This window comes from Euprymna scolopes, chromosome 12 (genome assembly GCF_053919585.1).
Source record: "Euprymna scolopes isolate OS-2025 chromosome 12, ASM5391958v1, whole genome shotgun sequence".
Taxonomy (NCBI): Eukaryota; Metazoa; Mollusca; class Cephalopoda; order Sepiida; family Sepiolidae; genus Euprymna; species Euprymna scolopes.
Genome location: NC_136493.1, coordinates 130,072,320 through 130,144,408, shown reverse-complemented (window position 1 = coordinate 130,144,408; position 72,089 = coordinate 130,072,320). Strand labels below are relative to the sequence as shown.

The following is a 72,089-nucleotide window of genomic DNA, read 5'->3' as shown; positions in this document are numbered from 1 at the left end:
CCCCCTCTGGGGAACAAAATCTTCCCCACACTAGGAACCGATCCTGGGTCTGGCCATACCCACATGGGGAGACAAATAAATAGAAACATTAAAAAATCCCCTATTTTAAATACACCCCTCTTTCTAAACAAACATAATATAAGACTAAAACGAAAAATCACAATACTAAAATCCAAGAATCCAAAAAATAAATATCAAAATAGAATGAAAGCACCCCTACCCTTACTTCAGAAGAGCCAGCCCCCCCTCCCCACACATACACATTAGTAACGACCTCGGACCACAGCCGCCTTCCTAAGAAAGCAAATAACCCCAAAATACTATAAAACAATATACACATTCCCAAACCAATAAAAGCAAACACACACACGCACACACACGCGCGCACACACACATAAACACACACGCACACACACACACACACACACAAACACACACAAACACACAGACACATACACACACCCTACCCCACCCTAAAGGAAAAGAAAAACACATTAGCAGAAAGAGATAGCGACTGACTACAGCGAGGTCAAAATCTCCCTGGACAAACCAAATAAAAAAGCAATAAAAAAAGCAATAAAAATTCAGCATACCAATGTATAATAAACACTTACAAGCCTCCATCCCTTGGAAAAACTTCAAACTAACTACGAAAATCGCCATTTTTACACATTTGAAAATAATTTCTGACGAGGACGCATCAAACCGTCTGAAACGTACGTAAACGATTTCAATGACTTAAAAACATTATTACAATGATCCAAACATAATTCTCAATGAAAAACCAAGACACGGAATAATAAAATAATGTTAAAAAATACACATTGTTGGTGACTACTCCCTTATTTAAATATATATATATATATATATATATATATATATATATATATATAACTACTTCATTTACTCACATAAATTTAATATACGAAAGTATAGATTTATGCGTAAACTTTAAGTATTTACTTCAAAAGTGCTCAATACGTAGGTAGAGCTAGTTAGTAATTTATAAAATATATATGGCGATTAAGCTGCACTGAATATTCTGCGTTTCATCCACTATAGGAGCATAAGCCTGACGAATCCTATAGTGGATGAAACGCAGAATATTCAGTGCAGCTAATCGCCATATATATTTTATAAATTACTATATATATATATATATATATATATATATATATATATATATATATATATATATATATACATACAGTAAGTCTGTATTATTTGGATTATTCGTACTTTTTTACATTGAGTGTTATTTTCACGACGTTTAAGTCACTGTATATTGTCGAACACAGAAATCCTTCCGTCGAACTAAGGAATCTTTCTGTCGAACTCGGGAATCTTCACTCAATTTCGAACGAAACTATTTATTCAATCCACGACTGTGGTATGCTCTCGTTCCATCAGTAATGATTCGCTAGAGGTCCAAAGTTATTGGCAATTGTATTTTTGAGTGTTTCCCGCACTGAGGATTGAATTTTCAATCCCCCTAAAAGTGTAACTTACAACTAAAATTACCCAAGTTCTTTATGCACTACACGACGGGTCATTACAAACAATTCTGTGCATATTCCTGTGTTCGACAAAATACAGGTCGGAGTTAACATCGACCTAAACGTAAAAATAAAACTCAAGATAATAACAGTAATTCGAATAATCCAAATAATACGAATAATACGAATAATCGATCCTCATCTAAAAAATTTCAGAAAAAAAAGTAAGATTTAATTCTTTTGATTTCTGATTGCACCATGGATAAAATTCGGACTGTTAAAAAAAAAACAAAAAAACAAATGTGTTTCAATCACAGCATAGAACATTTGCATTGCTAGCGAAGCTTACAAACTGTGAAACATCGAAGGGGTATATACCTGGAATATACAAGGTTACTCCCCCCTCAAAAATGTGCATACTTTATGTGATATCTCCATTATTTATTCACCGATTGCCCTTATTTTACAGGACATGGAAGAATCAACGACCGTGAGTACAGCAAGACCCCAATGGGAGCTGGGACAAAGAATACACTGTGATAAATTTTACTAAAAGACAGGCTCGTTTAAGAAAATCCAGGACAGTTTCATGTCAGTTCGAATTCAGAACTGGGTGGACCATTTCGAGAAGTATGGGACCGTAGAGAACATCAACACTGCCAGAGAGAACCGTCCAAGCCACTCGGGACGTCCCAAGAAGAGAACAGTCGAGCTGGTCGAAATAGTGAGAGAGTCTCTCCAGCAGAGTCCGAAACGCTCTGTGCGTAAGCGAAGTCAGTCCCTCGGTATGCCCCGTGAGACTTGCAGGAGATTGCTGGTGGGCGATATCAGGGCTTACCCATACAGAATACAGACGCTGCAGACCCTTACAGCCTCAGACAAGAAGCAGAGGAGGGCTATGGCAGTCAAGATGCTCGAGAAGATCGAGGAGACACCAAGTTTCCTTAACCTCCTTTGGACCTCAGATGAAGCCGACTTCCATCTTGATGGAAAGGCGAACTCCAAGACAAATATCTTCCGGGGGTCCTCCAGACCCAATGAAGTAGCCACCAAGCTCCTGCACTCTCCTAAGTGCACGGTGTGGGCTGCAATCTCTGCCAGAGGCATCATCGGACCAATCTTCATCGAAGAATCTGGCGCAGCAGTGATAGTCAGTGGATGTCCTCAAAACCTTCAAGAATGAGCTCCAGACCATCTACCCGTCGCTCATGAGCAAGTTCTTGTTCCAGCAGGACGGAGCAAGTTCTCACACCTCAAACCTGTCCCGAGATTGGCTGAAAGAGAACTTCGGAGGTTGAGTGATCAGTCTCAAGACTGATTTTGAGTGGGCATTCCATAGCCCGGACCTAAGCCCCCCAGATTTTTTTCTTTGGAGCCATCTTAAGGACAGAGTCTACGCAGGGAAACCCAGAACCATCACGGAACCCAAGGAAGCCATCAGAGAAGAGATGAGAGCCATTACCAATTCGGTCTGTAAGAACGCCATGGACAACTTCGTGCTGCGCCTCAAGAAATGCACGGAGCTAAATGGAGGCATCTAGAACATATGCTGTAGAACAGAGGAAAAAAGGGCCAAAGACCCTAGTGTTTTGATGTGATGTTTTGAATATAATAAACTAGTTATGAATTAAAGCAATTATGTCTTCTATTTAGAACGTTGGTTGCAAAATAAAAAAAAGCAGGTTCGCACAATTTTCTTATTTCAATTCAAGCTAGGCTGAAAACCTGCTGAAACAGCTGGTGATATCAACAACGCGTTTGGCCCAGGAACCACTACTGAACGCACAGCACAATGGTGGTTTAAGAAATATTGTGGCAGTTATGAGGGTCTTAAAAATGATGAGCATAGTGGTCGGCCATCGGATGCTGATAACGATCAATTAGGAGTCAATCCACGCACAATTGTTCGAGAAATTGCTTCTGAATTAGACGTATTGTATACGACGATTTCCAACCACTTGAAAGAGATTAGAAAGACAAAAATATGATAAATATGTTCTTCACGAATTGGACGACAACCAGAAGAAACGCCGTTATAAAGTGTCGTTTTCCCTTCTTTTGTTTTTGCATTTCCTTTCTTTTACACAACAAGAACGACCCGTTTCTCGACAGGATTGTGTTTTGCGATGGAAAGTGGCTTCTTTATGATAATTGGTGACGCTCAGCTAAGTGGTTGGATGCCGACGAAGCCCCACGACACTTCCCGAAGCCAGAGTAGAACTAAAGGAAAGGTTATGCTAACTGTTTGGTAGTCTGCGACCGGTCTCACCTATTAGAGTTTTTTTTAATGCAGGAATTACGATGGAGAAGTATTGTTAACAAATGGATGAAATGCATCAGAAACTTCGATAACAACACCCAGCATTAGTTTACAGAAAAGGCCCAATTCTCCTCCACCACAATGCCGGATGCACGTTCTTAAACCGACATTGTAGAAGTTGAACGAATTGGAGTACGAAATTCTGCCTTATCCGCCATATTCACCAAATCTCTGACCTAACGACTACCTCTATTTTAAGTATCTCGACAACATACTGCGTAAGAAATGCTTAAAAAATCTAAACGATATGAAAACATCCTTTAACGACTTCATCACCACCAGAATGCAAGCTTTTTACGTTACCTGCTTTACGCTGGAAAAAGTATGTTGACTATTATAGTGTTTACTTTTATCAATAAATTTTTGTTTGAGCCGAATATGGTCATCTGAATGTAAAAGTTAAAAACCACAAGAACTCTCTTGTCAACCTGGTATATATATATATATATTTATATATATATATATATATATATATATATATATATATATATATATATATATATATAGAGAGAGAGAGAGAGAGAGAGAGAGAGCGAGAGAGTATGTTTATTATACAAACATTATTGTTATATATGTGCATACATGTTTCATTGGAATCCCAATTCCACTGAAACATGTATGCACGTATGATGAGGTGATCTCTCTGAATTTAGACTAACTGAAATATGTATGCACATATGTAGTTAATATATAATTATTTTTATAATAAACATACTATATATCAGCTCTGTCCTCCATTGAGCACTCTTAAATAATCACACGAGTTTCATTTAAGCAACCAAACTATACAATCATTATATATATATATATATATATATATATATATATATATATATTTACTCACATAAAATTAATATACGAAAGTATAAATTTATGCGTAAACTTTAAGTATTTACTTCAAAAGTGCTCAATACGTAGGTAGAGCTAGTTAGTTAGTTATAAAATATATATGGCGATTAAGCTACACTGAATAAGCCTGCAGAGTCCTAGAGTGTATAAAACGCGGAATATTCAGTGTAGCTTAATCGCCATATATATTTTATAACTAACTAACTAACTAACTAACTAACTAACTATATATATATATATATACATATATATATATATATGTATATATATATATATATATATATATATATATATATATATATATGTGTGTGTGTGTGTGTGTGTGTGTGTGTGTGAGATAAGTCACAATTTAGACATCAAGTGAATTGTCCTATTAGATATTAGAGTGAGGTAATACTTTCAGTTGTTTCAAACAATAAATTCTTAACTTGAATATATTTTTATATATATATTTTAATCTACAGAATTTAACCTTAATCATTACACACACACACACACACACACACACACACACATACATATATATATATATATATATATATATATATATATACATATATTTAAATAAAATGGGTTAAGGAATTCCAACGAAAGAAAGATGTATATTTAAATAAGGGAGTAGTCACCAACAATGTGTATTTTTTAACATTATTTTATTATTCAGTGTCTTGGTTTTTCATTGAGTATTATGTTTGGATCATTGTAATAATGTTTTTAAGTCATTGAAACCGTTTTTACGCGCGTTTCAGACATTCTGTGAAGCGTCCTCGTCAGAAATTATTTTCAAATGTGTTGGAGATGTAAAAATGGCAATTTTCGTAGTTCATTTGAAGTGTTTCCAAGGGGTGGAGGCTTGTAAGTGTTTATTATTCATTGGCATGTTCAATTTTTATTACTCTTTTATTGGGCTTGTCCAAGCCGCTGACCTGGTTGTAGTCACTCTCTCTTTCTGCTAGTGTTTTTCTTTTCCTTTAGGGTGGGGTAGGGTGTTTGTGTGTGTGTGTGTGTGTGTGTGCGTGTGTGTGTGCGTGTGTGTGCGTGTGTGTGTTTGCTTTTATTGGTTTTAGAATGTGTACACCGCTTCACAGCACTATGAGGCCACTCTCTTCCTTAGGAAGGTGACTGTGATCCGAGGTCGTTACTAATGTTTATGTGTGAGGAGGACCAGCTCTTCTAAAATGAGGGTAGGGGTGCTTTCATTCTATTTTGATATTTATTTTTTGGATTCTTGGATTTTAGTATTGTGATTTTTCGTTTTAGTCTTTTCGGGTATTCCTTATATTATGTTTGTTTAAAAAGAGGGGTGTATTTAAAATATGTATAGGGTTTTTTTTAATGTTTCTATTTATTTGTCCTAAGGATTTTTTAATGTTTCTATTTATTTGTCCTAAGGAAGAAAATAACCTTACAACACCACAAAACAGCACACACACTTTCAAACCAATAAAGATAGGGGTGTTATGTCTGTGTGTGGCTGTATGCGCGCACGTGTGTGTGTTTTAATGTGTCGGTTCTGATTTATGTGTGAGTGTATATATATGTATGTGTATGGATGTGCATGCGAGTGTACCTTGCATTTCATGTTTTTGTGTGATGATATTAGGCTCTGTTCAGTTCAGAAGTGAATCTGGTGATAAAGTCTTTTTCCTGTGTAAGTAAATAAAAATAATTGTCTGTTTTGAAGATTGGCATAATTTTGAAGATGTTTCCACTGCATGTGTGTACGTGTTTTGAAATATAGAGGTGTCTGTTATCTGCAATTTTGATGTTGCTCTTATGTAAAGCCACTCTATTGCTGAAATTTTTGGCGGCGCCTATGTAGGATTTATTGCATGTTGTGCACATTAGTGCATATACTACATTTCTGGAGGTACAATTTAGATCCTTTTTTATTTTGAATGTTTGTGTTGGGTTTTTGAATGTGTATGTGTTACCTTCTATTATTATGTCACATACTCCACATCGCGGTTTGTTGCATTTTGTAACCCCTTTTGTAGTATGTGGGACGAGTTTTGAGGAAGTTAGGATGTGTTTTAAGTTTTTGGGTTGGCGTTTGCTTTTTATTATTTTTGTTGTTTTAAGTATGTTATTTAGTTTGTCGTTCTGATTGAGGAGGATAAGGTTTTTGTTATCTGTGTGAATAGTTCTGAGTTGTTTGTGTTGTGTGTAGAGACGTATGCTAAAATTTGTTCTTTGTTGTGTTCTTTGGGGTTCTTAGTTGGTCTATTGGATTTTTTTCAGCCAGTTCAATATCTTTCTGTATTAGTGGTAGTGGATATCCTCTTTTCCGCAGTGTTATTTGTTGTTCATTCAGTCTAGTTGAACGGAGGTGTCTGTCTGTTACTATTGTGCAGACTCTACGTGCTAGGGAGTAGGGTATTGATTTTAGACAGTTTTTAGGATGGTGGCTTTTGAAGTGGAGGTATTGTTGAGTGTCTGTGGGTTTGTGGTAGATGTCTGTGATTATGTTGTTGTTTGTATTGTTACTAGGATGTCTAGGAAAGGTAGTTCTGTGGGGCTTTGTTCTAGTGTGAAGTTTATTTTTGGGTGTAGATTTTGTAGCAAAGTGTGGAGTTCTTTGATATCCCCCATGAGGTTCTCCAGAGGATAAAGCAGTCGTCTAGGTATCTTTTCCAAGATTTTATGAATAGAGTTTTTATATTGTGCCCGTACTTTTGCTCTATCCTTTCATAAAGGGTCTCTTTTAGGAAGGAGAGTGTAAGGGTGGCATATGTCGGTGCCATTTTGGTACCCATTGCTGTGCCTAGTATTTGGATGTAGTTGTCTTTATTGAATTGGAAGGAGTTGTTATTGAGGATTATGTCGATGCTATCAATCACGAATTGTTTATTGAATCTGGGGTGTAAAGTCTGTGTATGTTTGTCTATCTAATATGCGATAGCTTCTTTTCCTAGATTGTGTGGGATATTGCTATATAGGCTGCTAACATCGAATGTGACTAGTATAGACCCATCGTCTACTGTTTGTGGTAGGGAGCTAAGGAAGTGTGTGTTATCTCTTACAAAACTTCTGACTAGATTGGTGAAGGGCTGTAATAGTATATCTATTAGGTTGCTAAGTCTGCTTGTTGGGCATGATGGTCCTGCTACTATGGGTCTGAATGTGAGGTCGTTGGGGTTTGGGGTGCTTATGTATTCCGACTTTTGTATGTTAATGGCATGTCTTACCTGGTTAGATTTGTGTATTTTGGGTAGCCCATAGAAGATGTTTGTTTTTGTTGTGAAGTTTGTAAGGAAGTCTTCTTCTTTTTTAGTTAATGTACTATTGTATGTTGTGCAGAGTTTTGTTATTTTAGATATGGTTGTGTCGTCTATTTTTTGTTTTTACTTTTGAAGTCTGCCACTCGAGACATATTACCATAATTATAAAACTTATTCAAATCTTGCGATTTGTAAATGAAAACATTCAATATTTTAGGGATTTAATGCATATTTTTGTTTTAACTTTTTAAGAGAGTTCCACTCTGGACATGGTACAATAATTGTGAAACTCTTTAAGATTTTGAGTTTTGCATCTTTGACCGACGAGCATATGCAAGTTCACCATCTGCCGGACGTCTACAGGATTGCAATTATGCATGTGGTATCACAGAGCTTAGGAGCTACTAAAGATTGCGTACTGAACCCTCATTTATCGTCTTCGATGGGAGAATCCCCATATAGACACATTAGTTTTCATGGCGCTACATAGACATAGCCACGTGTTGCTTCTGTTGTGGTTTAATTTTGTCTTTAGAAGAATAAAAAAGACGTAAGTTGCATCTGAAATTTTCCCTTAAACGCAATATTACATTTAAGCCAATGCAATCTGTGTGTTATTTGCTTCAGCTCTGTTTTGTTTTTGTTAATATTTAGTACTGAGCACTCATTACTTAACTCTGACAGTATATTATGCATTATGTCGATTTTCTCTTTATAATCGCGTTTGCATAGATATTAAATTATTAGTTTAGAAGGTAGGAATAATTAGAAAAATCCACAAAGTCAAAACTTAGAATACTACAGAATCCTAATCTGTTCCTCCGAAAGAAGAGGCACCTAATTGTCTTGGACTGCTTGACTAACATACTGCTTGACTAACAAGCTGCTTGACTAACAAGCTGCGTGATTATAAAACTCTGTGCTAGTACAAATAATGACACTTTTGCATTTTAGGGTTTCAATACATTTTTTTGTTTTTACTTTTAAAGTCTGCCACTCGAGACATATTACCATAATTATAAAACTTATTCAAATCTTGCGATTTGTAAATGAAAACATTCAATATTTTAGGGATTTAATGCATATTTTTGTTTTAACTTTTAAAGAGAGTTCCACTCTGGACATGGTACAATAATTGTGAAACTCTTTAAGATTTTGCGTTTTGTAAATCAAACGATTGGGTATGTTTAGGTCTTATAACTATTTTTTGTTTTCTGTTTTTGAATAGTTATATTCAGGACAAAATGCAACATGTGTAACATTTTATCGTACTTTTGCGAACTTTTTCGTGAATCCAAACAAAAACATTAAAGCATCGCAGTAATACGACAGAACTTTTATTGAATTAAATTACATTTTTTTCTTTTTTTGAAAACGAATTTCATAATTACAAATTCGAAATAAATTAAAACAATTTCAAATAACATGAAGTAAATGAAAATAGTCGACACTTCTACAAAAATAAAAACATTCATTTAATTCGATAAAAGTTCCGGTAATTAATGGTTTCTGTTGCGTTTTTCTTTTGATTGTTTTATGGAAATCGCTCCAGAAAAGGCACGAAGTCACTTAATGTAAGGAACTAAACGTAAAAATACAACCTCAAGGTTAAAAACTTGCCGCCGCCGCCGCCACCGCCAACAACAACAACAACAACAACAACAACAACAACAACCACCACCGTAAGAGAGAATAGATTCTGACATAGAAAACAGCAATTCTTTCCTAGTTGTTAGAGACGTGGCTCATGGAATGTGCGGACTAAAGGAAAAATAAGATAAACAAGATTTTATTAAAAGTTGTGCAAACCGCAATTGTCGTCCCATGTCTCGAGTGGAACTCTTCAAAAATAAAAACCAAAATATGTCTGAAAACCAAAAATACACAAGTTTACAAATTACTTATCTATCAAACTGATAATCATATACTACCCTAAATAATTCTATGTTTTGTATATAATTACATAGCTCCGATTAGTTATGTTTAGATAATAAAAACGTAAACAAATATTATATCGTAAAAAAAGACTAATAAAATACTTAACAAAGTTATTGCGTATGGAAGAAACACAAAAATGCAACAAATCGATATTAATTCGTATGCAACAATCTCAGTACAAAGATCTTTGAACCAGGACTAAATTATATCATTCTGCAAGAAAGTACAAATGCGAAAAGCTAGTTCTATTAAAAACATCATGAACTCGGCAAAACAATTCGGAAAAATAGAAATTCATTCTACATAAATAAATCTTGTTTCCAGTTAAATGATTCATCATGTTTCAAGGAGATTTGTTTTCTCGGGCGGAATTTATTCATCTAACATTTATCGTTGGCTAGTTTTTGGACGTAAAGTAAAATTTTTAGCTCCTTACATCAAGTGGCTTTATGTTTTGTCTTGAACGATTTCCATGACAAACAAATTTATTAATTTACATCGCTATTTATATAAATACCTGTTTACATATATGAATAAATCAACTCGGAAACATGTTTTTTTTCTGTGTTATTAATAAAAGTATATATACATATATATATATATATATATATATATATATATGAAGAGAGAGAGACAGAAAGAGAGAGAGAGAGAGAGAGAGGGGGAGAGAGGGAGAGCGAGCGAAATAAAAAGGAACACACCAAGTCATGTATTCATCAACGTTTCGTCTTTATTTCTAGACTTCCTCTGGATATAAAGGAAAAAGACGAAATATTGATGACCATATAACTCGGTTTTTACCTTTTTATTTCTTTATTTCGTCGGAATACTATTTCCATTATTCTCATCATATATATATATATATATATATATATATATATATATATATATATTAAAATCTTATTTATCTAGTGTAAATATAGTCATATCTTGCACAAAGAATATAAAAATAAATAAAGAAAATGTAAAATTATAATTTTTTTTAGCTCTCATTGATTGAGCACTATCAACGATCGTTGTTAAATTTCCATGATTTTAATCTTTTGAATATTTTCAACCTTATATATATATATGTATATATATATATATATATATATATATATATATATATATATATATATATATATATATATATATATAAGAACTTTGTGTGTAAGTTCGTTTCTCAGAGATTCCAAGACGGGTGGCCCGAATTTTTTTATTTTACACGAAGATACTTAATGTTTTTTTTGTTTTTTTTTACATAGGCGTCACCACTTATCAAGGCCCATAGGCCACTCAAGGATACGGGTTAAAGAATGTACAGCAGTCAAAAGGACAATATAGTAATCGATAGTAATGGAAGTTCGGTAAATTTGTTAACTTAAGTGGAACGGCTCATCAGAAACTTTAGACTTGAAGATAACCATATTATAGGCAGCTGGAAAGCAGGAAAACGGAAAACAATTCCACAGGCGTGCAGTTCTAAGAAAGAAGCTTTGTTCATGGAATATATGTTTAGGTTTAGGCACAGATAAAGAGTGGGGGGAATTATTGATAGTGTTTATAGCTAGACGAGTATTTCTTGTGAAAGTTTGGCGAGGGGGACCATAGATTAAAGCTCAGTCAAACACTTTCCATGAAAATAACGATAAAGCAGAGGCAAACTCGTAACACCGTTTTGTGAGATAGAGGTTGCAGCGAAGAGAAAAGGACATCTCACACCAGGCCACGAAGTCTATTTTGAACCCTATCAAGGCAGGATAAGTCTTTTCTAGCAGCTCCTGCCCATATGTGGCAACAGTATTCCATCCTTGGACGTATTTGGCTCTTATATAGATAGAGAATTGCATCAGCAGTGAGATATTTACTGGATCGATAGAAAGATCTGACCATTTTTCCAGCGGCCTTGGCAACAGATCTGATGTACGTATTCCATTTAAGATCAAGAGTAAAGGTCCAGCCCAGAAGCTTGTCAAAACTTGAGGCCTCCCCAAGACCAGAGCCATTCATTTTAATTGATGCCAGATGGGGATCAGAACGTTGATGATGTAAAGATAGAAGCTTGGTTTTAGATGCATTAAAAACAACCAGCCACTCCTTTCTCCATTGTACAACGTGATCAAGATCAGAGGAGAGAGAATCAGAGAGAACTTGGTCGTTTACTGTCTTAGATGTGCTACCATAGATGGTAGTGTCGTCAGCAAAAATGTCTACGAATGATGTAAGGATGTGAATTGGAAGATCATTAATGTAGATCAGGAAAATAGTTGGGCCCAGGATGGACCCCTGAAGGACTCCAGCATTAATACTGTGAGCTTCCGATTTTTGCCCATCAACTACTACTCTTATGAACCTATCAGAGAGAAATGATTTAATAATTGAGAAGACATTTCCAGCTATACCACAGCTGGAGATCTTGTGAAGTAAACCTTTATGCCATACCCTATCAAAGGCTTTTGATATGTCAAGAGCAATTTCCCTAGAAAGGTTGCTTCTGTCGAGAGATTCGCTAATCTTATGATATAACTGAAAGCACATCTGCTGTAAATCTAGCAGAACGGAAACCATATTGTGTGTCACTCAGAAGGTTATTTTTGCTGAGATGGTTGATTACTTCTCTATTTAACACAGATTCCAGCAACTTACTCATGACACACAAGAGACTTATTGGCCTGTACTGAGAGAGGGATGAACGATCACCTGAATTCTTAAATGCTGGGCATACTGACAACGTTTAAACAGTTTTGTAAGTATGGGCGCTAGTTCTGGTTGAAGTTTTTTAAGTACTATAATTGGAATACCGTCAGGGCCGATTGCTTTACTGGAATCAAGGTTTTTGATTAGCTTGGCAACATCACTTACAGATATTTGTATATCACATAGCGTGTTTTCTGATACAGGAGGAAATATTGGGGGTTGGCGGCCTTGGTCGCAAAGGGTAGAATTAGCTGCAAAGTTCTTAGCAAAGAGTTTGGCTTTGTCTGATGCTGACGAGATTAACTCAGGTCCATTGATGATAGTTGGGATGGAGCACACGCTTCTGTTCAGGATTCTGATTGCTATTTGCCAAAACTGGTGGAACCAAGCCGCTGCTCAGCTACTTTGGACTTGATGGACTGAGCATATAACTCTCTTGCATTCTTTATTACTTTCCTACAATGGTTGCTGGCAGTCATGAAAGCTTTAGTTTCCATAATCTATTACGTTGGAAGCAAGGGAAAAAGTGATTTCTGTACGCAATAACAGCAGCACATTCTGGAGAAAACCATGCCTGGCTGTTAGGTTTTTACTGGAACTTTTTCGATGGTATGAAATGGTCTATACCTACAATTAACCATTCCGTCAAGTCTGATACTATAGATGACACATCCTTTTTAAACATGGAACGCAGAGGAAGATCCGATATAAATGTACGGAAACTACCCCAGTCATGCATAGTGTATCGATATACTGTACGATGGAGAGGTACGTCTGAGGATTTATTACATTTCATTTTTATCTTAATTGATATAACTGAGTGGTCGGAAGATCCAAGAGGAGACAGAACAGAAATTGAACATATCTCAGGGCAAGTTGTGAGAAAAAGGTCTAGGAGACTCGCATACTGGCCGTCATTGTCGCACACACGGGTTGGTTCGTGAACAATCTGAGAGAGGTCATAAGTAATGGAGAAATCATGACCGAACCTCCCCTCATCATCGGTCTTGTTTGAGTGTGTCAACCATTCGACGTTGTTAACATTGAAGTCTCCACATACGTGAATGTTAGCTGAAGAATAAGCTGATAGAACTTGGTCAATTTTCTCAGATATGCTTTTAAAGATAGTAACTCCGCTGTTATGGGGGCGACAAATAAAGAGAAGCGAGAGTAACGGGAGCTTCCGACAACGCTTCCACAAATTTAAAACAATCTATTATGTATTGTACTTATACAAGTCCAACTGGCGGGTTTTTTAAAGGGAAAGTATGGTGATAGATTCACCCCTCACGAATTAACAATGAATACAATTTCCTAATCTGTTCATGCAATCAACTTGGTAGATATAATAAAGATTTATGACGATAAAACGCTATCATTAAATAAAACAATCAGGAAATAAAAATATAAATTAGGTATTGAAATAGAATGCAGTTGTTAATATTTAAAATTAAACATAAAAATTAAAATACACTTATCTCGAACACGCATTCGTCTCCAGAGTGCAAACTGATTTGAAAAGAGTTTTAGCTTTAACAATATCAGCGTTCCAAAAGACTTTATTTATTTTTTTTAATTAACCGTTAAAACAAAAACGTGATCGCTTTCTGAATTTTTGCTAGTGACGATTTAAGAAATTGCGATATAAGATAACAGCGAGGGGGGTATTCTTAAATTCAACTAGTGCAGTTATAAGTAAATTCAACATAAAATGAAAAAACAAGAATTGAGGGGGGGTCTGAAAGAAAAATTAAATGGTTGAGTATGCTACCCTTAAGATCAACTTGGTAGGTATAATAAACGTTTATGATGAGAAAATAAAAACGGTTGGTTCTTTGATAAACAAGGGCGCGTTCGAAATGAAACTTGCTGTTTTGAATTGAACGGTGATACTTGATCTTTGCATTTCACACTGAAAGTCAAGCCATTATTTACAGATATTCTTATGAAATCAACGGTAGGTTCTCTACAATGCAATGTAGGCTACAAGGTATTGTGAACTAATTCAGTGCAGTGAGGATTTGAAGCTGCATTCTCGTACACTGCGGAGGGAGGGGGGTCCCTAACTTGAGCAGGTAATTGATTTGATTAAAAAATGAGCGATTTAATCGGTTTTGATGGCAATAAAAGTATGAGAAAGTGGAACATTTGTTGACCTTTATTCAATTCTGGATAACATCAGGTCTTCCTGCTAGTTAAAGCATATAACAAATAGCCTTAAGGAAACCAACGTTGATTGGCTCATATTTAGTGTAATAATAGATAGAAAAGATAGTTAATTATTGTGCAATTGTTTTTGAATTACGACTAAAAAAACGAAGAAATGTAAAAGTTTATAAACTTTTCGTGGATTATGTTTGCAGTTTTCACAAAGTAATGCTGGGGACGTTTTCGTTTCATAATGTTTTAGTATTCATTGTTTGATTTGTTTATTAAGTCAAACCGAAATTAATCCATCGCTATGATCGATATGCTTTTTTTTTTCGTTCGTGCAAGCTGTCGTAGAAATGATGCGCCATATGTCGGACATTCTTTTGTGAATTCGATACATCTGTCGCCATTTGTTTAGTTCATTTTCAACAAACACCTCGACAGCGCCATTAAACGAGAGGTATTATTGAAGAAGAAGAAGAAGAAGAAGAAGAAGACGAATAAGAAAAACGAAACTTGAATAGGACAAAATAGAAGAATAAGAAGAAGAAGAAGAAGAAGGAGGAGAAGAAGAAGAAGAAGAAGGAGAAGAAGAAGAAGAAGAGGAAAAAGGAAAACGAAAATTAAAAATTAAAATAGAAGATGAAGTAGAAAAAGGAGAACAAAATGGAAAAAAGAGGAATGTACAAAAGAAAAGTTGAAAACAAGGAGAAAAAGAAGAAGAGGAAAAAGTAAAAAGATTTAAATAAAAGTCAAAGTAGGCGAAAATAGAAAAACGAGAGAAACATTATAAAAGAGAAATATGAAAAGAAAATGGAAAGTGGAAAAAAACAGTAAAATAAAAAAAGAAAGAAAAAAGTTGAAGGTGAAAATAGAAAACGAAGAGAAAATAAAAGAGAAGAGAAAAATGGAAAAAAGAATAAGAAAATGGAAAAATAGAAGATTAAATGAAAACAAAAATTGAAGGTAAACAGAAAAAATAGAAGAAAGAAAATATAAAAAAAGGAGAAAAAATGGAAAAAGAAGAGGAAAATGGAAAATAGAAAAAAGACAAAAGAAGAGGAAAATAGAAAAAGAAGAAAAATTAAGAATAAGAAAAAGGAAAAGAGGAAAATAGAAGAAGAAGAAGAAGAAGAAAGTAAAAAGAAGACAAAAATGAATATGAAAAAAGATGTAGGAGAAAACAAAAATAGATCTCTGACTGTGGAGAAAGGAGAGGAAAACGAAAAAAAGAAAAAAAATGAAATAAGAAAGGTAAAATTGAAAAATGAAGAAAGAAAAATGAAAAGAAGAGAAAAATGAAAGAATACAAAAGAAAATAAAATAAAAATGGAAAAAGAAGAGGAAAATAAAAAGACAAAAATAAAAAATGAAAATAGAAAAGTATAAAAAGGCGAAAATAGAAAAAAGAGGAAAATGAAAAAAAGAAAGAGTAAAATGCAAAACAGAGAAAAATGGAAAAAGAAAATGTAAATTAATGAAAAAGAGGAAAATGAAAAAAGAAGAGAAAAATAAAATAGAAAAATAGATTATAAAGCAAGTAAGCGAAGTCGAAAATAGAAAAATGTGGAGAAATATTAAAAAGAGAAATTTAAAAAGCAGAAAAAAATAGAAAAATAACAGGAAAATTAAAAAAAAGAAATTGAAGAAAGAGGAGTAAAATGGGGAAAAGAAAAATGGAAAAAGAGGAGGAAAATAATAGATGAAAAGGAAAATAAAAAAGAAGAGAAAAATCGAAAGATAAAAAAAGCGAACAAGAATTGGAAAATGAAAAAAAAAAAAAACAGCGGAAAATAAAAAAGAATACAAAAATGGAAAATGAAAGTAGTGAAAAATAGAAGGAGACGAAACTAGAAAACCCAAAAGGGATTTGAATAAAAAAAAGTAAAATGGAGAAATTAGACGAAAATAGAAAAAAAAGACAAGGAAAATTTTAAAAAGTAGAAGAAAATAAAAAAGGAAAGTAAACTGCAAAAACGAGAGAACAATAAAAAAGAAAAGAACAATAGAAGAAAAGAAAATGGGAAAAGAAAAAAATAAAAGATAAAAATAGAGTAAAAAAGTAAAAAACAGAAACGAAAAAACAAAATGGAAAAAAAAAAAACGAAAAAGAAGAGAAAAATAAAAAGACGAGTAAAATAAGAAAAAAGAGAAAAAAAGACGAAGAAAATAGAAAAAAAGAAGAGGAAAATGGAAGAATAAGAAGAAAATGAAAAAATGAAGAAGAAAATAAAAAAGATAAAAGCATTAGACGCAGAGAACGAAGAAAAATATGAAAAAAAATGAAATGAAAAGATTAAGGGAACAGCACAATGTTTTATTAGCGATTTTTGATGCTTGGATAAATACCTAACAGGACATCCCGCGTTTCCCGGTCGTAAAATACGCTTAAATATAATGCAAATTTCGTATTTATGAATATAGAGCCAATTTTCTATGGCTTATTATATTGTACGCAATATATATATATAAAGAGTTAAAAATATAATATATATGACTTGTGTGCCATCAGCTAGAACCGAAACCAAAACAGTTAACTCTCTAGTGGTATTTACTATCACATGAGCACGTGAATATCAATACTTAACGAAGTTAAACATATAAAAGAATATTGCCGCGTGTGTCGAGGATACAAATTAAGTAAACTTACGCCTGCCAACTTCCAATATTCCAATTTTGAATCCTTATCAGTTATTGTTTGGGATAAAAACTAAATCAATTTTGTTCCACAGGTCCAAAGACACAATCTATCAAGTTTTAAATGTGTAGACTAAAAATCGACAGAGTAGTTCATAGAGACTGTTTCGTACGCACAGTCAAGGTCACTAACAGGTTGCACCGTGTTTCCCTGTAATAAAATACGCTTAAATATGATATTTTAATTTCTGCGTATTTATTATTATTGAGACAAATCTCTGTTGTTTCTTATATTGTACCGAATATATTGTGTGATTTCTTATATTGTACCGAATATATTGCGTGATTTCTTATATTGTACCCAATATATTGTGTGGTTTCTTATATTGTACCGAATATATTGCGTGATTTCTTATATTGTACCCAATATATTGTGTGATTTCTTATATTGTACCCAATATATTGTGTGATTTCTTATATTGTACCGAATATATTGCGTGATTTCTTATATTGTACCCAATATATTGTGTGATTTCTTATATTGTACCCAATATATTGTGTGATTTCTTATATTGTACCCAATATATTGTGTGATTTCTTATATTGTACCCAATATATTGTGTGATTTCTTATATTGTACCCAATATATTGTGTGATTTCTTATATTGTACCCAATATATTGTGTGATTTCTTATATTGTACCGAATATATTGTGTGATTTCTTATATTGTACCCAATATATTGTGTGATTTCTTATATTGTACCCAATATATTGTGTGATTTCTTATATTGTACCGAATATATTGCGTGATTTCTTATATTGTACCCAATATATTGTGTGATTTCTTATATTGTACCCAATATATTGTGTGATTTCTTATATTGTACCCAATATATTGTGGTGATTTCTTATATTGTACCCAATATATTGTGTGATTTCTTATATTGTACCCAATATATTGTGTGATATCTTATATTGTACCCAATATATTGCGTGATTTCTTATATTGTACCGAATATATTGCGTGATTTCTTATATTGTACCCAATATATTGTGTGATTTCTTATATTGTACCGAATATATTGTGTGATTTCTTATATTGTACCCAATATATTGTGTGATTTCTTATATTGTACCCAATATATTGTGTGATTTCTTATATTGTACCCAATATATTGTGTGATTTCTTATATTGTACCCAATATATTGTGTGATTTCTTATATTGTACCCAATATATTGTGTGATTTCTTATATTGTACCCAATATATTGTGTGATTTCTTATATTGTACCCAATATATTGCGTGATTTCTTATATTGTACCCAATATATTGTGTGATTTCTTATATTGTACCCAATATATTGCGTGATTTCTTATATTGTACCCAATATATTGTGTGATTTCTTATATTGTACCCAATATATTGTGTGATTTCTTATATTGTACCCAATATATTGTGTGATTTCTAATATTGTACCCAATATATTGCGTGATTTCTTATATTGTACCCAATATATTGTGTGATTTCTTATATTGTACCCAATATATTGCGTGATTTCTTATATTGTACCCAATATATTGCGTGATTTCTTATATTGTACCCAATATATTGTGTGACTTCTTATATTGTACCCAATATATTGTGTGATTTCTTATATTGTACCCAATATATTGCGTGATTTCTTATATTGTACCCAATATATTGTGGTGATTTCTTATATTGTACCCAATATATTGTGTGATTTCTTATATTGTACCCAATATATTGCGTGATTTCTTATATTGTACCCAATATATTGTGTGATTTCTTATATTGTACCCAATATATTGTGTGATTTCTTATATTGTACCCAATATATTGTGTGATTTCTTATATTGTACCCAATATATTGTGTGATTTCTTATATTGTACCCAATATATTGTGTGATTTCTTATATTGTACCCAATATATTGTGTGATTTCTTATATTGTACCCAATATATTGCGTGATTTCTTATATTGTACCGAATATATTGCGTGATTTCTTATATTGTACCCAATATATTGTGTGATTTCTTATATTGTACCCAATATATTGTGTGATTTCTTATATTGTACCCAATATATTGTGTGATTTCTTATATTGTACCCAATATATTGTGTGATTTCTTATATTGTACCCAATATATTGTGTGATTTCTTATATTGTACCCAATATATTGTGTGATTTCTTATATTGTACCGAATATATTGCGTGATTTCTTATATTGTACCCAATATATTGTGTGATTTCTTATATTGTACCCAATATATTGTGTGATTTCTTATATTGTACCCAATATATTGTGTGATTTCTTATATTGTACCCAATATATTGTGTGATTTCTTATATTGTACCCAATATATTGTGGTGATTTCTTATATTGTACCCAATATATTGTGGTGATTTCTTATATTATACCCAATATATTGTGTGATTTCTTATATTGTACCCAATATATTGTGTGATTTCTTATATTGTACCCAATATATTGTGGTGATTTCTTATATTGTACCCAATATATTGCGTGATTTCTTATATTGTACCCAATATATTGCGTGATTTCTTATATTGTACCCAATATATTGTGTGATTTCTTATATTGTACCCAATATATTGTGTGATTTCTTATATTGTACCCAATATATTGTGTGATTTCTTATATTGTACCCAATATATTGTGTGATTTCTTATATTGTACCCAATATATTGCGTGATTTCTTATATTGTACCCAATATATTGTGTGATTTCTTATATTGTACCCAATATATTGTGTGATTTCTTATATTGTACCCAATATATTGTGTGATTTCTTATATTGTACCCAATATATTGTGTGATTTCTTATATTGTACCGAATATATTGTGTGATTTCTTATATTGTACCCAATATATTGTGTGATTTCTTATATTGTACCCAATATATTGCGTGATTTCTTATATTGTACCGAATATATTGCGTGATTTCTTATATTGTACCCAATATATTGTGTGATTTCTTATATTGTACCCAATATATTGTGGTGATTTCTTATATTGTACCCAATATATTGTGTGATTTCTTATATTGTGCCGAATATATTGTGTGATTTCTTATATTGTACCCAATATATTGTGTGATTTCTTATATTGTACCGAATATATTGTGGTTATTTCTTATATTGTACCCAATATATTGTGGTGATTTCTTATATTGTACCCAATATATTGTGTGATTTCTTATATTGTACCCAATATATTGTGTGATTTCTTATATTGTACCCAATATATTGTGTGATTTCTTATATCGTACCCAATATATTGTGGTGATTTCTTATATTGTACCCAATATATTGTGTGATTTCTTATATTGTACCGAATATATTGTGTGATTTCTTATATTGTACCCAATATATTGTGTGATTTCTTATATTGTACCCAATATATTGTGTGATTTCTTATATTGTACCCAATATATTGCGTGATTTCTTATATTGTACCCAATATATTGTGTGATTTCTTATATTGTACCCAATATATTGTGGTGATTTCTTATATTGTACCCAATATATTGTGGTGATTTCTTATATTGTACCCAATATATTGTGTGATTTCTTATATTGTGCCGAATATATTGTGTGATTTCTTATATTGTACCCAATATATTGTGTGATTTCTTATATTGTACCCAATATATTGTGTGATTTCTTATATTGTACCCAATATATTGTGGTGATTTCTTATATTGTACCCAATATATTGTGGTGATTTCTTATATTGTACCCAATATATTGTGTGATTTCTTATATTGTGCCGAATATATTGTGTGATTTCTTATATTGTACCCAATATATTGTGTGATTTCTTATATTGTACCGAATATATTGTGGTTATTTCTTATATTGTACCCAATATATTGTGGTGATTTCTTATATTGTACCCAATATATTGTGTGATTTCTTATATTGTACCGAATATATTGTGGTTATTTCTTATATTGTACCCAATATATTGTGGTGATTTCTTATATTGTACCCAATATATTGTGTGATTTCTTATATTGTACCCAATATATTGTGTGATTTCTTATATTGTACCCAATATATTGTGTGATTTCTTATATTGTACCCAATATATTGCGTGATTTCTTATATTGTACCCAATATATTGTGTGATTTCTTATATTGTACCCAATATATTGTGTGATTTCTTATATTGTACCCAATATATTGTGTGATTTCTTATATTGTACCCAATATATTGTGTGATTTCTTATATTGTACCGAATATATTGTGTGATTTCTTATATTGTACCCAATATATTGTGTGATTTCTTATATTGTACCCAATATATTGCGTGATTTCTTATATTGTACCGAATATATTGCGTGATTTCTTATATTGTACCCAATATATTGTGTGATTTCTTATATTGTACCCAATATATTGTGTGATTTCTTATATTGTACCCAATATATTGTGTGATTTCTTATATTGTACCCAATATATTGTGTGATTTCTTATATTGTACCGAATATATTGTGTGATTTCTTATATTGTACCCAATATATTGTGTGATTTCTTATATTGTACCCAATATATTGCGTGATTTCTTATATTGTACCCAATATATTGTGTGATTTCTTATATTGTACCGAATATATTGCGTGATTTCTTATATTGTACCCAATATATTGTGTGATTTCTTATATTGTACCCAATATATTGTGTGATTTCTTATATTGTACCGAATATATTGCGTGATTTCTTATATTGTACCCAATATATTGTGTGATTTCTTATATTGTACCCAATATATTGTGGTGATTTCTTATATTGTACCCAATATATTGTGGTGATTTCTTATATTGTACCCAATATATTGTGTGATTTCTTATATTGTACCCAATATATTGTGTGATTTCTTATATTGTACCCAATATATTGTGGTGATTTCTTATATTGTACCCAATATATTGTGGTGATTTCTTATATTGTACCCAATATATTGTGTGATTTCTTATATTGTACCCAATATATTGTGTGATTTCTTATATTGTACCCAATATATTGTGTGATTTCTTATATCGTACCCAATATATTGTGGTGATTTCTTATATTGTACCCAATATATTGTGTGATTTCTTATATTGTACCGAATATATTGTGTGATTTCTTATATTGTACCCAATATATTGTGTGATTTCTTATATTGTACCCAATATATTGTGTGATTTCTTATATTGTACCCAATATATTGCGTGATTTCTTATATTGTACCCAATATATTGTGTGATTTCTTATATTGTACCCAATATATTGTGGTGATTTCTTATATTGTACCCAATATATTGTGGTGATTTCTTATATTGTACCCAATATATTGTGTGATTTCTTATATTGTGCCGAATATATTGTGTGATTTCTTATATTGTACCCAATATATTGTGTGATTTCTTATATTGTACCGAATATATTGTGGTTATTTCTTATATTGTACCCAATATATTGTGGTGATTTCTTATATTGTACCCAATATATTGTGTGATTTCTTATATTGTACCCAATATATTGTGGTGATTTAAAATTTTACAAAAATTGTGAATTGGGTGTCATCAGCTAAAATTAGAACGAAAACACATAACTCTCCAACGTTATGTGTTACCATGTGATCTAAGATCTTATAAAAACTTAATGTAATTAAAAAATTAATGTAGTTAAACGTATAAATGTATATATGCATATGTATAGAAGATTCATGTTTAGTCGACTTAAGCCTTTCATTTTTTTTAATTTTGACTTTTACAGGTATTTCAACCGGCTAAAACCCAAATCGAATTTGTTTCACGGGTCTGAACCATCTATATATCTAGTTTCAAGTTTATAGACAAAAAAATTATATAGTGGTTTGGTAGAGACTGTTCTCCACACAGACAAGATATATATATGTATATATATATATATATATATATATAAATATATATATATATATATATATATATATATATATATATATATATATATAGAGAGAGAGAGAGAGAGAGAGAGAGAGAAATAGATAACTAAAACATGTTGATGTTTTTAACCCTACTTTACCCAAGTATTTCTTGTGGCGTCAGATATTTTATCTTATTATTAAATTATATACCAATCATCAGAGAATTGATATTTTCTCTTTTAATTTTTTCGATCTTTGGTAAAATCTCAAATTTCCTAGAGGCAAATGTTGCTTTCTAATTGAAGTATTCACATACAAAAGTTTGTTAGCCTCAGACGTAAGCAAACATTAGCATACCCATACGCCTCTCTTTTTTATCTTTTCTCTTTCTTTGGCTACTTCTCTCTCTCTCTCTTTCTTACTCTATCTCTTTTCTTCAATCTCGCCTTCTATCCAAATATATATGTACATCAGTTTATTCTTGCATATATCTGTATTTATATAAAGATGAATATGCGTTTATGCTTATATATTCGTATGTACAGAATTCACTTTTAAACAAGCTGATTCTATACATTCAAATATATAAACACATACCTAACTTTATATAGATACAGATATAAATAAGAATAAAGTTATACACATTATGAGTTTATTATGGATTTTGGAAACTGCTTCCAAGCGTTAGCGATCGTAATGTGGTTTATATTTAGTTTAATTTAGTTTCAATTAAGATACCTCCAAATTTTAACAGTAGACATTAGTCATCAATTTACATGTATTTCTGAATTTTTCGTTTCTTTAGAGTATTTTAAAGGATTTCAGAGACATATAGGAACATTTTTCCGTGTAACAAAAATGAAATATTTCAGATTTGCATTGAATTTCATCCATAATCATTAAGCATCAGCGGAGAAATATTCTTCTGAATTTTAGTTTCTTCCTGAGACTATTTAAGTTTGAGCTTTATATTTTACACTATAGTGTTAACTGCCTAAAGATTCCCGCTTCCTAACTTAATTGCATCAAACATTGATTATATTGTTTGCTATCTTTCTATTTGTAAAATTCTATCATGTTCCCCAGAGCTCAAAACGAAAACAACAAATTTCCTCTACACAACAAACAAACTAAACACTATAAATAAATATTTGTAGGCATTTAAAACTTGAAGCCTAAAACTGTTACCTGAATGATTGAATACAGAAATGGTTGATATGCCATAAATCAAAACCACCAAAATTAACACCATGGATAAATATTTGACGATATAAAGAACTTGAAACATAAGAACTTTTTAAAAAAAATACCAAGTTTGACATTAAATAACCTTAAAGGACTGATATTCCGAAAAAAACAAAACAAACACAACATAGACATAAATATATGATGATATTACCCATTCGAATCATAAAACCTTTTTTTCTAAAACGACTGTATTTGGCATAGTAATTGTCTGTATTGTCTGGATGGAGAGGGAGACCATCGCCCCCTGTGGGATGAAGTAAAAATAATAAACAGAGAGACCCACTGGAAAGTGAGAAAACTTAAAGAAACAGCTCACATGCTCGGACATAACAACCTACTGAGCAAACCAAGCGTATAGCTGAATGCAATTTGGACACCTCTGATAGAGAGAGAAAACCTTGAATAACAACATAGGTTTAACATTAACAAAAACCAAGTAAGAATTGTCCTAGTGACATATGTGGTCCTAGACGTTGTATCAAAATTTACAGTTACCCAAAGGTGCTGAGTTCAATCCTGAACGAAGGCAGTAAAAAGTAAAATTCAAAACAGAGAATCAGCAACTATACCCCAGAGCCTATCTGGAGTCCGAACACGGTACCCCCGTAATAATAATAAAGGGTTGTGTTCGAGACTCCTAACAAACGGTTCCCCAGTTCGATACAAAACACATGATGAAGGCCGGAGGGCAAAACGGTCGAAACGTTGTGACTATAACAATCAAAATGAGGAAGTCAGTCCGACAATCTCGATAAACAGTATTTGGCATTAAATACCCCCCAAAATTTGATATGCCGTAAAACAAAACAGCCAAACCAAACATTATATATATTTGTTTCTATTTTTTATTGCGGACTATTATTCTCATATTTTCTTAGTTGTTTCACGACGTTTCGGCCAACTATTCCTCATCAGGTGGTAACCGCGACGGATAGGAACTATGAATCTCCCAACTGCATTACCTGCAATTACTGCCTTATTAATTGCAGTGAATGCAGTCAGGAGATTCAGAGTTCCTATTCGTCTCGGTTACCACCTGATGAGGAATAGTTGGCCGAAACGTCGTGAAACAACTAAGAAAATATGAGGATAATAGTCTGCAACAAAAATAAAATTGATAAATAATTTTCATCTCAATAAATTCTAATTAAAAAAAATACAAACATTATATTTTAGACATTTTTCAGAATAAAAAGCATATATCTATCATTTTGAAATAAATTGGAATACATAAGTTTAATCTAATTATATCTTCATTTTAATCTTCGTAAGGACACTTAATATTTCGGGAAAAGAAATCCAAACGTGAAGCAAGTGAAATCAATAATTAAATAACTTTGCTTAAAACAAAATACATATAAAATGCGTTTTTTAGCCAAATTACAAGTAATATTATGAAAATACACAAATATTTATTTGTTTAAAATTAATATTTCGACGACAGACGTCATCCTCAGAATTTTATAAATTTTTTTTCCTTTTCTTTTTTTCTTTAATTTAACATCATGGCGAGGAAAAAAAGAAAACGAAAAAATGTATAAATTTCTGAGGATGAAGTGTATCGTTGAAATATTAAATTTAAACAAATAAATATTTCTTTATTTTTATAATGCATTGTAATTTGGCTTATAAACGTATTTTATATGTATTTTATTTTTAAATTCATACAACGCTTTTATCACGGAAAACACAATATCTACTTTCAACTTTGTCTTGCATTTTTGTAACAATAAAAAGATGTTGCATTTTATAAAACTATTTACAATTTTTTTTGTATCAATTAAAGAACTTTGTACTTTTTATAACAATTCAAAATTCATTACTTGGTCCTATCAAAAATGCAACGTTAAATGTTAGATATGTGTATGAAATGTAATAAATCGAATGGTCACTGTATAAACATTAAATAATAAGATTTTTACATTGTTTTAAATATTAAAAAATTTCCAAGACTATATATATATATATATATATATATATATATATATATATATATATATATATATATATATGTGTGTGTGTGTGTGTGTGTGTGTGTGTGTGTGTGTGTGTGTAATAAATTAAAGACGAGGAAAAAAAGTTACAAAGAATTATATTGTATCATCAGATCAATAAGGGCGAAAAGGAGAAAAAGAAGGAAAAAATGATTGGGCCATGGCATTTCTAAGCTAAATGCTTATCATCTTGAAAGAAGAAAAGACAGCACTATATGTATATAAGGATATACAAACAAAAGCCAATTTAAGAACGTTAAGATTAGAAATAAAAAATTGGTATTTTTCAGTAGGGAATAAAATAATGAAGAAGAAAAAAGTAAATAGGAAATGAGTAAAATAAAAGAGTAAAATAAAAGAGTAAAATAAAAGAGTAAAATAAAAGAGTAAAATAAAAGAGTAAAATAAAAGAGTAAAATAAAAGAGTAAAATAAAAGAGTAAAATAAAAGAGTAAAATAAAAGAGTAAAATAAAAGAGTAAAATAAAAGAGTAAAATAAAAGAGTAAAATAAAAGAGTAAAATAAAAGAGTAAAATAAAAGAGTAAAATAAAAGAGTAAAATAAAAGAGTAAAATAAAAGAGTAAAATAAAAGAGTAAAATAAAAGAGTAAAATAAAAGAGTAAAATAAAAGAGTAAAATAAAAGAGTAAAATAAAAGAGTAAAATAAAAGAGTAAAATAAAAGAGTAAAATAAAAGAGTAAAATAAAAGAGTAAAATAAAAGAGTAAAATAAAAGAGTAAAATAAAAGAGTAAAATAAAAGAGTAAAATAAAAGAGTAAAATAAAAGAGTAAAATAAAAGAGTAAAATAAAAGAGTAAAATAAAAGAGTAAAATAAAAGAGTAAAATAAAAGAGTAAAATAAAAGAGTAAAATAAAAGAGTAAAATAAAAGAGTAAAATAAAAGAGTAAAATAAAAGAGTAAAATAAAAGAGTAAAATAAAAGTAAAGTAAAATAAAACAAATATATAATGAGGAATACAAAACAAAAGCCTGCGGTCCTGGTTTTTGGATAACGGAAATTTTGGAATATTTCTCAATCGCTTTTTGTGGTCTTAATTTTTCAATATAAACTCCATTTTCTAACCTAGTATTGAGTTGAACATGAATTTAATATACTAGGAAGATATAAAAGATATTAAAAATATCATGCTCCTGCATATAATATCTTCATCTTTTCTATTGTGTATTTTCCTTAAAAATATACTGGATCTTTTACGAATATTTCCAACATGCCTACACATACAAACATTTCCGATCTATTACTAACATGAACTTTTCTTGTGAATGTTTTTTTTACCTAGGTGTCTTGCTTTGAATTTTACTTTCAGTTTTCAGAACTGAGCACACTCGCTGAAATTGAATACAAAGAAACCTCGACAGAAATTGAATACAAAGAAACCTCGACAGACAACTAAGTTGGAGACATTAGAATTAAGAAAGTTGTTTTCCGCGATGGTGTCACACACGCACCCAGATCCCAACTGATATTTACGGTATATGTCGGCGTTTGTGTTTTCTTTTGTTTCTCTTGAGGTTGTTTATTTTTTTTATACTTGTGAGCTACTGTGCCGCATAATACAGCCGTAAATGCGAGAGATGGTGACACGGCCAAAAGAGAGGAATAAAGAAAAGAAAACGACGGCGTGCAGTGTTGGTGTCGGCGATTGTTGTCGAGAAAAATCACGTGGTTTCCCACGGTAGTAATTTGTATCTGTTGTAAGGGTGATGTAGATCCAAGTCGGTAGTTCATTAATCACCTATATACAATTACTGGTAGTTTCTCGCCCAACGTTCTTTAAACCATATGAGTATTTTCGTTGTGTGAGTATTGCTTATTATTATTTAAAACCATATCAAGAGATTCTCGAAGATGTTTCGAATAGACCCCACTTCACTGGAGGAACTTGCTTCCTGTCGGGATCTCTGCCGCTTCCTCTGCTTACAGAGTGTGTACTGTAATGAGGAGCAGAAAATACAGGATTATACAGCGAAGGCACGCTCTCGAGGCCATCACTGTTTCACCCGGCACCTCCTTCACATGCCTAATCTATGACCGTACCTATGGGTCCATGATTGGACTATTTAAACATAAGCAGATTTACAAGAAGAAAATCGTTATCATCGGATAACAATGGGAAACCAAAAAGATTATTTAAGCGTTCAATATCGTAGCCCAATGTTTGTTGAATTTTTTGTTATATTCTGTTTATTTTTCTAATTTACATACTCTTTTCTTTCGAACTCATTCTATTGCTTTAGTAGAGTCTTCATTTTATTTATCGTTTGTAGTTCAATTCTGATTTAAAATGAGTTACCCATGTCAATAAACAGGCACTATTTCACTCAGCTGCGAATTCCGCTGTCAGCTAAATAAGCCCGTACCATCTTGACATTTGACATAATCGTCTAAGGATACGCAAAACAGTCTAAGAATTCACAAGCTGAGGTGAAAATTGACAGCGTATCAACCCTATTTCGTCGGAGATTGAAACTAGGAAGGCTATTCTCAATCCAACGCTACTGTACTTTGGGGTAATTGCGCCAACTAAAAAAATACTCTTTATATGCGTGGTTGCCAAAAGAGCACTTTTAGCTAGTTGGCGCAATTACCCCGGATTTGGCGCAATTATCACAAAGTACGGTATATAACTTTAAACCATTTTTTATTTTACTTTTTTATATACATTGTTAATCGGTTGAAGTTCCCACGAACCATGCGTGAGAACCTATAATTGTTTTTGTCTTCGCCACATGCTAAATCCAAGTGCAGATAAAATTATTATTGTTAAAACCATTGTACTGAGAGGTTGATGTCAAAGGGTTGTGCCAAGATTGACCCCCCCCAAGTTGAATCATATTCTATTTCCATAAAAATCAGGGAATCTCATGGCGAACATATATGCACCTGTTCGATTGGGATTGATCAATGTTTGAGGATCCGATATGAGGTGAAATTCTCTGCTTAGTTTTGATAAATGGAATTTCGCCTAAACCACTCTATTCACCACCGTATAAAGAGCGCGACGCTACCAAAAAAATGAGGAGACGAGAGCAGATATGAGAATAGAACAGGTAAAAAACAAGAAGACGCTGACGAAAGAACGAGCGAGAGGCTCGAAGCATCTATTTGGAACTCCCTCCTCGAGAATATTCCGGCCAAATAACTAACCTCTGTCAAAATCGAATTGCGATTCTATGCAAGAGAGAACTTTTAGTCTTGCTAAAAAATTTTTGTTTTAAAAAGAAGAAGCTTACCAAAGCGAAGCCGACAGCCTAACTTGCAATTTAGATACGAGGACGCGAACATTACTGCCTGCGAACATTAGCGTCTTACACTATCGTTTTCCTTCTCCACTCTACTTGATATCGAAAGCAACTGCTGCTACGAAGAACGATCGTTAGCATGCTGGTACCCCGAAAAAAGAGAAAGAAAAAAAGACACAAATAACATAAGGATTATTGCGTATGACTACGGTCTTATAACCAAATATTTTTATGTTGAAAATTATATTCATGTAAATTTCGCCAAGGACCCAAAATATATATTTTCTTTACATACATTAGTCACTTGTGGTGTCGGTGGGATTATTTTTGGTTCGTTGGAAAGAAAAGTTTATTTTACAGCAATCAATACAAGCCGAACTGATCGACCAAGCGAAGATAAATCCACTGTTTTGTATAGTCGAGGCGCCGCCAAACCAAGCGACAGCTAAGCCACTCTTCTGTACAACAGAGGCGCCGCCGAACAAAGCGACGGTTTACTCACCATTTTATACAGAGTAAGCGTGCTGGGGAACACTAGACGATGACAAGATTTCATTCTGAATTTCCGGGTTATGAACGTTAAATTTTATTATGACTCGGCCACCCATGAGGTTTCCAAGAACATTGCAACCGTCTGAATTCGACCTCTGACGGCCAAAGGGGAGAGATCACGGTTTAGGACAGGTTTATTAACTCTTTGTCCTACTATCATGAAACAGGGTAAATTCTCGCTTCAGCCCAGGGCGGTGGTGGTACCATCCGTCGATTATGTATGTCTTTGTAGATTGTTATATATTTATCAGTAGAGGATTAATATATTTTACTTTATTCGTCTTAGCTCTGTTTCTGCTCAAAGCAAAAACAAAACCAAACCAAAACAAAAAAACAAACAAACAAAACAAAAAAAAAACGGAGCTCCTCTGCTGCTTTCTATCACATTGTCAGAGAGAATTAGCGAATTTAAACTTGCCTTTTTCCACACCCAAGAGAAAATCGGTTCAGTGCGTTTTTCGGGTAGCAAATTAAAAAATAAAAATTAAATACACGAACAACTCTTCACCACCTAAAACGCATTAGGAAAAATATTCTTTACTTAAAGTAATAGTCAATATTTTTTCTTTATATCAGAAATGATGGTAATATACATAGAAAAAATTTTATTACTGAAGTAATTCCATAATTTATATGAATATTAGTGCGAACACTGGTGAATTATTTTTTTGCAATATTTACAGTTGTGCAATCGTATATTTTACTGTCTATCTACGGCGTTAGTAGTTCAATTCACAATACAGTCCTGATTAAAAGTGATTTAGCTATCGATTAAATGGATAACTCAATTATGGTGATCTTATTTGGCGTTAACCTCTCTCTCCATTTGTGCTGATGATGAGATTGTATATTGATAAACTTGATATCGTATCCGAAACGATCGTACATGTTTTTAAGTTGTTATTGTTTGAATTATTAACACGTACATAAATGATCTTATATTAACTTTGTTTACTTCATATTTACCCTACTTCGGCTCTGGACGATATAACTCCGGTTCCATTGAGCTGACTCTATATCTTCAGTATTTGAACAACTGTTCGTAATTTCCTGCTTTCCGCAATATAAAAACTAGCAAAGTAATTCCCCATATATTTTAGTTCTTGTGTCCTAGCCTCAGTCTATTATTTCAATTTATCATAATGTTTTCCACTTTGTATTTGGTGCTTAAAATATATAAGTAAATTATGGTAATCGTTTTGTTTAAATAATATATCTACTTGCTTTTCATAATTTACCTAAGTAGATTATGTTACCTATTTTTAACCTATAATATTGATTTGCCGTATAATTTTTGATATTTTCACTTAGGTCTTAATCTTAGAATTTAAATAGTATTTTTTATTTGTTACAACCCATGTGAGCATGTATCTAAGTAGATTATATTTGCCTATTTATACATTAAAATTTTGGTTTGCTGTAAAATATTTTGGATTTCGCACCTTAGCATATGTTTAAGGGTTTTGTTTAATGTCTAAGCCTAGTAGTGATGATGTGGTTTTATCCAATTAAAAAATCTTTTGCATCATCTCTGAAACGATCGTACACTCATTAGTTGTTTAATGTTTACTTTTAATGTCCAAATACATGATTTCTGACGACCTAGTCCACAAATTCCTAAATTTCATCATGACAAGTTTCAAGAAAAAATACACGATTAAACCCGGTTCTCCAAATTCCAACGTAGACCCCTACTACCATGTCTCCTTCTCCAACATCAGGGGTCTACGTTCTAACCTTCCAGAGGTTGAAGTCCAATTACATGAGACTAAACCAGACCTTTTACTTTTAAGTGAAACTGGCATTGGACAGACTATTTCCCTAGAAGAGTTTGCAATTACAGGATACTCTAACTTAACTTCTAAATCTGACCCCCAAGATCGCCATGGGCATGGAATATGTGCCTATATTAAAGATAGCTTTCCATGTGGTAGGGACATCTCCAAGGAAGATCCTAACTTACCCTATATGTGCTTCCGGGTTGCTTTAGCTCACACTACTGCATTTATATTTACTCTCTATCGCCCCCACAACAGCGGAGTTTCTATCTTTCAAAGCATATCTGAGAAAATTGACCAAGTCCAATCTGCTTATCCTTCAGCTAACATTCACGTATGTGGTGACTTCAATGTTCACAACGTCGAATGGTTGACCCACTCAAACAAGACCGATGATGAGGGGAGGTTCTGTCATGATTTCTCCATTGCCTATGACCTCACTCAGATTGTTCAGGAACCAACCCGTGTGCCCGACAATGACGGCCAGTATGCTAGCCTACTAGACCTTTTTCTCACAACTTGCCCTGAACTATGTTCAGTTTCTGTTCTGTCGCCTCTGGGATCTTCCGACCACTCTGTTGTATCAATTAAGATAAAAATGAAATGTAATAATTCCCCAGACGTACCTCTCCATCGTACAGTATATCGATACACTAAGGCTGACTGGGATAGCTTCCGTACATTTATATCTGATCTACCTCTGCATTCCATGTTTAAAAAGGATGTGTCCTCTATAGTATTAGACCTGACTGAATGGTTAATTGTAGGTATTGACCATTTCATACCCTCTAAAAAGTTTCAGCAAAAACCTAACAGCCAGCCATGGTTCTCTCCAGAATGTGCTGCTGCCATTGCGCACAGAAATCACTTTTTCCACTGCTTCAAACGTAATAGATGTATGGAAACTAAAGCCGTTTTCAGGACTGCCAGCAACCATTGTAAGAAAGTAATAAGGAACGCAAGAGAGTTGTATGCTCAATCTGTTAAGTCCAAAGTAGCTGAGCAGCGGCTTGGTTCCCACCAGTTTTGGCAAATAGCAAACAGAATCCTGAACAGAAGCGTGCGCTCCATCCCAACTATTATCAATGGACCTGAGGTAATCTCGTCAGCATCAGACAAAGCCAAACTCTTTGTCATGAACTTTGCAGCTAATTCTACCCTTTGCGACCAAGGCCGCCAACCCCCAATATTTCCTCCTGTATCAGAAAACATGCTATGTGATATACGTATATCTGTACGTGATGTTGCCAAGCTAATCAAAAACCTTGATTCCAGGTAAGCAACTGGCCCTGACGGTATTCCAATTATAGTACTAAAAAAACTTCAACCTGAACTAGCGCCCATACTTACAAAACTGTTTAAACGTTGTCTTAAGGAAAATAGTTTCCCATCTCCCTGGAAAATCTCATCAGTATGCCCTGTATTTAAGAATTCAGGTGATCGCTCATCCCTCTCTCAGTACAGGCCAATAAGTCTCCTGTGCGTCATGAGTAAGTTGCTAGAATCTGTGTTAAATAGAGAAGTAATCAACCATCTCAACAAAAATAACCTTCTTAGTGACACTCAATATGGTTTCCGTTCTGCTAGATCTACAGCAGATGTGCTTACAGTTATATCGCATAGGATTAGCAAATCTCTCGACGGTGGCAATCTTTGTAGGGCAATTGATCTTGACATATCTAAAGCCTTTGATAGGGTATGGCATAAAGGTTTACTTCACAAGATCTCCAGCTGTGGTATAGCTGGAAATGTCTTCTCAATTATTAAATCATTTCTTTCTGATAGGTTCATAAGAGTAGTAGTTGAGGGGCAAAAATCAGAAGCTCACAGTATTAATGCCATGTCCCTCAGGGGTCCATTCTGGGCCCAACTCTTTTCCTGATCTACATTAATGATCTTCCAAATCACATCCTTACATCATTTGTAGACATTTATGCTGACGACATTACCATTTATGGTTGCACATCTAAGACAGTAAACGACCAAGTTCTCTCTGATTCTCTCTCCTCTGATCTTGAGCACGTAGTACAATGGGGAAAGGAGTGGCTGGTTACTTTTAATGCATCTAAAACCAAGCTTCTCTCTTTACATCATCAACATTCTAATCCACATTTGGTATCAATTGAAATGAATGGCTCTCGTCTTCAGGAGGCCTCAAGTTTTGACAAGCTTCTGGGCTTGACCATTACTCCTGATCTTAAATGGAACACGTACATCAAATCTGTTGCCAAGGCCGCTGGAAAAATGGTGGGATCTTTCTATCGATCCGGTAAATATCTCACTGCTGATGCAATTCTCTATCTATATAAGAGCCAGGTACGTCCAAAGATGGAATACTGTTGCCACATCTGGGCAGGAGCTGCTAGAAAAGACTTGTCCTGCCTTGATAGAGTTCAAAATAGACTTCGTAGCCTCGTAGGAGATGTCCTTTTCTCTTCGCTGCAACCTCTATCTCACAGAAGAGATGTTGCGAGTTTGTCTCTGATGTATCGTTATTTTCATGGAAAGTGTTCGACTGAGCTTCAATATATGGTCCCCCCCTCGCCAAACTTTCACAAGAAACACTCGTCTAGCTGTAAACACTATCAATAATTTCCCCCACTCTTTATCTGTGCCTAAACCTAAACGTAGATTCCATGAACAAAGCTTCTTTCTTAGAACTGCACGCCTGTGGAATTGTCTTCCGTTTTCCTGCTTTCCGGCTGACTACAATATGGTTGTGTTCAAGTCTAAAGTAAATAAGTTCTTGATGAGCCGTTCCATATAAGTTATCAAATTTACCAAATTTTCATTACTAATGATTACTATATTGTCGAATTTCTACTGTACACTCTTTAACCCTTATCCTTGAGTGGCCTCTGGGCCTTGATAACGTGGTGATGCCTATGTAAAAAAACCATCACTCTACCATTTGCTTTATATATATATATATATATATATATATATGTGTGTGTGTGTGTGTGTGCATGTGTATGTGTAATAACTAAGAGATATGCTAATAGATAGATATAAACGAGGAGATGTTTTTAAGCATACTTTGCCTGTGGCACCAGATATTTGATCTTGTTATAAAATTATACACTATTCATCAGAGAATTGCCACTTACCTTTTTAATATCTTTGGTGAATCTCAAACTCCTTACAGGCAAATGTTTTTATTTTATTTCATAATTGAATCATTTAAAGACAATTAGTGTTTACTTCAGGTGCAAGCAAACATCAGCATCGGCTTTCGTTCTTCTTACATTTTCCTCTTTATTTAAATGTTTATTGATTTGATCGACGGCTTGGGATGAATGCCAGGCTAGCCACACTGACGAGCTTTTATACAGCGAAACAGTTTGATTGTAAATTTCCCTATATGACCCCTCATTCTCGGGTCAAGAACTTAATGGATATCACCTCCTACTACTTCAGCGTAATCCAAAACTATTTGTAAATAAACAAATGATGCACTTTAGAAGTGACAGCCAATGTGCACTGGTAGATGAAGCTACTGGCTATAGTTTCGATGCTTGTTAATTCTTGGGAGGGGTAATAGTCTAGGAATGCACAAAAGTTATGTTGCAGAGAAAAATCAGTTTGTAGATTATTACATATCAGATTGACAAAAAAGCTTTTGCGGTAAGTATAGACACTATACATCTTACATACGGATAAAATAGAACTACAATCCCCGTCCTCCCTTGATTCTTAAACACGTAAACTACCTGCATTATTTAGGACTATGATAGAAACCCTTGATACCTTTTTACATTACTTTTTATAGTGCGCTCCTCCTTTATCTTAGAATTCAATGTATTAATTTATTTCGTTCCTGATGAATCCTTCACTAGACGTCACATCCCCATTATGTTACCTAGCATCTTCTTTACTCTTTTGATGAGAAGCATTAGGCTTCGAAATGCTTTATTACAAAGAGTCCCCTTTATCCCCAAATAAATGTATGTATACCCTTATTAAATAAATGAATCATTCTATAGTTATTAACATATAGTTTTTGTGACTTCATTTTCCACACGTACTGTCTTATATATATACAGGGTGGTTACAAAGTCTGGCAACATAATGTAGCCAGACTTTGTAACCACAAAAATTTCACGCGCAAGCAACTTTGAGTGGGTATCCATAGTCTGTCCAAGACTAAAGTAGCCCGCTGCTATATATATATATATATATATATATATATATATATATATATATATATATATATATATATATATATATATATATATATATATATATATATATATACAGGGTGGTTACAAAGTCTGGCAACATAATGTAGCCAGACTTTGTAACCACCCTGTATATATATATATATATATATATATATATATATATATATATATATATATATATATATATATATATATATATATATATATTGTAAGCAAAAGGACTGCTTGTTGGGTTTGAACGTGATCAGCCTCTAAAATTCATCCCCATACGATTGCTTTAGCTCTTGTCCCTTCTTTTTAGATCACTAAAATTTACTAAAAAATAAATCCCTCCATTTCAATTGACTCGTTTTGATTTTTTTTCTTATTTCCCTACTTTTATTTTTTAGTCGCTATCCATGTTCCTTTTCTCCTCGGTCTTTTTTTCTAATATAAAATGAATTCCGAAGGAATACGTCTTCCCTTCATGATTGCCTTAATAAAGTTTTGTACCTCCAAGAAAATCATTATATATATATATATATATATATATATATATATATATATATATATATATATATATATATATATATATATATATATATATATAAGGAGTTATATTTGGTAAAAACAGGGGAAAAGTGCTCAATAATTTAATAGAGCTAAATGTGTTTTTATTATTTCAACCTCGGTTTTTTTTTAAATCATTACACATTGTTTCAATCAAGGACAATAATATTATCCTGCTGATCTCGTCAGACAATTCAAGTCAAAATAAAAGATTCTTTAAAATTACAAATGAGCATCAAAAACCAAGATTTGAAGTGATGGATAGAGGGGAGAGAGTGTGGAGTGAAAGGGATGAAAAGTAGAAGGGAAAAAAAGGAAGAGGGGTGGGGGAGAAATATAGATCATATGTAGTTAGATTTATAGTTAAAGATTAAGAGTAGAAAGAAAGAAATTAAAGTTAGAGAAATAAAAAGAAAGGAAATTGTTAAGAGAGGAAGAAAGAAACGGTAAATATTACGGAGTTAGAAAGGGAAAGCGAAAGGAGTAAATAACGAAACGGAGTGCGTCAGACAAGTGTCAACAGAGGACAGCAGTAAAATAAATTGCACGTGCTAATGCAGTCATACATCGGTTAGAAGCTCTATGTATCTAGTTACTGTGGTGGTGGTAGGTATGACAAAGATACGTCTAGTTTAAAAGAAGGTGAATACATACGTCCAATGGATTTAACGTAAGATCTTTTATATAAATGAAAGGGGTAATGATTATAGATTTATAAGTAAATAATTATTAAAATTTGATAGGATAATTATTATATTTACTATTATTGCTGATAGAATAAAAGATAAATAACTATTATTTTCATTACTAATGGAATAGAAAATAAAAAATAAAAAATATATAAAGATTAAAAAAATAAAAAATAAATAAAATAAAAAGTAAATAGAAATAATTATTTTTGTGTCTGGAGTAAAATATAAATAACTATTGTTTATTATTTAATTATGAATAAAAGATAAGTAACTGTTATTATTATTATTGTTATTATTATTATTAATCTTAATAGGGGAATAAAGGATAAATAATGAAAGAAAGAAAACAAACATTATTTCATAGTTATTACTTATGGAATAAAAGGTAATTAACTATCATTATTGCCGATGGAATAAAAGAAAGGTAGATAACTATTATTTCATAATAATCACTCGTGGAATAAAACATGAATAACCATTATTAATACTAAATATCACTAGTGGAGAAAAATATTTGTATATTTTATGTTATTGTATAATTTTTACACATAGAATTAAGGAAAATAACTATTATTATTATTACTAATGGGATAAAAGGTAAATAACCATTATTTTATGATTATTATCACTGGGATAAAGAATAAATAGACAATTATTATTATTATTATTATTATTATTATTATTATTATTAATTAAATAAATAAAGTTAAGGTAATTGGCTTCAGTAGGATGGTGTTAAATGAAAGTGCTTCAGTATGTTATAAAGTTGCTAAGGAGGTGAGATTTGTAATGTTGTCAAACAATTGACAGCTCACTTCTGATATTTAGCAGTTTGTCTCTATCTTTGAAGTTCGTGATAAAAAATTGTTCATGTAGACAAAGACAGCAAGTTGAATATATATATATATTCACCTTGCATACACACACACACACAAGTATATATATGCAAGGTGAATATATATATATAAACTCGCGCAAAGAAGAGAACTTAAAAATGAAGCCAAGTACACGCATATGACATCAGTGAGACGTCATAAAAACAAAAACAAAAAATAAAGACAAAAAAAACGAACAATAAAACAAATAAAAAATCTATTTTTAAAGTTAACTTTATATATATATATAAATATATATATATTATATATATATTATATATATATATATATATATATATATATATATATAGACATATATATAAGGTAAGTTAAACTCGTCGTTTCAGAACCCCCCCGGTCCCTAACTGTTTAATTTCACCACACCCCGATCAATTACCTCCCTTGATGCAAGCGATAATTACTAAACGATATGTTAGATAGACAAAAATATTAAATCTCTTTTAATTATTTTACGGCGAGAATAAATTAACCAGCGACGCTTTTACAATTACATACTGATCGAACTTAATTATATGAAACGGAACTGCAGTATTCGTTATGGCTTTGAGTTCCAAATAACTGAAATCGGTCAGACAGCCCGGCACATTAGGCCGGTGTCTGTGGGGGGGGGCGGTTGATGCATCGCCGTGTCTGTAGCGTTGTACGATGCCCCTTTCCTCCAATTTTCTTTCGCACTTTAGAAACATCTATGGTAAGTTTTTCATTCTTCAGTTAACCTTAAGCATACAGTCAGCCTGCTCATCTGAAGATGTACTACTAACTGTAGAGTTGAAATTTATAAAAAGATATGGTTAACTGATTGTTTTGTTGTTTATCTTCTTATATGAAATTATACAATTATAGTCATTTACATATAAGCTGTTTTGCTGTATCACAGCTATTCAGTATGACTAGACCAGCACCAATCACAATCAACTTACGATTATATATCTCCTAAACTAAGGGACAGGCTCTGTTGATAAATCATAGTTACACTGGTTTCTATAATTGTAGAATTCGGTCGTTATTATAGTGATCTATTTGTATAAGAGCTTTTCATTATGTTAAATTAGTAGCAGGTGATATCATTAACAAGAGTGCTCAACCTAAAAAGGAGAACTTATATATGCGTCAACTGACAGATTGTTTCGCTGTATCACAGTTTTTCAGAGTGTCTAGATCAGTATCCAAGTAATTTCCCTGAACGTTGTGTGGGAAAACGTATGGGCATTGCGAGGTTGTCTAAGAACTGATCACTTCAACATTGATTTCATTTGATGGCGAAATTTCACTATAGTAGGTATCTCAATCCCGACACAATCCTTTCCTTTTATAAGAGTTTGTCATCATTAGCACCAGCATCAGCATTAGCATCACCATCGTATGAATCTAAAGATTCTATTATTGGCATTAGTTTCCGCGATAATTTTATAGACATTATTCTTTCTAGAAAGTCACCAGGTATTTACTCGTCGGACCACGAGAAGGTTGCCAACATCCTAAATTAAAGTGATTTTTTGTGGAATGAACTGGATTCGAACTTAAAACACCCAGATCGTCAATCCGTGTCGTTAACCACTAGAAAACCGACACCTTCCTTTATATGAATTAAACACGTCCTGAGATGAAATACTGCTGCAATATGTGGGGAGGAGATGCTCAGAGCATCCTTTTCTGCCTTGACAGGATACAAAACCGTCTTCGAAATCTAGTGGATGATGCCTTTTTCTTCTCCTTACTACCTCTTTATCACAGAAAGGACATGGTGGATCTATTTCTGCTCTATCGTTATTTTCGTGACAGGTGCTCGACTCAGATTCAGTATATGTACCCCCTATCAAACATTAATAATACTCGTCTAGCTAAGACAACTATTGACAATTTTTCCTACTCTCTATTTTTGTATAAAACCAATCAAAACTTCCCGTAGTAAAGTTTCTTTCCCAGAACCGTGGAATACAACACCCCGGGGCTGCTTCCCAGCTGGTTAAAATATGATTGTTTTCAAGTTCAGGTTCTTGTTGAGCCGTCCTCTTAGAGAATCAAATTCCCCAAATCCCCAAATTTCCACCACTAACTATCATCACGTTGCCTAACATTTCAAGACTATCTTGCACATGTTAAATCCTATTCTCGGGTGGTCCCTGTGCCCTGATATGAGGTGATTCCCCATATACAAAAAATGATTTCGAAATGAAGTTTAAAATACATTTACATGGATGTGTAGCTGATCGAAGAGTAATCAATACACCAATCGATATTATGAATCTTGGTTACTCAAAGCAGGAAATGTCACGAATCAAAGAGCCTATGCGGAACAAAAGCAGAAGAAAAAGATCAATTAAAATAACGGACAAGAAATAGCTGAAAAACAGGTGTGTTTAATGAAGGATTAATCAGACGCACTAGATGCGTTGATGGGTATGTAGCTATACAGGTGTAGGTATGAGTATAAATACAAAGTGCGTGATTAAGTTTTGTAGTCAGTTGACTTGTTCTTATATCTTTTCCACATTTTGACTGAGCGTAAAGAAAACCCTGGTAAGTATTTTATTTTAATATCAACTTTGTTTGTAATCATGAAATCGACATTATTAGCTATTCCAACACACATACGCACGCACACACACACACACACACACACACACACACACACACACACACACACACACACACACACATATATATATGTATACATAAGGAAAATTTTTTTTTGGTAGCATATATAAGTTAATCTAATTAATATGGAGCCCCCCCCCCTCGAAAAAAAAAAAAAAAGAATGGATGCAATCTCCAGAACGTATTTTTTTTTGTTCTTTTGTTTAAGGGAGGTGGAGTTCTTTTGTTTAAGGGAGGTCTGTTTTGTTTTGAAATCCTGAAGCAGTGTTTTCATAGTTAACAACTATTAGGACTATTGTGAGCTCGAGAAAGCAAGTTGATTCAGTGATTGCAGGAGATTAATTGACTTATTGACAAAATAATTTTCCAACGAAGGACTAAAAATATAAATTAAAAAATTAATGTAGTTTTCACGGTTAATCAAAAACTTCCTAGATTATATATATATATGTGTGTGTATGTGTATGTATGTATTATTTGCTATTTCTGCGTCCGTGAGTACTTTAAATTTCTGTACTCATAGATATTTTAAAGTTAAAAATTATTTAAAGTTTCAATTACTGGCTTATTAAAAAAGTTAAACCTTATTGATCAAAATATATTTAATAGAATATACTAAAAACTTGAACTATATACGTACTTTGTAGACCGACTTCAAACTTTTGCTATGAAAACTACAGAGTTGACTCTGAAATTCAATTGCTATAAACGGCCACCAAAAAGCCAATCGTATAAAATAAACAAAATATTGTTTCTGTATTTTGATGGGTATTTTTGCTTTACGAATTTGCAATCATTGAACAATTCCATTTTTACCTGGATTTATCATGAAGTGATACGATGATTTTATTTTATGCTGAAGAGGTGATTACTAAAAAAAATATGAAACATGTGTACACAAATATTTGATATTGACTTTTTGGTGTATAGTTACATACTATTGATTATGTCATTAATTTTGTATGCTACGGAATTGTTATATATATATATATATATATATATATAAAAGAACATTAATATTTATTTTTATACTTAATGACACTATGGTTTCATGCTTCTAAAATCATCAGTGCAGGAAGGTATATATATATATATATATATATATATATATATATATATATACGTTTTATTTTTTATTACCGTTTTTTTTCTGTCCAGTTACATTTTTGTTTCAGCTACATGACCGTTTTTCGGCCGTTATGTAGCCTCCTCAGACTTTACAGAAAAGTTCGTTTATGGTGGAATGAAGGAATGAATGATGTCAGGGAAGGGTGCGAGAAAAGCGGAAAGAGAAAGGGGCGAAGGTGTGAGGCGGGGTGCTTGGTCGGTCGGTAATGCTTTAGTTTTGGAGTTCAAGAACATTAGGTGGTTGTGGGGGGTCTGAGAAGTTCCACGCTGGTGTGACTAAGGACATAGGGATATATGGAGGGGGAGGGAGATATGTAGGGGTAAGGAGAGGGGGTTACTTTAAATTTCGCGTTCTAAGGTTTAGGTTGTTGGCGTCTCGTTAGTGAGATGATTTCTTGATAAGTCTGTCTTGACCTGTCGGGTGTTCGCTTAGGCTGGGAGGGGGGATACGATTCAATGCGACATCTTGCTAAGGGGATAATTAAGGTATCTGGCATATGGAGGAGTGATTGACGAGGGATGTGCAGGTATCTAGGAAGTACAACATATGTAGGTGAATTTAAGATAACCGTGGACTTTAGAGAAATTTGGAGCAATAGGAATAAGTGATATGATATGAGGAGGAAGAGATACGATTTTGAGAGAAGAAAAGGAAAGTGCTGTATATATATATATTCGTTGTTTATATTGTATATTCGTTTTCATATGTATACTATACTGGAGAAATTTTATAGCAATAGACATCAAAACAATAAACTAATGCAAACGTTAATAAACAAATTACTACTACTACTGCTGCTTAAACTACTACTACTACTTCTACTACTACTACTACTACTACTACTACTACTACTACTACTACTAATAATAATAATAATAAAAAATTGACGGAAAGGACTATATGGTTTAACATATTACTACGAATACAGATTTTTTTTTTCTTTGGGGCTATCTTATGGACAGAGTCTACGCAGGGAAACCCAGAACCATCATGGAACTCAAGGAAACCATCAGGGAGGAAACGAGAGGCATTACCAATTCAGCCTGTAAGAACGTCATGGACAACTTCGTGCTTCGCCTTAAGAAATGCACAGAGCTAAATGGAAGCCATCTAGAACATATGTTGTAGAACGGAGAAAAAAGGCGAAATACCCTAGTGTTTTGATGTGATGTTTGGAATATAATAAACTAGTTATGACCAAAGTTTCATTTCATTCGGACAAAACACTGTGAGAAACGAAGCCTAATTAGAGTTGGGGCCCGTTTTTTTGGGTCGCCCTATATATGCAGAGAATAATGGAGAACATTTTTTCATGTTCATCACACCATGAGCACATTTTAAACAAACAAAAAAAAATTCAGATATAAAAATCTGGAAAATAGAATTATTTCTTATAATTGCAATAAAATTGTAATAAAATAATAAGAACCAGATAGTTGAAATAAGAGACACCTTAAAATAAAAGCACATTTACCTTCTGATGAAGATGAACAATCTCAAATTAATTAAAAAATATTTTCTTTTTAATAACGCAAACATTTACTTAGTATTAATAATTATACTAAAACCTAAACTTTAACACGTTAAAACGGGGAAAGTTATAGCCCGTTGAATTTGACTGAATACTCTTTTTGAAATTGATGGTAAAATATGATGAAATTTGTCCTATTTTGCATTAAATGCTAATACCTATTAATAACTATTACTCTCTAAATAGTCTCATCGAAAGGATACCATAATACTTGATTAGATGTACCTTATTATAACAAAGATTCATACATAACGTCAGCCAGATCGGCGCAGTACTTTCAGAGAAAAGGCCAGTTTAAATGTGGTATTGTTAGTGACTAATCCCGATAAAACACTCTTAATACCTTATAGTGCATCGAACTAATATTTTGATACTTAATTTACTGCATCTAAAAAAAAAACTTTATATAAAATTTCAGCCAGATCGGCTCGGCTCAGCAGTCTCCTAGCGAAAATGGAACGAAGAGACGTACATACATACATGATGATTGCAACGTCTTGTCAGACGAGTGCCACTCCCTCAGACATTTAAAATCCATGAGCCAAAATGCCTGAGGGAGTATCTATACAAAGATGATGTTACAGAGTCTTAGCTTTGTACGACAGCTAAGTCTCTCTCTCGGTTACAAAATGTTGAGATCCAGCAACAAGTAAGAGCAAGATAGCCAGCAACAAATTAAACTGCAGACCAGCTTAATGTGGGTACTGGTCTTCCGCTTTATGGTTTTTTAAATCAGAGATTTGCTTCTCCTAGAAAGGTTGCCTTCACCACGGCTTACGGGAGCCCTCTCCACCCCAATGCACATATAAACACACACAAATATACACGGTGCTAGTTGGCCGTTGACCCAGAAAAAGAGTTCATTCGCCCTTTGGAAGGTCTTGTTTTTAATCCTTCAGGGAGACTAGCCGCCCTCCTCACCAAACAAGATACATACATACATACAGACAGACATACAGGCATACAGACAGATAGACAGATAGACAGACAAAGAGAAATATAATTTAGATTCCTATTTATTTTATAACAGGTAAAGGTAAACAACATAAAACAGACTAGCAAACAATAATAAGTAATATGCAAATGTAAAAGAAGACAGAATGTATTAAAGACAAAAATATTCCTCATGTTTCTTTTCTTTGGATTTAATGTGTTTTATATATATACTAGCGGGGGTACCCGGCGTTGCCCGAGTGTTTGTTTCCGGGACGGGGGGGGAGTTTTAAAAAAATGTTATGGTAGGTAAGTAGGAAGGATCAAACCCGGAGTCATGAGTAAAAGTAGGAAAATAAAGTGTGAAAAAAAAACAAAAACAACAACATCTGCAACGTTAACAGTTCGGCCACCAAGAAAAGTCCATTCCAGTTGTTTAGGAAAAAAAAAAAAGACTACGGTAGGTCGGCGCGAACGTGAAAATATAATGTGAAATGTCCAGCACGCTAACCACTACGCCACAGAGCACTGCAGCTTAGTTTAGTGATTTTAAATAACTTCACATGAAAGAACTACGAAGCCAAACCGGTGTTCTCTTCTCAACTGTTCCTTGTGAACGATCCCCAAACGGTGTTAAGTGATGGCAGGGTGAGGAGGAATTTATTAGAGAGAAAATATTTTACCACTTCCATTGATCTTAACCGATTTTGGCCGTGACTTCTCAGCAGAAAAAGTATAGAAATCTAAGATTATCGAGGAATTTGAGAAATAATAAGCCTATAACACACCTCAGATATTGTTCTGCCGTTTGTGCATATTATATTTGCATGAAATATCTTGATTTTTAATCCTATTAAGGTCAAAATCCGACGGAAAAAATGAGTTCATTTTATTTATATAGATAGAAGATAGATAGAAGAATAGATAGAAGAAGATAGAATAAATAGAATAGAAAGAATAGATAGAGAATAGAAGAAGAATAGAAGAGAAGATATATATTTACCTTGGCACATTTCTTTTGTTTTTTCAATTAATGAAATGTTATTAAGATTCTCTGCGGACGAAACGATTTGTTTTCTGTAAATATGAAAAAAAGAACAACATTACCATTGAGCTTTCGGCATTTTATCGTATGACTTCATCAGATCGATCTCATAGGAACGAAATTCAATAAGAAAATGAAGCTCAATATGCAAATATTTATTTCCAAATTTGTAACAATAAATAACTATAATTTCAAATACAAAGTTGCTGTAATTTATTGCCAGTTTTTGAACCGACAACAAATCAGAATCAATCCGCAATCATATTATTATATTTATCTGTCATCGTATATTTAGCTATTATATTTGTAATTTATTACTTATAAATGAATAGTCCTTATGCCATCATGAAGGTCGTAAGAGAAGAATAGCTATTATAAAGAATCGTTAAAAAGAGGAAGAGATTAAATAAAAAAGACGAATACAGATACTTAAGATAAGAAAGATGGCAGATGGAAATTTAAAAACTTGAAATACTTAAGAGTGGTATTCAGACCCACCCCACAGAAAAGATAAATTTGATCCAACAAGGGAAAGTCCTAAAAGTCCATCTTGGACCCATAGTTCAAATTTAGGAGTCAAAGTTCAACGATTTGACCTTTGAAAACTCTACCAAACTTCTCCACCAATTTTGGGCGTAAAGACTTAAAATTTTAGATGTAAGTCACTTGGACATGGACAGAACGTTTTAATTTGATTTGAACTCAAAGCAATACATGTTAATAGATTAAAATTGGGGTCAAAGTTTTAAAAAAATTGACCTCTGCGGCCTCTACCAAATTACTCAGCCAATTATTGTTATTATCGGGAGAGGGCGTGTAAAATGCTTTGTGAAGATTACTATGTGTCCGAGACGAGTACATTTGTTTACGACACCACGTTCTATACAACACATTTGGGTTAAAGAATGAATGCACACGTGTCCAAGGCAATGTCTCGCACCTTAAAAAAATGACTGCTAATCTGTAGTGGAATGAGGACGTAGATTGATGGGAACATTTAAGACTACTACGAAAAAACTCGTTTTCTTCAACATCGCAAAGAACATTTCCAGACACTGGTTGCCATAGGTGGTAACAATTAAGCTGACAGTTCTATGTTCAAACCCTCGAAAAATTTGAAATTTTACATAAAGTGTATTCAAACATAGGGCAAGCATTTTAATCGGTTTTTGGCCGAAAATTTGGCTCTCGGGGGTAAAAGTTAAAAAAAGATTTAACTTTTGCGCTCTCTAGCAAACTATTCAGCCAATTTTGGGTCTTAATATTTGAAATTTAGCATAAAGGTCTTCAGACATGCAGCAAGCTTTTTAATCAGTTTTTGGCGAAAATTTGGCTGCCAAGTTAACAGAGTTGACCTTTTCAGATTCTACCTAACTCCTCCGTCAATTTTGGGTCTAAACACTTGAAATTTTAGATGTAGGTTACCTGGACATGAGTCAAACTTTTAATATATGTATACATATGCACATAAAGTTATGAACAGTACATAGGGCCGGAGCAATGCCGGGCTGAACTGCTAGTATATATATATATATATATATATATATATATATATATATTTATATATAGGCAGCAAAAAGAAATTCCACACTTGTAATTTTTTCAAAAACTGCAAATTTAAGCTAAATTTAATGTAACTGTATAAAAAAACTATATCTCATTTGATTCGCCTTTTATTCTTCTATAATTTTACCTGTTCATATTTGACTTTTAATTGAAATATTCTAGTGTTCACATCAATTTTAAAAAATAACTTCAAATTGAGGAGGCAGAAATAAAGTCCGCACAATAGAAAATTGTTATTTAATTGTAACTTTAGAACATTAGTGCAACACAAATACAACAGGAACACGATGAACTAGTTAATATTTAGTAGCATAGTCCTTCTGCAATTTGACAGCCTGCAATCTTTTGGGAATTCTCTGAATTATACTGCAGCAATACTCCGGGAAAAGGGTATCCTACTTTTCTTTAATTTTTGTCCAAAGTTCTTCCAAATTTGAAATTTATCATTGCGTAGCTGTTGGTTGATGTAATACCATATGTTTTCGATAGGATTGAGGTCTGGAGATTGTGCAAGTCAATCCAAACACGGAATATCATGATCTTCCAGGAACCCCTTGACATTGCCAGCTGTGTGAATGCGAGCATTATCCTGCATGAAGATGGGATTATCATCCAAATTCTGACCAAAGTAAAGAAGAAAATGCTCAGTCAAAATATTAATGTACTTTGTCGAATTAATTTTACCTTGCAAGCGAACTATAGGCCCTGAACCATTAGTACTAAAAATACCCCACACCCAAACTGAACCTCCACCGCATGTGTGTACGTGTTTTGAAACATAGAGGTGTCTGTTATCTGCAATTTTGATGTTGCTCTTATGTAAAGCCACTCCATTGCTGAAATTTTTGGTGGCGCCTATGTAGGATTTGTTGCATGCTGTGCATCTTAGTGCATATACTACATTTCTGGAGGTGCAATTTAGATCCTTTTTTATTTTAAATGTTTGTGCTGAGTTTTTGAATGTGTATGTGTTACCTTCTATTATTATGTCACATACTCCACATCGCGGTTTGTTACATTTTGTAACTCCTTTTGTAGTATGTGGGACGAGTTTTGAGGAAGTTAGGATGTGTTTTAAGTTTTTGGGTTGGCATTTGCTTTTTATTATTTTTGTTGTTTTAAGTGGAAACAGCTTCAAAATAATGCCAATCTTCCAAACAGAGAATTATTTTTATTTACTTACACAGGAAAAAAACTTCATCACCAGATTCACTCCTGAACTGAACAGAACCTAATACCATCACACAAAAACATGAAATGCAAGGTACACTCGCATGCACACCCATACACATACACATATACACACCCACACATAAATCAGAACCGACACATTAAAACACACACACGTGCGCGCATACAACCACACACAGACATAACACCCCTATCTCTAATACAACACACTGAACAATACCAACCCTACTTAACCTCGAAACCAACAACACTAGGAGACACCTAGAACCATAGTATAATATCTGTTCCAACACCTCGCTCCCTCCTCAGTCAGTGGAGGAGAATCCCCTCATGACTGAAACGACTATCATCCCTTCTATCATCCCCCTCCCATACCTACACCCCCTCCAATGCCCCCCTCTGGGGAACAAAATCTTCCCCACACTAGGAACCGATCCTGGGTCTGGCCATACCCACATGGGGAGACAAATAAATAGAAACATTAAAAAATCCCCTATTTTAAATACACCCTCTTTCTAAACAAACATAATATAAGACTAAAACGAAAAATCACAATACTAAAATCCAAGAATCCAAAAAATAAATATCAAAATAGAATGAAAGCACCCCTACCCTTACTTCAGAAGAGCCAGTCCCCCCTCCCCACACATATACATTAGTAACGACCTTGGACCACAGCCGCCTACCTAAGGAAGCAAATAACCCCAAAATACTATAAAACAATATACACATTCCCAAACCTATAAAAGCAAACACACACACGCATACACACGCGAACACACACACATAAACACACACACACACACACACACACACACACACACACACACACACACACACACACACAAATACACACACACACAACCTACCCCACCCTAAAGGTAAAGAAAAAAAAAACAGCAGAAATAGATAGCGACTACAGCGAGGTCAACGCCTCCCTGGACAAGCCAAATAGAAAAGAAATAAAAAAGCAGTAAAAATTCAGCATACCAATGAATAATAAACACTTACAAGCCTCCACCCCTTGGAAAAACTTCAAATTAACTACAAAAATCGCCATTTTTACACATTTGAAAATAATTTCTGACGAGGACGCATCACAGACCGTCTGAAACGCGCGTAAACGATTTCAATGACTTAAAAACATTATTACAATGATCCAAACATAATTCTCAATGAAAAACCAAGACACGGAATAATAAAATAATGTTAAAAAATACACATTGTTGGTGACTACTCCCTTATTTAAATATATATATATTTGTAGTCAACGATACACAGTCCTGTTTCGTTGTATCACAACTCATCAATGCCGCTAGACTAGCACCTCTGCCAAGCCGAGGATTGAACCTAGAACCATCGCGTTAACAGTCAGCAGTTCTACCGATCGACCCACGGAGCGGTGCCCGTAATTAATCTCGCCAAATGTCTATTTAAACAAACATCCGTCCACCACTTTTGCAGTGCTCTAGCTGTTTGTTTATAAACAAAGAGCGAGCGTCGAATCTTTCAGACAATTAAATTGCGGGCGAGATTACTTACGACAGTGCTCTACCCAAAGAGGAGGGGGCTTGATATATATATATATATATATATATATATATATATATATATATATATATATATATATATATATAATTATTTCTTTTTCAGGAAGATGAACGGTGCCATCTTCAGAATTTTACTCGTCTCTATGTTATTTATGGCTGTAACGGTTGAGGCAAGAAGTATTTTTGGCTGCTACCTGAACTGTGTAAAGAAAGTATGCCACTTTACGAACCAGAAATGCATGGACAGTTGCATGTGCGACTGCAGCATGACAAAGGTACGAACTATATTTTGTTCTTGTTTTCTCTTTTATACTTTTCTTATTATTCGAACGGACACACACCTAATGGTGATATTTCTATTCAAGTTGCATTGATTTACTAGAATGTGAGAATCCACAACGAAACATGTTCATAGACCTATGTCAGGTTTTAAAATTCCAAAGAAGATGGTATGTATATATATATATATATATATATATATATATATATATATATATATATATATATATATATATATATAATTTTCAGAATGTGAGAGATTGTATATAATAAATTCCACAGCCAAACAACGTCGCAGCTCACAAGAGCCATGACAGTCAACGAACCGGAAGTCCAAGACTCGAGTTTCGCCCTCATTTGGGCTCATCAGTTAGACACATCCGAACTCAGGATTCGAAACCCGAGCCTCTTGCATGCAAGGCAAGCACTCTACCAACTGAGCAAACGCCTCGCACACAAGAATTTCTATTAACCAACACTGATCAAGCAAACCGCGCCGAAATTCAACTGTGAAATGAACCTACTTCCTCTCGACAAGGGACGCGGCCATCCAACCAGTCAATAACCCAAGCCGATGTCTCACAAGTAGGAGATGAGCCCAAATGAGGGCGAAACTCGATCTTGGACTTCCGGTTCGTTGACTGTCATGGCTCTTGTGAGCTGCGACGTTGTTTGGCTGTGGAATTTATTATATACAATCTCTCACATTCTGAAAATATATATATATATATATATATTTATATATATATATATATATATATATATATATATATATATATATATATATATATATATAGGTGTGTGTGCGTGTGTGTGTGTGCGAAGGTGGGGTGTACAGTTGTCTACCAAACTCTTCTTTACAATTATGGTATATAGGCTTGAAATTTCTATAATATTAGCTTGGGTGCCCGGCGTTGCCCGGGTGTTTGGAGGTGTGTGTTAAGCAAAAAAAAAAAAAAAAAAAATTGTGATAGGCAAGCAGGCTCGAACCCGTACGGGAAGGAGGTAAAGAACGTGAAAAAACCTGACGTCTTTGCCGTTGCGTCCATCGCCAAACCGGAAGTGACGAAGGTTTAAATGAAGGCTAGTACATCGAATGTAAGATACCTCCGTGATAATAGGCAGTTGAGAACATTTAGGAGAAATTTATTATCAAAAAGAACCTGTTTACATTGGACGGACTTGAAAGCGACTATGTTGTAGCCAACTGGAAAGAAGCTCCGCGGTATTGTGTTCTACATGCGGGCAGATCTAGGAAAGAACTTATAAAATTTTAATTTAGTTTAAAGCAGAGAGAGAGAGAGAGAGAGAGAGAGAGCATGGAAAAGTGTTGGCAGTGGTTATAGATAGAAGAGTGCTGTGATTTTTATATGGGTAGGTATAGATTGAAGCTCAGTGGAGCGCTTTCCATGAAAATGACGATAGAGCAGAGATTGATTTGCACCGTCTCTTCTGCGAGTATGAGAAAATGACATCGTTTACAAGGTTCTGAAGCTAGTTTTGCACATTTATAGTTGGTTGGTTGTTTTTGTTTTACGGCATATCAACCCTTTTCGGGTAATTTAATGCCGAATCCAAAGATTTTGGAGACATTTTTTTAAATAGAATATAGTTGTTGTTTTCACGTCGGTTTCTATTTAACCCATAGTTGGGACCCTAACAGGAACTAGAACTCCGGGTCAGAGTGGACCTGGGAGCAATGGTAATTAAAGGGTTACTCCACACTCCCCAAAGCCCGCAAGCTGGGGCCTCACCATCGGATATAGTTTAAGGTCATATCCAGGACCTTGCACATTTATGCATTTATGTACGTATGTATGTATGTATGTATGTATGTATACATCTATATATCTATTTATTTATATATCTATTTATTTATATATCTATTTATTTATATATCTATTTATTTATATATCTATTTATTTATCTATCATTTCGCTTTTATCCATATAAGGAGATAAATATATGTACAATAGTACAAGAAGAAAAAGTAAAACATACATACAATCCATCAAACCAACACACAGTAAAAAAAACAAAAACAATCGATGCATATGCTGGCCTAAGACTTAACTTCATCGGATGCTGTTGATTGCATTGTCATATGTCATTTCGATATCAGTGAAAAATTCCTGGAGGAGATCAAAGCTGACATGGTGGCATCTCCACTAAAGAATAGTGACTATTCGTACACTATCAGCTAAAAAGTTGATAACTGAATTAAGAAAAAATATACTAAAAGTATCCATAGAAATTCCAATGAAATAACTGTACTTCGAGTCAAGCTCACAGTATAATGTCTGATCTGTTCGATCCAAGGTGGACAATCTCTCAGGTATTGTCTATATACTTAGATGGAAATGGTTATGACTAGGGCTGTGACAACAGCATATTCATTTTGTTGTTTTAACTCTCGAGTATATATCCGACACTGTTAGACACAGTTAATCAGCCGAGAACCATATCACGCTATATAAAAGCATATATCAATGGATACACACTTGCGAGTCAAAACAATGAAAAGCATATGCTGTTGTCATAGCCATAGTTATGACTTACCGCCTGAGGCGCATTGACCAGGAAATGCCAGCAAGACCCGAATAATTGTGTACCAGTCTATCTTTCCCTCTTTTTGAGAAAGTTTTTAATAGTTTCCCACATAAAAATAACTTCGTCAAAAATGATGACGTCACCATCAAATAAGTACTAGCTGGTTGAAGAGATTCTTTATCCGAAGGTTATGAGTCATCTGTTAGAACTAATATCTCGATTCTTGCAGGTCTAGTACATTACAAAAACATGTATGGATCTCGTTTGCTCTCTGGCTTGTTTCTTAGTTCACCTGTGAAAAATAGATGACGTCACAAAGAGATTGCGTCATACCCTATCTTACTATATGATCGTTGATCGACTGTTGTTATTTTTTCACAGTGCGACAGTCGGTAAATAAATAATGACTGTAAATGGCGGTTTATATGTACCTATGCATGCTTATTTACGTCTGTATCAGGAGAGGGCGTGTAAAATGCTTTGTGAAGATTACTATGTGTCCGAGACGAGTACATTTGTTTACGACACCACGTTCTATACAACACATTTGGGTTAAAGAATGAATGCACACGTGTCCAAGGCAATGTCTCGCACCTTAAAAAAATGACTGCTAATCTGTAGTGGAATCGGGACGTAAATTGATGGGAACATTTAAGACTACTACGAAAAAGCTTGTTTTCTTCAACATCGCAAAGAACATTTCCAGACACTGGTTGCCATAGGTGGTAACAATCAATCTGACAGTTCTATGTTCAAACCCTCGAAAACAAATCGAAGAATGGAATTCAAAACTCATTCACCGTGAATGCCTTGAATATGACTTGGAACAAATACATGAAATACATTGCAAAGTTTGCTTTCAAAGAAAATGGATTCCTTCTAGTGCGAATGAATAATGCTCTATATATGTATGTGTGTATTTTAAGCATACAGTATTGAAGCGCGTATGTGTGTATTTTAAGCATACAGTATTGAAGCGTGTCCTTAAATCAGGATAAATCCGCAATTCCTGCCGAATTGCACAATCTATGGCAGATTTCTTCTGTCTAAATCCGGTTGTATAAACCATGTGAGGTCACAGAATGTTAGTCATGACTAGGGCTATGCCAACAGCATATTCTTATCATAGTTTGGACTCTCGAGTATATATCCCACACAGTTAGACCTAGTTAATAAACCGAGAACCACATCACCGAAACACAATATTGTGTTTTGAAAATTTATTTCTTATATTTTATTTTTCGAGTCAAAATCAAATGATTTCTACAAAAAAAAAACGTATTAAGAATCTTGTTGAACATTGGAAAAAAGTTGTGAACACGAATGAGAATACATCATTGATTAAATACTTGTTAGTTCTTATTTTACTTTTAATAGTGTATATTAAAAAAAACAGCAAGAACTTAGTTGCCAACTAATATATTATACTCGAACCCTTTTATAACAGGAATACGGCCCACGCACTATCTAACCCATTCAGCATCTAATAAACTCTATCACACACATAAACCCTAAATTTGAATGTGTCATGGAAACAGGAAATCATACAAAATACGTTATCAACAATTATATTATTGCGTACGATACTTAGTTGCGATTAAAAGCCAAATTAATATACAGTGCGTCCCCATTGAAACTGTACTTTTTAAAAGCTGATTCACCGATAGGATTTGCCAGTGAATTAGTTTTGAATCTTTAATCCTATTCCTCAATTACTTCTCATTTCATGAGTCGCTGATCATTTGAATGGATTTTTAACGGTTTCTATCCCCCTCTCTCTCTTCATATATATATATATATATATATATATATATATATATATATATATATATATATATATATATATATATATATATATATATATATATAAAATGGGTTAAGAAATTCCAACGAAAGAAAGATGTATATTTACATAAGGGGGTGATCACCAACAATGTGTATTTTTTAACATTATTTTATTATTCCGTGTCTTGGTTTTTCATTGAGAATTATGTTTAGATCATTGTAATAAGGTTTTTAAATCACTATAATCGTTTTTAACGCGTTTCAGACGTTCTGTGAAGCGTCTTCTTCAGAAATTATTTTCAAAATATGTTGGAGATGTAAAAATAGCATTTTCGTAGTTCATTTGAAACGTTTCCAAGAGGTGGAAACGTGTAAGCGTCTACTATTCATTGGAATGTTCAATTTTTATTACTGTTTTATTGGGCTATGGTCACTCCTGTCTTGTGTTTCTCTCTCTCACTCGCTCTTTCTGCTTGTGTTTTTTCTTTTCCTTTAGGGTAGGATGTGTGTGTGTGTGTTTTCTTTTATTGGTTTGAAGAATGTTTCTACTGTTTTATAGTATTATGAAGTTATTTGCTTCCCTAGGAAGGTAACTGTCATCCAAGGTCGTTACTATCCCTCTCTCTCTTTCTTTCTTTCTCTCCGTCTCTCTCTTCATATATATATATATACATACAAGGTGCCTTAAATAAGTTTCCAAACATTTTTTGTACAGGCATTTAAAATTATTGCTATACATATGACTGACCAATTTTATGATTTCATGTTCAAATGAACTGTTACAACAGGAATTAAAATACACCCTACTAAAGCCTGATTGTCACAGCGGGTTAATTTCAAAATGTAATCTTGATTTGAGGACACCTTAGAAGAACGATATGCAAGGAAATTCTGTTTTAAACTTGGAAAAATGCCACAGAAACGCAAGGAATGTTTCAAACTGCATTTGAAGAATCTTGCATGAATCGAACATCAATTTTTAAGTGGCATAATAGATTCAAGAAAGTCAGGGAGTCTGTTAAGGATGATGAGATGTGTGGGAGGAGTAAGGAAGTCAGAAAACCATGATTGATTGTCTAGATAAAGAATTTCATGAATGCGGATCATCGTGTGTCTATGGAGACAATAAGTGCACATTAAGATATCAATGTGGAGAAGTGTACACACAATCCTTAGGAACTGAAACCATTATTGCAACAGAGTATTTGACCAAGATGGGCATCCAGACAATTCCTCACCCTCCAGATCTTGACCCCTGTGACGTTTGGTATACATATATATATATTATTTTTTAAAAACACTAATCTACGTACACGTGTTTTTCTGGGTCCAACCCCTCTTCAGCGTAGCTTGAATATTGTTAGGACTCCAACCCCGGACCTTATGTATTTCAGTCCAGCGTCTAAATCCATCACGTTATGATGCTATAGACAATTTACTGTTTAGTTTTTATCGTTTATCTATTTACGCAGTTTTGTTGTTGATTTATTTCTTAGAGAGTCGCCCTCTTTTTATTTGGACGTATTTATTTATTAATTTATTATTTTTTAAAAACAGTAATATACGTACACGCGTGTTTCGGGGTCATATATATATATATATATATATATATATATATATATATATATATATATATATATATATATAAGCAAACCTTGTTAAACATCAAAATTCCTCTGCGAATATAAAACTAAGAGGTTTAATTCGCAAGTACTTTCGATTGACTCATTAAATAGCCTTCATGTGGTTTATTCATTTAGTGCATTCATGTCTGCTTAGTTCGTCAAACGGTGGAACTTTGTACGTTTTTTTTAATGTACGCCTTGACGACGCGACGTCGTATGTAGCGCGTGGTAAAGCGCAGAGTGTGTGACTAATCAAAAACAACAAAAATTAAAAATGACAAAATTTAAAAGATTAAAAGTAAATTTATTATCAACTAAAGCTCTGCTAAGATCAAATAATAAACTAGGCTTTTAAAATATTGTGGCTAGTTTCTTATTTGATGTTGTTTATTGTATGGTGTATAGGATTTATATGAGATGCCTCAAGAATTGTTAGTCCTTATACATTGGAACTGTGATGTACCAATTTTGTGTTCATGTCTTAGATGTGTCTGAATTGATAATAGAACACTTTTGTTCTTTCAAATGTTGGTAGATTGAACAAGAGTGTAGGAACTGGTGGATTGAACTAGAGTGTGAGAGCTGGTAGATTAAACTAAACTCTGTGAGCCTTCGGGAAAATGTAGTAGCTGTGTAGCTAATGTAACAATTAATTTTAGTATTGAGACTGATATATTACGTGGGTTTGTTCTACTAAGATTAAGGCCAAAAGTTGTTTATTGATAATTATCTGGTTAGTGGTTTTGAATAGTGGTTTTATATATATATATATATATATATATATATATATATATATATATATATATATATATGTAGGGAATTCATAAATTGATTGTTTAGTGAGACTTGAATATGTTTTATGTTTTCTAATTCATTGAGGAATATGTTTCGGTTTGACGTGATGACTTTAGCGCGGTTTACGCGATCTTTTATCATTACAATATGCTTATAGATATTGGGGAACTTGAGGCAAAACGAGATACTTAAGGGAAAAAGAACTGTCTATTCAAATGTAGCATTGACATATAAACCATATTCTGTGTACTGAACATTCAAAGTATTGGAAAACAATGCCACAACAACAGAAAAAAAGATGAGAAATTATTTTCAAAAGAAATACAGATGATTTATTCAGCTGACTGTATTCTCCCGTTTTACCCCATGTTTATGGCAAAACGAGACGGATCTTGGTCTGAATAAGTCAGTCTTTACAGAGCTCACAAATGAAGATTGGTGTCTTGTTGCATTCGTCTAGACCTGCACAGCCGTAGTGTGCCCATTTCATACAATCCCCTTGACAGGCTACCCAGCTTTCTGCACTCACAGAGTACAGTTCGTCACAGATCAAAATATATCAATTTTGAATACTTACCCATTTTTGATGTACGGGGCTGAATGAAACAATGGTAGACGTTGGCGGCAATGTGTTACCACGTGTTCTCTTGATGAGACTCCTTACGAAAGAGCTCTCTCTCTCGCTCTCTCTGTTTCAGTTATCTGTGGTGTCTCGTTTTACCCCGCTATTTCATTTTGCCCCAGGTTCCCCTATATATATATAGATGATCGCCGTCACATTGAGTTCTCCCAATGTTGTCGTCCCTGCCATCTCAGATGACTGCACTCCCGCCGCAGATTTGCACATTTTGAAGCAGATGTGACATACAAATTGAGCAATTTTCATCGAGTTGACTTCCTTTGGAGGTTGAAGGGTATTCCTATCAACAATCACATGTTTTCTCAAACCAGTAGTAGACTTGTAAACTTTGCTGCATGTTAAACAGATCGTTTGGTTCGGACTAATAGGTGCAAAGATGACCTGAACAGGAGTTTTGTGTGACTTAAGGTGGTTGACGCAGCCAGATTTTGACAAAAGCACTCGTTCACAAGTGTGGCATTTCCAGCTCTGTGTGTCATGGTTAAGACCATCAATGAGACCTTTGCGAAACTCTCGCTTCAGATTGCTGTGGGCCTGCTTTCTTTTCTCTAGAGCATCATAACTTTCACGTACAAGCTTTCGCTACTTCGGCTTTTGCAGAGTAAGTTCTTCCCATGTGTCGATGTCGATTTATAAGACTTTCAAATTATTCTCTGTAGAGTCCCTGAACCTCTTCCTAGGCTTGTGTTGAGGGCGCTTGCCATTTTCCGGCTCCCCGTAAAAACTTTGTTTTGGCAGCCTAAAATCTTTCATTGGAACCAAGTGGCCCACCCAACGCATGTGAGACAAGGGTCTCAACACTAGAGCAACATGCTCTCACAATGACTTCAGTATCGCGTGCTTGTGCTTGCTACTTGATGTTTAAGATACGTCTCAAGCTGTGTTCATGTTCCGTTCTATCTCCTCTGGGATCCTCTGACCATTCTGTTGTAGCAGTTAAGATAAAAATGATATGTAATTAGTCTTCAGACGTACCTCTCCACTGTACTGTATATCGATACTCTATGGCTGACTGGGATAGCTTCCGTACATTCATATCTGACCTACCTCTCCATTCCATGTTTAAAAAGGATGTGTCCTCTATAGTATCAGACGAGACCGAATGGTTAATTGTGGGCATAGACCGATTCATACCATCCAAAATATTCCAACAAAAATCTAACAGCCAGCCATGGTTCTCCCCAGAATGTGCTGCTGCTATCGCGCACAGAAATCACTTTTTCCATAACTACCAACGTAATAGATGTTCTGAGACTAAAGTTGCTTTCAGGACTGCCAGAAACCACTGTAAAAGAGTAATAAAACATGCAAGAGAGCTATATGTTCAGTCCGTTAAATCCAAAGTAGCTGAGCAGCGGCTTGGTTCCCACCAGTTTTGGCAAATAGCAAACAGGATCTTGAACAGAAGCGTGCGTTCTATCCCAACTATCATCAATGGACCTGAAGTCATCTCGTCAGTATCAGACAAGGCCAGACTATTTGCCAAGAACTTTGCAGCTAATGCGACAATAACCATCAACTCCCTGTATTTCCTCCTATAACAGGCAACACGCTATGCAACATACAAATATCTGTGCGTGAGGTCGCCAAGCTAATAAAGAACTTTGATTCTAGTAAAGTAACTGGCCCTGATGGCATTCCAGTTATAGTGCTGAAAAAGCTTCAACCAGAACTTGCCCCCATACTTACAAAACTGTTTAAGCGTTGCCTTAAGGAGAAGTAGTTTCCTACACCCTGGAAAACCTCATCAGTATGCCCTGTATTTAAGAATTCAGGTGAAAAGTCATCTCCCTCTCAGTACAGACCAATAAGTATCCTGTGTGTCATGAGTAAGTTGCTGGAATCCATATTAAATAAAGAAGTAGTCAACCACCCCAACAGAAACAACCTTCTTAGTGACACACAATATGGTTTCCGCTCTGCAAGAACTATAGGAGATGTGCTAACGGTTATATAACTCTCTTCCTGATCTACATCCCAAAACACATACTTAAATCATTCGTTGACATCTATGCTGATGACACGACCATTTATGGCAACACCTCAAAGGCTGTAAATGACAAAGTTCTCTCTAATTCTCTCTCCTCTGATCTTGAGCACGTGATACAATGGGGAAAGATGTGGCTGGTCACTTTTAATGCATCTAAAACCAAGCTTCTATCTTTCCATCATCAACGCTCTGATCCCCGTCTGGCATCAATTGAAATGGATGGCTCTAGCCTTGGAGAGGCTCCATGTTTTGACAAGCTTCTGGGTCTGACCTTTACTCCAGATCTGAAATGGAACACGTACATAAAATCTGTTGTCAGGGACGCTGGGAAAATGGTGGGATCCTTCTACCGCTCCAGAAGATATCTCACTACTGATGCAATTCTCTATCTGTATAAAAGCCAAGTACGTCCAAGGATGGAATACTGTTGCCATATCTGGGCAGGAGCTGCTAAAAACAGCCTATCCTTCCTTGACAGAGTACAAAATAGACATTGTGGCTTAGTGGGGGATGCCCTTTTCTCTTCCCTGCAACCTCTCTCTCCCACAGAAGAGACGTTGCGAGCCTGTCTTTGTTTTATCGCTATTTCCATGGCAGGTGCTCGTCTGAGCTCCAATCCCTCTTGCCCCCTCGCCGATCTTTCACGAAAAACACCCGTCTAGCAGAAGCTACTGTCAATAATTTCCCCCACTCTTTATCTGTGCCTAAATCCAAACGTAGATTCCATGCTCAAAGCTTCTTTCTTAGAACTGCACGCCAGTGGAACTCTCTGCCGCTTACCTATTTCCCACCTGGCTACAACTTGGACGTCTCCAAGTCCAACATAAACAAACTCCTGACAAACCGCCCCCTTAAGTAAGACACTCTATCAAAACCCCCAATACTAATGATTACCACAATACTATCTCATTGATTACTGTAGACGCAATAACCCTTATCCCTGAGTGGCCTTCGGGCCTTGATAAGTGGTGACCCCCATGAAAAAAATTTTTTTGGTGAAATTAAATGCAAGATTATCGAGCTTTTCCGCCATACATTTTTGAACTGCAGGCAACTTTAACTTGGCGACATCAATACGGCTAGGCAAATGCCACTATGATGAACTTTCTTATGGATTCGTAAATTAAACTTTCCTCTCACCAACTTGTGATCAGTGTCACATTCAACACTGAGCATGGCACCAACAGTATATGCATCTCGAAGGTCGCGTTTTCGAGTTATGATGAAGTCAATTAGGTGACCATGCTTTGAACGTGGATGTATCCAAGTATCTTTGTGCTTCAGTTTACGGCGAAAAAAGTGTTACAGATAGCAAGATTAAATCTTGAACACAGCTCTTGTAACTTAAGGTCATTAGCATTCATGGTACCGATACCATAGCGGCCAAGTGGACTCCAGGTCTCATAGTCTTTCCTAACACTGGCATTAAAATCACCAAGAATAACAAGTTTTCATTAATTGGTGTAGATGCAGCAACAGAGCGCAGAGACTTCTAGAAACACAAGATGTCATAGACCGAAAGAATAATGATGAATCTGTTATGTGAGAGAGGAACGCGAAGTTTCATGATGCGATCACAGATACTGGAAGGAAATTCCATAGTATCAACCAAGGATGTTTTAATCGCAAAACCGACTCCACGATTTCTACGGATACCTTCCGGTTTACCAATTCAAAAGAGAGTGTAGCATGGTGATACCTCTGTCATTTGGTCTTCTCCTGAGAGACGGGTTCTGACAGACCAGCAATATCTATATCAAGTCTCCGTAGCTCTGCAGTGACAAGTGTCCTGCGCTCTGGACGGTTGGATGACGCTTTATCAAGATAGTGCGTACATTTTAACAGCATAAATTGAATTTTACTCCTTTTTGGAGATACATTTTTGTTTTCTTCCTGCTTACATGAACCACCGTTAGCCGCAGGAAAGTTAACCAATGATAGTATGGCAGACAATTTTTAGTCCACCTTTTCTAACACTTTCCCAAGACATTGGGTGAGCAGTGCTCTCCCTGAATAGGGCTGTCCAGTCACAGGCACAACAACGATGTTAGGATAGGGTTCCTGTCGCCTCTGTGCAGATTTGTGACTGTGTACCTCCAACTGGTCAAGTCTGTACACGTTGCCACTCCTCCATCGCCATAAGACTTGCAATAGAAATAAACGACAGATAAAAATAAGATAGAAAAAGATAAAAGATAAAGGATATATCTCAAGTAACATCTGTACATCGTTGTATTAAAGTGACAAGCGCTTGTACGGCATGAGTTCTACTCTCTAAGTCTCAGCAACAATAACCCAGTGAACAACCATTGTAAGATGACTTCTAATTACTTTGACTGCAGATTTCTCATAAGAGTTGTCCTCTCCTAGAAGGATTGCCTCCACCACGGCTTTCAGGAGCTCCTTCTACCCTGTTAATGTCATTTACCCATGACTGGGACTTAGGTAACTGGGTACCAGAGTATGGTCCACACGCCGGTGGGTCATGAATGCCGCAGTCAACAGGGCCTAAGCTCCTCTGGAGGTTTCTGCCAGGATTATCTCACCCTTAACATTTGGTTCAAAAACCTTATCCCACAAGGCAGTGGGGATTCAGTTTTCTGGCGCTGAACGCTCGCCATTCCCCAGAGCCCTGTTAGTGTGGCAGAATTCACGACGTGCACGTGGGGATGATTAGATTGGGAGAAGCTCTATGTGACGCTAAAGCATTTTTGTGCACACACACACACACACACATATATACATATATATATATATATAATTACGGAACTCCGTGGACATTGCTTGCTTTCTTGTTTGCTTGCATCGTCCTTGACGATCAGACGATTCCATCTTTTAAAAATGAGATAACATGTATCATATAATGAATAAGCCAAGGAATATATTGTACTTTAATGAGTGTAAATACTTTCAATCTTACTGGCTAAGGTTATGCTACTGGAGATATTTTCTGTCCAAAATAGGAGATGCAAACATGATTTTTACCTATGTTTTTGCGTATATATATAAATATATATATATATATATGTATATATATATATATATTTAAAAGATGGATACTTTCAAGTACTGTTACATTGTGTGTATGAATACGTTCTATTACCGCGTACATATTAAATTGTTGGGTTTTATATTTTATCTGTATTTTCATGTACGTGTAAATGCGTGTATATATATGTCGTATAATTTAGTTGATCGCCTAGTGTGTATATTTTAACATTTCTGCAACATTTTTAACAGGATACGATTGACAATTGTAGACAAACAGTTCTTTTTTACACAACACATACCTGAATTATTTACGAACGTTTATTTTCATGATTCGGTCGGCATTTTCAGAGATTACAAGTTTTTACATCTTGGCTGCCTGAAATAATGCCACTCCCTGCGTCATGGAGACCAACTCCCTCCCCTCTTGAGTCGTCCGTTCCCTCTGATGTCCAGCTAATGACTGCCTAGAATATTCCCCCGAAATCTATATTTCATCACGTGTCTCATTACGTCCCATTATGTCTCTCAGACCAACACCTGGTGTAAGCCCAATCTAGTTATTTCTTTATGCGTTTTGTTAAAAATCATGTTTACATCTATTTTCTATTTTCACATTCCTTTTGCGATATTATATGTCAATCATTTTTTCCCAATTTAATTGTTTATTTTTCTAATCATAATAATTGATCGAGCGACCCGCCGTCGCTCGAATCAATTATTATTATTATTATTATTATTATTATTATTATTATTATTATTATTATTATTATTATTATTATTATTATTAATAAAGATACTACGCTATGATCAAAGCCCAAAGGGTCACAACATTACAGTACAATCAGTCCGGCCCATAGCTGATTGGCAGGCATGGTAATTAAGGCGTGACATTACACTCAACAAAGCTCCTTAATCCTCACAACCGGCTATAATAAACTAGGATTTACATACAATGCTACATGAATGTCTATGTATGTATGTGTGTGAGCGTATGTATAGATATGCAACTATACATTTACACGGACTAGTATACGAGAGAACGGCAGAAACAATATAGAAAACTTATACTTAAAAATTTGTAAATATGTTTTTGTGTTTCATCTTACTTTAATCCTAATTCTTAAAAATCAAGGGGACTCTTCTTGCGGCCAAGACTTGGTCTCTATATGAAATACATAGATATTCGAGTGTTCTATTAAATTCCCCTTTACCTTTTACATGTTGACTTAGTAAAAAAGTAAGCATTAGATCGTCTATTCTCCTCCATGACAACACCCGACTGCACGTTGCTGAACCGACCCTGCAGAAGTTAAACGAATTGGGCTACCAAGTTCTGCCTCATCCTCTATACTCGCTATGCCTTTCACGTACCGACTACCACTTTTTCAAGCATCTCGACAACTTTCTGCGTGAGAAATGCTTCAAAAACCGTATGCGATGTCAAAAGCGCCTTTAGCGACTTCATCGCCACCAGAACACAAGATTTTTACGTTAATGACATTAATACACCTGTTTTGCATTGGCAAAAGTGTGTTGATTCTGATGGTACTTATGTTGATCAATAAATTTTGATTTGAGTCAAAATATGTTTATCTGAATTAAAATGTTAAAACCGCAAGAACTTTCTTGTCAACCTGATATATTAATTTTTCTCTCATTAATGACTAGTAAACGTAAACATATTTCTTCTGGTCTGTTGGTTTTGCCAATTTCAGGATACAAATTCATCGTGTCTGGTTGAGTACCCAGCTTAGTACTTTAATAATAAGCAACATTGGATAAAACAATGTAGAGTAGCCATACTAATGGAATCTTATTTGGCTGTGAATACTGTAATTCTTGTTCTGGAATCCGGTATGACCAAAAGACTCCAAGAAACGTACACTATAACATATTAAAATGATCAATTGAAGAGAGGACAATTATTTTCCTAAGTTCTTTACTTTGTTTGAGTTTTTTTTTACAAGGTGGTCACCACTTATCAAGGCCCGGAAGCCACTCAGGGATAAGGGTTATTGTAAGTAAAGTACGTTAGTGTGGATATTTAATAAAGTGTCTACTTAAGGGGGCGGTTCACAGGAATTTGTTTACGTTGGACTTGAAGATGTAAAGAAAAATTTACTGAAATATGCGAATATCTGTTTATCTCATACAGAGATCCAGTATTAGCCCCCAGAAGGGGACCCTTTGATTTCTTAGAACTTTAACTGAAGTAAGATTAAACAAAAAAGAAACTCCAAAGGGTTTACTTGTAGGGAGCAATATCCTCATGTCAAGTTGTCTTAACAAACAATCATACTGAGAAAAATTAGACACACGAGTATAATGTCTAGCAGGTGCTCATCAAGTTCTATGTGTTTGTACGTGTGTAAAATTAGTTTTATATGTAAACGCGCACCTCGATGATGTACTTGGAGATTATGAAGGGGATCTAATTATTGTCTGTAAAAAGTTTATGTAGCATTGTATGACTTAAAATAAACATTGTTTTGAAACGGCTGTAAATCATGTTTATACATTTTTGTATACACGTTATTTAGCATAAGATTTTGAAATGTTTTAAATTGTCAACATATATAATATAAAAATATACTTATGACCAGCACGCTACAAAGAAATGATCGTGTTTTATTCATGAAGGTAATCATCAAAATTAAGTAATGTCAAATAAGAAAATAAAGGACTCTAATGGGGTAGAAGCTAAAAAAGGCTTAGCTATAAAATAACCAGAAAATGTAACGTAATTAGCTTTTCTTTTATTTTTTTTTCCAGAAACGAAAATTTCTTTTAATAACAAAACAATTATTTCTGTATTTCTGTACAGATGACTTTCCATGCTTTATACCACAATAACGTTCTCGCCAGATCACCGAAGTTAAGCAACGTTGAGCCTGGCCAGTACCAGATGGGGTACCATTTGGGAAGGCTAGGCGCTGCATGTATCTTCTGAGAAGGTTGGACGTGGGGCCATCACCCTCACCCTGTAAAACGAACTCCTCACTACAAAATCATCTACAAAAAGTTGTAGATGGCCTATGCCCCTCCAGGGGCTCAAGTGCTATGGATAGATGGATGGAAGCTATACTCATATACTGAGCACTATTGAAATAAATATGAAAAAAATGTTTAATCTAATCATAATCTATCGTATAATATAAGTGCATTCTTGTAGTCTTTATTTAGTTTTGAAGCATGGCCAGAGAGCACTGAAAAAGATTTTGAAGTCTGAAAAGCACTGGCATGGAGTGTCTGTCACAAATTGAAAAAGATATTGTCATCCACTCTAAGAAAAGTTGAAAGTAAGACTCTTTGTTGCAGCAAAATGGGATACTGAAAAAGTAAACACGTAATTACTTTTTTTTTTAAAGCAAAGAATCGATATAAATATGAATAAGAAGAAAAACAAGCAGAACAGCTTCGTTTCAGTTTTACAGTATTGAACGGTGTAGTATTGCGCCGTCGGATTAAGGGTTGTACTATTGTAATGTAAAGAATACGCAGAAAGGGTTGTAATCAACTGAATTCCTTCTAGTACACTGACAAAAAAGCTTAAATAGATATATAAATAAAAATAAAAAGGTTATATAAATGTTTTTAAAAAGACACGTAATCAAGTGAGCAGGATGTTTTCCTTCTTTTGACACGATAACAAGTTCTTATGTTTTATTATTTATCTATTTATCTATTTTCGAAAGAGTGCCACGTGTAAATGGAGAAGGGGAAAACCAGAGTTATGCAAAATTTGTGTCGAGAATTGTCTAAAGTTCCAACTTTTTTTTGGCTTTCACTTTAATAAGAACGTGAATTTATGAGGTGCATTTATTCGACACAATATGATTAACTAAAAAAAATAAATAAAAGCTAACGTAAATTAAGATTAAAGTTAAGGCGTTATTGTGGACCCTCACCCCTTTTAAGAACCTTGTTAAACTTTGTGACATATTTCCATTCTATGGAGGTCAGGCGCGAACGAACACCCAATAATTTTATTATACCAAACTGAAACATAATTGTCAAAGTAGACTTACGCAAATAGATATGAAAAGTCTTTGTTGAAGTGTGTGCCATATTTCCATGGAGTACAGGCGCGAACGCAGACCCCACAATTTTATTATACCATCCCTATTTAAGTTGAAACATACTTATCAAAGTATTCTTATGTACACCTATGTCAAAAACCCTTGTAAACGTTTTTTTTTTCATTTTTTATTTCCATACTGTGAGAGGCAGGCGCGAATGCAGACCCCACAATTTTTATGAACCACCGTTCTGCCAGATCAACCATACCCATTCCTGATCCTCGATACATCTTCTACCATTATATGTAATCAGTTTTTTTTAAATGGTCAACCATATAGGAGCCTATTCGTGACCACACACACACACACACACACACCACACACACACCACACACACACACACACACACACACACACACACACACACACACACACACACACACGCCCATCCAGTTTTATATTATAGATATATACACAATTCACATATATTTGTATATATATTCACAATTGTATACATAATGTGTGTATAATTAAATGGATTTTTCTGTATTATATTTCTTTGTTTGAACATTATTGATCGATAACTATTGTAATTTATTAAATTTAACTTCATCACGTATTTTTCCTATTTTTTCTTTATTGTTCTATATAATATATTGAACTTTTTGACTATTTTGATAGGTTCTAATTTTTAGATGATATTTTATATTTATCTTTGTAATTCTATGTACATATATAATATATATATTTGTATATAATATGATAATATATAAAGTAATATAAGAAATTGTGTATAAAGTAATATGATAATCTGTAATGATATAATCTATATATATAAATATATACATGCATATAATATTTTATATAATAAGATAATTTATCTAAAATAGTATATATGATATATAATATTAATATAATATAATATATATATTCATGTATACTCTAATACATACAGTATTTATATTCATATATCATTATATAAGGTATATATATATATATATGGAAGACAGTGACACATTTTGTAAATTAAAATTTGCAACAGTTATTTTTCGAACAAAGAATACAAAATAATATACATTTTGATATATTGCATTATTGTTCTTTTCTCGAAGAAATCATAAGTTTATATATTTACATGTTTTCCTTATTTCAGAAAGAGAAAAAGAAAAATTGCAAATCATAGTAATACTTGACTTTGCCGCCATGACATGACACAAGAATAGACAACTGGATTTGGAATTCAAAATATCTTTAATGCCCGAAAATGAGTTAACAATTCATTTTGTAATAGATCGCCACTTAATAGAAATGACAATGATATTTATGTAAAACAAAACGAAAAACTTTAATAAACCATTGTTTGAATGTTAAGATTGTCATTTTTTTTCTCTTTTTGTTAATTTTGCATTGTTTCATTTTTTGTACCGTCGTTTTACTTAAAAAAGGCAGGGGACATAATATAAGGAGTTCAGCAGCGCTACGTATGTTAAAAATTTCATTGAAATTCATGCATATCAAGGAAGCAGGAGATCGGAAAGTAATTCCAAAACTCTAGTAATTTGAGAGAAGCAGCTATTAGAGTACCATATTTACACGGCACGGAGTTACACATCAGGGTCGTTTTTTATGCGGAAAAAAAAATGTTTCAGACGTGAACGATTTCTCCTCCATTGAGAGAGAACAAGAAATTAAAGTGCAGCATCGGAAGTACAGATACTTCACTTTGATCTTGGCCCAAAAGCAAAGAACGTCTGCTTTGGCATCCACTGTGAAAACGGCACGTTTTGCTGCTTTCGGGTTAGTCGAGGGTATTTACATTCGCGGGGAAGTGATTTCGTTTTTCGTTCAGGTGACATTTTCGCAGTCAAGTCCAGTTGGTTTCGTGTGTCTCTTCGCTAATCAGTCTTATGTCTCTTCTCATTCAGAACAGATACTTCACTTTAATCTTATGACTCTTCTCATTCATGCAACTGATTTCCTTTCTCTTGTTCTATCATTTTTTCGTTTTCAGTTTTAATGCTTCCTGTATTGCTCAATTTCCAGTGATTTTTGTGGCAATGATGAACCATTCTCTGTCTAAGTTATATATTTTTACAAATTTATTGCATTCCTCACGCAGTCTTCTATACTTCATCCTTTCGTTCGTACGTAAGGTCGGCCAGTATTATTGTTTTGATTTAATGCATCGTTCATGGTAATTAGATGCCTATTTTTCTGGCCCAGATGCCCGAGTTCTTTTGTGTAGTCTATGAATGGTTCAGCATATTTGACTCCAAAATACAGTGACGAACGATAAATTTGGTGCCTCAAGAAAACAACACTACGTATTTATTTTAAAGTTTTTATTGAGAAAAATCGATTCAGATAACTTGATTATGAAGTAGAGCTGATATCTATTCGATGTAGCCGCATTCAGCCTCAGTCATCGCTTCAATACGGATCCGGAAGGCGGAGCATGCCTTTTTCACAAGCGCCGGCGGGAGCTGTAAAACTCGGCGGATAGTGGTGGTCAGGCTGGCTTTGGTGTTATGGGAGGTCATGTTAGTGATGTTCACAACGTATGACGTGGCCGCAAACTTCGTTGAGCTGTAGCCTAAAACATTGAACCGTCTTGATTTGCATTTTGAGGGTGCTGGCAATGGTCCTATTATCATAACTTGGATTGGTAGAAAGCATGTTGGACAGCGGCGCATCTCCAATTTCGCTCGTTGAACATTGTGTCACTTTCAGACATCGTAGATGGCTCTTATCGCTATTTGTATTTGTACACAACTGGGCAACTAGTATAGGGTCTGGCAAAAAAAAAAAAAAAACGAAATGAAAATCGAACGGAAATGGAATCGTGTTATCGTTCCTAGGGCGACAATTTTATCGTTCATTTTTTTATCAGATTTTTACTAAATAACCATTTTTTTTTTAAGATTCTTCTTCTCTTTGTGTAATATTTTTGTAATTTGTGTTTCGTATTATTTAGTGTGAACTTTGATAAGAGTCACGCTGAGTGCGATATAATCTAGATCCGTAAACCACAATCATTCTGAAGGCTGAATGAGAGAAGTGACGTAAAATTGAGGCAATGGACAACAGGTCAAACGGTAGACAAAACAGTGTTGAACGATGACAGATGACGTCATATTTTTGAATTGAGAGAAACAAAAGCTTTTAACTCCATTTTCTAATAAAAATCATGCGAATGAGACACTGTCAATAATATAGCAAACTGATAATCTCAGCGAATGTTACTGATGCCCCTGTCCGCGTGCGTCACTCATGTCGGTTAAATTAGGAATTTAAAAGGTAAATAACTAGCTAACATTTGTTTCTCTCTCTCCTGAAGGTTTTTGTCCGTTTTCCGAAGCTTTAGTAAACAGTAGACGAAAATGCGATGACAGAAAGAATCGGCCATGAAAAAAAAACAAAAAAAACCCAAAAAGAAGTAAAAAAAAAAAAAAAACCCCAAAAAACAAACCAAAAAACGGAATGTGCGTAAAAGACCAGCGCGTTTAAACACCCTACACATATAAATGGTGCACTCATGTTTAAAGAAATCTTGTTTGATTTGTAATTGAAAATATTACATTAGTATGTATCATGTTCACTAAGTGCCCTCATTTTGGATTGTTCCATGTCCTTGGCTGTCCCGTTTTCATCTCTACAAATAAACACTTTTCCTTTCCAAGTTCCATTTAATAGCTTGGCTGAAGATTCTTCTCTTGTTTATCCAATTCTTTTTAAGTTTTTTACTTTAAGTCGTCCAGATACATGAGATGGTTTATTCTTTCTTATTTTTCCGTGAATTTGTAGCCAATATTGCAAATTTTGAACATGTACTAAAGTGGCACCATGGCAACGATAATCAATAATTGAGAGTCTTTTGGAAAATGTATTTTCATCTCAGCCAGGTATTGTACACTAACCGCCATTTCTAGTCTCTAGGTTTGCGATGGTTTATTTATAGATTGCTAATTTTGTCGAGTATCTTGTGCATCATTAAACACTTTATTATTCATGATTAGGAATTCTTTCGTATATTTTCTTGTATTCAACCCATGTCAGGACTATTTTTTTTTTTTACATCTTTTGCACTCTATATACAAATTCACGTGTCTGTCATTTTGTTTATCTAGAATTCCTTTTGTTACTTATTTATTTAGAATTGGGAACTTTCATGTTTTGTGACGCATAAGACAGTCAAAGTATACCACCGTTTTCGAGGTCAAACCAAAACACAGCGTCCCTCCAGTTTCTCTCAGTTGCAATAAAATTTATTTCTATTTTCTACTTTCAATTCATATTTTTTTGTTTTCCTTTTCTTTTTCTATATCAGACCCATTAAAGCACTTGGTTAGCAATTCTATTTAGGGCTAATATTACGAGGTGTCTTAGTCAGCATAGACGTCGTTTGAAGATTATTCTGTCTGTTCTTCAGTGATTATTATCCACGATTATTAAAGGAGTGGTTTGTATTATTATTATTATTATTATTATTATTATTATTATTATTATTATTATTATTATTATTTACTCACTAAGTATAGACACACATATCTGTCATGAGTGACAACAATCTCCCCAGATGTCCAATATTCTCTACTTTTTTTTCTGTTAGATTCTGCCGGGGCGACATAAGGTTGCCTTACGGATAGTCGATTAAGGAAACTTATTAAATGGTTGGTTGTTTTTGTTTTACGGCATACCAACACTTTTCAGGTTAGTTAATGCCGAATACAGTGATTTTGAAGAAAAATCTTTTAATAGGTACTACCACTCTGGATCAGAGTGGACCTGGGAGCAATGGCAATTAGAGGGTGGCCCCACACTCCCAAAGCCCGCAAGCTGGAGCCTCACCATCGGATGCAGTTTAAGGTCATATTCAGGACCAGAAACCTATTAAAAAGTAAAATATTAGATAATGAACATAAGAAAGACGTATGCAGAGAGAATGTTTAGAAAGAAAGGAATGTTTAATAAAATATTTAGGTTCACTTACAAACATTAACTAGGAAAGAATGCGATGGACATAAACAAAATAGGTTTCTAAAATGACATAAACATGATTCAAAGTCAAATGTAAAACGGTGTGAGTTGAATTACGTCATAGCAAGGATTAGTTTGAATATATACAAGCAGAGTTAGGAGTCTAAAATTAAGACAACTAGAGAGAGGGCTAGACGGACGAGGAGAGTTGGAGCGTTGGAGTCAGGGCCTGTAATTTCCTTGTACGGTGGGGGACAGAATTTAAAGACGCGTGCAATCTGCCAACAAGAAAACATTTGGAATAAAAGCTATCCGAAGATATAACCGGAAACTTCTGGTCGCTTCTTTGGAAAGAATGTTCATTTCAGCTTTTCGCAGATTCATCAACCAAGATCCAAATGAATGAAGGTAATGTTTGCCTGTTTGGCAAGATATAATTCCTCAGAAGATGTTCCGTCCCTTTGTTGTTAATGAAATGTTTGTGCATTAATTGTTTGTGTATATATGTGT

The 72,089-nt window shown here is 34.0% G+C and overlaps 1 long non-coding RNA gene across 1 annotated transcript; it reads left to right on the top strand.

The window, feature by feature from the left end:
* The first annotated feature begins 40,767 nt into the window (after window positions 1-40,767).
* On the top strand, window positions 40,768-67,973 carry LOC145291627 (uncharacterized). The gene is made up of 3 exons (XR_013869472.1): window positions 40,768-40,905; window positions 50,032-50,203; window positions 67,756-67,973. It is a non-coding gene; the product is annotated as an uncharacterized LOC145291627 (long non-coding RNA).
* Window positions 67,974-72,089: the final 4,116 nt, after the last annotated feature.